This window comes from Aulonocara sp. 'chitande type north' Nkhata Bay, linkage group LG10 (assembly GCF_057382095.1).
Source record: "Aulonocara sp. 'chitande type north' Nkhata Bay isolate Kocher_YH1m ecotype deep benthic linkage group LG10, A_spYH_male_GT1.1, whole genome shotgun sequence".
In the NCBI taxonomy this organism is placed as follows: domain Eukaryota; kingdom Metazoa; phylum Chordata; class Actinopteri; order Cichliformes; family Cichlidae; genus Aulonocara; species Aulonocara sp. 'chitande type north' Nkhata Bay.
In genome coordinates, this window is record NC_141353.1 from 26,749,478 (window position 1) to 26,810,425 (window position 60,948).

The window sequence follows — 60,948 nt, forward strand, 5'->3', positions numbered from 1 at the left end:
TTAATAGTTTATATCTATGAAGTAGAGCGGGAACATTAAAGGAAAAAGGTCTGTAATGTTTATATGCACCCACACGCTCAATCAGTTTATATGAATCTGTTTAACAGATGAATGTCAAAAGAAAGTCTTTATCTTATAAAGCACTTTTCAAATTCCATTGTACAAAGTGCTTTACAAGGGCAAGAGAATAAAGCAGTAGTAACAGGAAGCACTCCGAGATCGCGAACTTTTGCCAAGGCAGCTCACTCTGTGGCCAGTATTTACTTTAGGGTAGCATGACTTATGTTTATTTTGATTATATAAACATATGTAGGAGTAGGTAATGGATAATGGGTATTGGTTTGTAAATACTGACATGAATAAGTTATTATGTAATAGACTACAGTATATCTCTAACTAGGCAGCTCATGACAATTCTTTCTTTAAAGATGTCACACATTTTGTGGTCATCTTGAAAGAAAGGCACATCTGAACCGCAAAAGTGAAAACGGGAGAATTTTAGGTGCAGTTTTAAAGATAAAAATTTGACCTTCAGATCCCAGATCAAATGTGATATATGTTGACAATACACAACACACTTGTATGACTCAAAATTTGAAAGTATATTCTTTTTAAGTCAACTTTTAAGTCATTTTTTCCAAAAGTTACAGTTTTGAAATAGGAATCTGAAATTTTGACTCTAGGTTGGCACAAATTGTTTTGTTTGTTTTCAGTGGCAGAAACAAGGTTGAGTAGAAGCGAACAAGTCGACTGACCTGATTTCCACAGACGGGCTCTTCCCAAGCCTCTGAGCCCTGACTGCAAATGCTCCTTCCCCCTTTAGTTTTCAGCTGGGCCACTAAAACAGAAAAAAGACCACAAGCTTAAAAGAGGATAAAACCAACCGAAAACAGAATACATTACAGTTAATGACATACAGCAGTAACATGTCAACACAAGGGGAGTGGAAAGAGGTGAAGAAATCATCAGTCCATCATAGCTGTCCCCTAGTAGCCTGAGCCTATAAATTAAGGACTAGTTCAGGGTCACCTAAACCTGCCATAATTATACATAGAGATGGTGTTAAAGATCTTTTTGGGTTTCTACTGAACCAGTCTGAGAGAAAAGTACTTTAGTGGGTAATATAATATGATGCCTTTAAGATACGACAGGACCCAAACATGCAGGGCCTTGAGGAAAACATACTTTTAGGTGAAGTTTGTTCCAGGGGTTGATCATGTGCTTCATTCTCCTCTTTAGCATGGATAAAGTCCATGGTTTCATTTGGGGTGTGATGAAAGTCCACCCAGGCGATGAGAGGCCTTTCTCTTGTATATTTAGATAAAGTTTAAATTGTTTTTAGACGTTTAAAGGCCATCACTGTGAAAAATAAACTGGTTTCAGGAGACTGACATTACATCCTTTGTGTTACATTGAGGAGGTGGAACAGACTGGATGAAGATCATCTCCTATCTTTCTCAATGCATAGCTTTCCATAACTTACAATGAGACACCCGCTGAACTTTTATTGCTGATAATTTCCCAGTTTGATGTGAAAGAGCTTGACCGGTCTCCACAGAAACTGTGATCCAGAGCGGTTCGAGCAGTTTGACCTCTCTCACACTTGTGTGGTTGTTGAGACAGTAGATTTGTCTTTGGAAGGAGAAGTTTAGCTCTCACACATGGGTGGATTTATTTTAAGGATTATAATAAAAACAAAGAGAATAAAACTGAAACATTTAAGGTAAAAAACCAAAGGCCAAACAGAATCTGTGCTTCAAAACTGATCAAGTGTTTATAACTTGAGAAAATTGTGTCCCAACCTTTGTGAGCTTCCTACAAGATTATATGCAAGACTTCACCCACCTGGTGGCGCACTTGCTCTTCGCTAGTGCTGGGTCAGAATGAGATGAGACACTTTTCCATAAAAAAGAAGGAAAAATGCTAGTGGTTCCAGAAAAATACTTGAAATTAAAAACAAACATGAATGTTTTCCTTAATGCACTGCAACTTGTTTTATTTCTTTTCAATTCTAATTTGACATCATCGCAGGATTTTTATGCAATTTCCTGGTTCTGCATAAGCACAAACTAACAAATTCTGATTATGCAGCCTGTAGATTTGCATATCGTTTGACAGAATCTATAAAACTATAACCAAACAACCCAAAATAATTATTTTATTTGGGTTTAAATCCAGATTTTTCACACTTCAACCCAGTCAAAAAAGGACAGGTTTGTACAGCTATGTCATGTGAGACCTGCCATGAATGTATCCCAAAGAAAGGACACTTCACTGACACATTTTGAACAAACACCTGCATGCTGTTTTATTTTTCACCTGGTCCTGATGCAAAGGAGGTCAGGTTGGCACGAATTTAAACATTTTCCTGCAGTAAAATAAATGTAAATTAATGCTTCTACAAAGACAAAAATCATGCACTGCATGTCTCCAAAGTCCTTTCAGACAGACATTTGAAATATAAAGGTTTGCACTCTGGAAGTTACAGAAAGCCTAAGGAAACTATACAACTATAACAAACAAACAAAGTTGCGAGTGGCCTAAGTTGATGAATATCACAAGTCTTACTAATCTTCTATTAATCACTTATTAATGTAATAAATATCAAATAATTTATTACATGCAATTCTGCTACTCAGCGTCTGAACAATGCAGAAACAAGAAGCATCACCTTCTCCCCTTTTGTGCATTTGTATCATTTTTACCAGCGTAAATGTGATGCTCAGAAAGGCATTCATAGTGCAGCACTGCAGCTGTTTGTACAGTACGTATGAGTGTCTCGCATACAATATGTGGAGCACACAGGGTGACATCGGGATAATGTCTAAGAGCTGCCAGACAAGATGATTTGTCTTGGTCCGCTGCAGGCTGAATGGGTTTCACCAGCATTGTAATTCAATTAAAAGAGGAATGTCAGTTTAAAATGCTCCCAGTCTGGTTTGTATATGGCATCTGTATCTTTCTTTTTTTTTTTTACAGCATCCGCCAACAGACAATGCTGAATAAATTGTGTTTTATTGTCAGTTAAATTTGTCTACTTGCCCTAAAAATGCTCTGGTTGCCAGATTGTGTTTGAGAGACACTTTAGCTGCCTTGGAGCTCTAAATTTCATCATTGTCTGTATGTAAACACAATGCGGGTTTCTACTGATTTGCATTTTAAGTGCAGCATATGTTGCATCCAGATGTTGCTTCTGCTTTAGAGAGAAACAGATGCATTGGATTAGGAGTTCAGCATCAGCAAGCTACAAATAGAGTGCTCATTGTATCATAAAACTGTCTTCTGTTTAGCGATGAGAATAAAAGAACAGAAATTCCCTGCATGTTGCTCCAGTTATCGAAGCGTCAGAGAAGAACAGTGCGGTGAATGCAATTAGAGCACCGTACAGCATGTCAAAGTAAGTCTGATAGGGGCGGACACAGCGCCCTTTGGTTTGTTTTTACATGACCCAGAAATGACTATTCTGATGCTGCTTCGGTATGTGATGACAGAGGGAATATAAAATATGACACTAGTAGTAGTTTTTGGCATATTAGTGGTGCGTGTACCTTTGGGTGGTTATCAAGACCAACTCACATTTGACATTTCATATCATCTCCAATCCAACAAACAAAAAATATATATACAATATTTTCATAATTTGCCTGGTTGCAATAATATAGAGCCTGATTTTTCATGGTCAGGGTAACTATCAGTAGTGTGGTAGAGAAAAGTCATTGTGGAAGTCCTATTAATGTTTAATTGGAATTCTGTGTTTCCTTTATTTATTATACCAAAAACATTTACCTGTAAAGGTATATACTTAGACTCAAGATATGAGTTGGCTGAGCTGGTTGGTGATATTTAAAAACCTGCAGCATCAGTGGCTCCCCTCAACTCTGTGTTTATTAGCAGGTAAGTTAAATTAAAGATTGCGTAGTGGTCTTTTTGATCCCATTTAACTCTCAGCTGGTCTAACAGCGCAAAAGCATTTTACTCAGGAGAATTGGTAAAATTAGCGGTGACCCCTGCTGATGTTTTAAGTCACTTCTGCATTGATGTTCATCCATTTTTTTTATATACAGTCTCTGATTACACCTGACTAATGTAATTTGATTGTCAGGACATAAATTAGATTTCAAGTAGACTTTGGTGGATTTAATTGTCTAAAAACAAAACTTTACTGTTTCCTTCCTGTTTCCTGTATAATTTTTATTTTACATAAGATATTAAATTTTTGCAATATCCAGAATGGCAAAAGCTTGCTTGGCAAAAGTGGGCTAGTCTTTTAATCCAAACGATGATTTATCTCCAAACAAATGAATGTGACATCACTAAATAGATCTATTCTTCTGGAAATATGGTTGTGCGTCACTGAGAGAGGTGTCCAATCAGAAAAGGCTAATGTTTATCTATGTGGACTTTTTTGTATTTATTGCTTATTACTGCATTTAAGCAATAACTTTTTGATTACTGATAATTTCTTTTAAATAATGCAGTGAGAAGCAGCTCATGTCTCAGGGTTAAAATGGAGGGAGAAAGTACAGTATGTGGCTTTTCCCCCCCAATCTGGTGTCTTGTTCCATTTCCTGCACTGTGTAAGCCGTGTCCTCAAAGGATCAAAAGAAAAATCAATCCGGCAAAGTTGCTGAAGCTTTTCTGCCATCGGATCTTTGCCTCTGTTTGCAGGATGGGGGTTTCTGATTTACATCTCAGATACAAAAGAAAACATCAGTGTCTGACTCTGTTTTATTTAATCACGCAGAACTACACACTCAGGAAGGAAGAGTATAAACCTCCAAAATCCTGATGTAACTCTAGATATTTAAAACAGACCCCTTTTCCCTCCCTCTGACACTGTGAAGCAGGAGATACTCTGCATGTTTAGCGTCACTGTAGAGCTTTTTAGGAAGGTCCAAGCACCATAACTAAAAAGATTTGCTTTTATTTATTTTTTTATTGTTCCCTTCATTAAAGTCCGTTTGTTCTATGACAGAAATGTTGTATTTCATGGCTTTACATGTCTTGTTGCATAGCTTGTTTGCGAGTTTTTGTGAGCATATTATGTTGTTGTAATCATTTTTCAAATTTTAAACACTAAACTTCTAAGAGCAGAATAGAGAAAATGATAAAAAAGAAGCACAAAGAGACCAAAAAGTGTCAAAGAGCAGAATGAGGCAGACTGCGGGCTTGCACTCTGTAACAGCTTTCGGAAGATTTTTTAAATGGAGCCACCCGCAGGCCGAATGCATCTCAATGAACAACGAACAAAAAAGAAAAAAATCCTCTTTTTGAAGCACAGGTGCAGGAGCTGCACTGCACATAACGGGATTGCATTAGGGTGATGAATTCTTATTAGATAAGGTGGTAGATTGTACTTTTCCTCTATTACTGCCAAGGCTATAAAATAATTATCTCTGCAGTTGATGCTCCACTTGGTATTTAACATTCTAATCAATTCAAGCGTGAGGCTTTCAGCCTAGTCTTTATATCCATTAAGAAAATTGATTGAATTATCTCAACCAGGTGGCTGTGGCTCAGGAGGCAGAGCGGGTCATCTACCCAATATATGATCACTGGTTTGATCCTGGATCCCAATCTCTGCAGCTCGGGAAGTTTCTTTGGGCAAAATACTGAATCACGATGCATCTGTGTGTGTGAGTGAGTGTGTGTGAGTGTTAGGTAAAGGACTTGGAATGTGTGTGTCAATGTGCGAATGAGGCTTGTGGTAAGAAAACTGCTTTGAGTGCTCAAATTGAGTGGAGATGTGCTATATAAGTACCAGCCCCCTTTAACATATCTAATTTGCTAATGCACTAAAATGATACTCAATTATTTAACAATGAATGTAAAAGGAGTAGCTTGTAATGACAACTCCCCTCATAATTTTACCAGATCTGCTCAGCGCTTCAGAGAGCTTTACCACCCATGAACTAAATCTTGAAGTGTTATTTAAATTCTCACTAATCTTTTTCAGAACACTGCACGCTGATCAGCACCACACAGCAGCCAGGCAAAGTTAACATCCAGCTATTGTAGTTTGCGAGTGCGTAGGAGATAGCTTAGGATGTTTTACATGGAAAAATTATAAGCGCTCATTTATGGGATGTTAATAGGACTTCACTGAGTCAGCCCCCATGCCTGAAACCATCTTACTGAAATATAAAAACATAAAAATTCTTATGATCCATAAATGTTCCTTCAGGTATTCTTTCAGGGGATCCTGTTGGATTCAGTCATTAAGCCTCACCCAAACAATCAGCAGATTTTAGCACAATGTTGGCGTTTCATGGCAAAAACTAAACATCGTTACTATTCTCTCATAACAAGTCTGACCGATTGTTCGCATTTTGCAAAAGATAAAATAAAGGTTGAGGTTTTTGTCTTAAAGTGGGTTTAAATAGTTTAGTTTCAGACAATTTTGGTACCATGAAGTTAAACTGAACAGTCTCGCAACAACTGGCTCTGGTTGCTGTCATCAAACTCAAGCACCATGGGTGTTTTTCAGCTTCTTAACCAATGGGACTGTTATAAGTTTATATGGGATTAGAAGCCATAGTAAAAAAGTAATAGGTTACATATGCTTGACATTGAGACACTGTTTGTGTAGATGCACCTCTAGTTTATTACTAACTTTCTCTTATATTAAAGAAGCTGCTAGGACGGCCTCCCATGCAGTGGCTGGTAAACATAGTCAGACATTAGAAAATGAAGAGCCAGATTTTTCCTTTAGACGATTTCTCAAATCAAATGTTCATAAGAAAGAATAATGATCAAACTTTAAATGGATATTTAAACTTAACCATCAACCAATCACCCAGTGGTTATTATCTATAACAGGTTTACAAGTTGACAGTATTTAAGAGTACACAACTCTTTCTGCCACTTCAGACACACTTTTGCATATTATATTTGTGCACAGTCATGTGGGACTCTTTTTTTGCCCCTGTATTGCTGCACTGTCGTTCGTGCACACTGCAGAAAGAAAACAGCCAATCAAAGGAGGTGGGTGGCTCAGGCTTTCAGCAGCTCATTCCCCAGCATGCACCAGGCATATTTCCCATCAGCCATCAGTCAGTGAGGCAATCTATTACTGACAGACGGGAAGCACCCACATCTAGGTCTTGGCCTTGAAGAAGAAGCTGTGGGACACAGGTGTAGTGTGTGAAGTTTTGTCTGCTCGGTAGTAATTCCAACACTTCATCCATGTGTCTAGGTGTGTATTTGTGTCTCTGTGTTGATGTTTTGTCTCTTTTACCAACTCTCTATGTGTGACTGTTTATGAATCCTTTACAAACACAGTGTGGTTTTCCAGATTTAAACCAGCTTTCACTGAATTTCTCAGTATCATTTAGTTGGAGTTATGCGTCTGTTCCAGCAACATACTCGACATAACCTGACATGCAAATGCACCTACACATCATGCTGCTGTGATTGGAAAACTTTCTTGTTCCTGTGCATTTCTGGCTGTTTTTCACAGCAGTTGAATATAAAATAAAAAAGTCACTGTCATAGGGAATAATAATCATAACATTGTGGAGGTATGTAAAGACGACAGGAGAGGTCTCAGTGTCTCACTCCAACTTTATTAACGGATTCACCAGAACTCCACATACAAAAAGTGCCAGAATCTCCAACCCAACACTTCCCTTAAACTTGGGTGTGAGTGGAGCCACCTGGTGGTCCGCCACAATGTCAATATAAGGACTCACAAATGTCAGCAAATTCCTGGGCGGGGGTAGATTGTTAGAACTATCCAAAGAAGAAAAGTTTGAGAGACAAACATGTTTGGCCCTGAAAAATGACACATTCACAACAAAGAGCGACGACCCAGAAGAGAAAGAGTCCCAGTTTTTATTTTTTCTATCAGCTGGCAACGAATATAAAAACTGGGACATAAGCACACAGTAATTAGCACATAGTGCACCAGCACAAGCATAAATATCAGCAATGATGTTGTCCACTAACATAGGTTGTGCTAGGTTACGTCGGTCATAGGCTCTACAGAGATTCACCGTTTCTTGTTGGACTTTGTTTCTCATGGCAGTTTCATTTTAAGGACGTGACCAGTACCCACGATGTACAGAGTCCCCCTAATGTGAAAAAACCTCAATTATGTAACACTTCAACACCTGATACCTCATGACAGCTGCTCGTGCACAGATTATAGATTATAGATCATCTGCTGTGTTGTCAGGTTGTCACAGTTAATCTGAGTGTGACTGATAGAAGCGACGACGAGAAGTAACAGTGAAAAAGTAAAAGGTGTGAAATAATACGTTTGATATTTTATAAATAAAATATTTAAGCGTAAACACGATGTCATTGAACAATAAGACACCAAAAAGTGTGGCTAATTCATTCGCCAAAAAAAGAGCTAAAAAGAGGTCCTGCACACACACACACATGAATAATTTTTATAGCTATCCCAACAACACAGTTGCTGTTAATTCTGTTTAAAGCCACGATTGTGCATTAAAACCTAATACTGTGTCCCCCCCCCCACCCAAGGAGAGCAAAATAAAAACAGCTGTTCATCACGATTTCCTTTTTTCATATTCAGCTCATGCAGTAAGCAGATCCTTCTCATGCTCAGGCTGATACTGCAGGACTTAATAACTGTGACAGTGCAGCTGTAGAGTGCACATACTTGGACTACATGTTTCATGAATGGGCCAAAATGAACCAGGAAAGGCAAATTTTGAAATGAAAAGGGCAACACGAGCGTCTTGGCTGCTTTGAAAGGGTTGTTTGTTTATTCAGTTATTGTTTTCATTTAAAAAGTTAATATTAATTGATCACTTTGGCACCACTGCTGATGCAACTGCTGTGACTCCAGCTGCCATCTCGCGTCATCTGCTTGTAGCCTTTTCGATAAGCTGTCTGATTATTCTCTGCAGTTGTGGATTCTTTGGAAGGTTCTTCTATCCTCGCTGTGATCCCAGTGTGAGTTTGAAGCTGCCAATTTCTGTGCCGATAAAGCTTCAAGTGCCCCATATTCTGTACGTGTTGCTTAAATAACAGTTCAAAGTTTGTTTGTATACCAGTGGCAGATGGTCTGTGGAGGCTATTTATATAGTTCCAAATCACAACAACAGTCGTCTCAAGGCGCTTTATATTGTACAGTAGATTGTACAATATTAGCTACAGAGAAAAACCCAATAATCATATGACCCGCTATGAGCAAGCACTTTGGCGACAGTGGGAAGGAAAAACTCCCTTTTAACAGGAAGAAACCTCCAGCAGAACCAGGCTCAGGAAGGGGCGGGGCCATCTGCTGCAACCGGTTGGGGTGAAAGAAGGAAGACAGGATAAAGACATGCTATGGAAGAGAGCCAGAGATTGATAACAGATATGATTCAATGCAGAGAGGTCTATTAACCCTTTAGAGCCGATCGGAGCGGGAACGCTCTGTTATGCGTAACTATTTTTAAATCCCGGTAGCACTGCAACCACGTAAGCTAGCGCAAAAAATTTTTTTGCATATGAAACCGGAGGAGTTGTACTTACATATTGTGCCATCAGCTTGTCCTAGGTCACGGTTTCCTTCCACATAAAGCTTTGCAAAAACTGCATAAAAAGCGCTTGCAGGAACAAAAACATAATATTCCAGAAACACGCTTTGCCGGTCCGATCAGCTGTTCAAAACACTTCCTACGTTGGAATAGACGTCAGCGCGAACTTTTGCATTTCCGCCATTACCTGGCCGAAACCGGAAGTGACGTCATTTTCGTGGAAATGTAGTCTTTTTTGCGATCAGGGCCTCAGGGCCTATACTGCTCTTTTTAAAAGTTATCTTTGACTTTATGACTTTCTGTGTCGTTTCTGGGATGCTTAGGACTCATATTGCACTGCTGGAAATAGTTTATTTTGATGCATATGCTGCTTTTTTGCAAATTTGCAGTATAATATTTATTTTCGTTTTTCCTGCAGTGTATAAAAATTGGTGTATTTCAAAAATAAAACTATGAAGACACTCAAAATAAATTTCCTGTGGTGGGAAACTATTTTGTGCAACTTTTTTGTATTTACAGTTTTGAGGGATAAGCCTCTTAAATTTCTCTAACTACAAATATATGTTAAAAAATCAAAAACGATTTTCAATTTTTTTTGTAGTTTATTGCACTTTTTTGCAATTTATGTAATTACTATGCACTTAATGAATACATATTATTAAAATCTGGGCTATAATGGTTGTATTGATGTATAGCAACTTGAAATGCTCCCAAAAATGGCTCCACAGCATGTAAAAATATAATATAAGCTCTGGCGGACTTGGTTCTATGGTAGGTCTTAAAGGGTTAACACATAGTGAGTGAGAAAGGTGACTGGAAAGGAAAGACTCAATGCATCATGGGAATCCCCCGGCAGCCTACGCCTATTGCAGCATAACTAAGGGAGGATTCAGGATCACCTGGTCCAGCCCTAACTATATGCTTTAGCAAAAAGGAAAGTTTTAATCTAATCTTAAAAGTTGAGATAGTGTCTGTCTCCCGAATCCAAACTGGAAGCTGGTTCCACAGAAGAGGGGCCTGAAAACTGAAGGCTCTGCCTCACATTCTACTTTTAAATACTCTAGGAACAACAAGTAGGCCTGCAGAGCGAGAGCGAAGTGCTCTAATAGGGTGATATGGTACTACAAGGTCATTAAGATAAGATGGGGCCTGATTATTTAAGACCTTGTACGTGAGGAGCAGGATTTTGAATTCAATTCTTGATTTAACAGGAAGCCAATGAAGGGAAGCCAAAACAGGAGAAATATGCTCTCTCTTTCTCTAGTCCCTGTCAGCACTCTTGCTGCAGCATTTTGGATTAACTGAAGGCTTTTCGGGGAGTTTTTTGGACATCTTACATATTTGTTTAATATGTGCGTTGAAGGACATGTCCTGGTCAAAAACTACTCCAAGGTTCCTCACAGCGTTACTGGAGGCCAAGGTAATGCCATCCAGAGTAAGAATCTGGTTAGATACCATATTTCTAAGCTTTTCAGGGCAGAGTACAATAACCTCAGTTTTATCTGAATTAAGAAGCAGAAAGTTAGCGGCCATCCAGGTCTTTATGTCTTTAAGACATTCCTGCAGTTTAACTAATTGGTGTGTGTTATCTGGCTTCATGGACAGAGAGTTGGGTGTCATCTGCATAGCAGTGAAAATGTATGCTATGTCTTCTAATGATGCTGCCTAAGGGAAGCATGTATAGTGTAAACAGAATTGGTCCTAGCACCAAACCCTGTGGAACTCCATAACTGACCTTAGTGTGTGAAGAGGACTCTCCATTTACATGAACATATTGGAGTCTTTTAGATAGACATGATTCAAACCACTGCAGTGCAGTACCTGTAATACCTACAGCATGTTCTAATTGGTCTAATAGAATATTATGGTCGACAGTATCGAGTCCACTGTCAGAGGCCATAAGAAGATCATTTGTAACCTTTATTAAAGCTGTTTCTGTGCTGTGATGAGCTCTGAAACCTGACTGAAACTCTTCAAATAAGCCGTTCCTCTTCAGATGATCAGTTAACTGTTTGACAACTACTCTTTCAAGAATTTTTGATATGAAAGGAAGGTTAAGGTTAAGGAAGGTGAAGAAGTTCATGAAGTCATTACTAGTTAACGTTAAAGGGATGGTTGGCTCAACAGTGCTCTGACTTTTTGTCAGCCTGGCTACAGTGCTGAAGAGAAACCTGGGGTTGTTCTTATTTTCTTCAATCAGTGATGAATAGTAAGATGGCTTTGCGGAGGGCTTTCTTATAAAGCATCACACTATTTCTCCAGGCAAAATGATGATCTTCTAAATTTGTGACACACCATTTCCTGTCCAGCTTACGAGTTATCTGCTTTAGGCTACGTGTTTGAGAATTATACCACGGAGTCAGGTACTTCTGATTTGAGGCCTTCGTTTTCACAGGAGCTACAGTATCCAGAGTCGTACGTAGTGAGGAGGTAAAATTATTAACAAGATAATCGACCTCTGTTGGAGTAGCGTTCAGATACCTGCTCTGCTCTGTGTTGGTACAGGGCATTGAAGATGATAACAGTGGGTGGATTATATTCTTAAACTTAGTTACAGCGCTTTCAGAAAGACATCTACTGTGATAAAGTCTACTCTCCACCGCTGTGTAATCAATTATTGTAAATGTAAGTGTTATCAGGAAATGATCAGACAGGAGAGGGTTTTCAGGAAACACTGTTAAATGTTCAGTTTTTATGCCACATGTTAAAACAAGATCTATAGTGTGATTAAAGTGGTGGGTGGGTTCTTTTACATTTTGAGAGAAGCCAATTGAGTCTAATACCAGATTAAATGCCATGTTGAGGCTGTCATTTTTAGCATCTACATGAATGTTAAAATCACCCACAATAATTATTTTATCTGAGCTGAGCACTAAATCAGATAAAAAGTCTGAGAAATCAGACAGAGACTCTGTGTAAGGCCCAGGTGGACGATAGATGATAGCAAGTAAGACTGGTTTCTGAGTTTTACAGCTGGGGTGGACAAGGCTAAGCATCAGGCTTTCAAATGAATTAAAAGTCTGACTTGGTCTAGGCTTCATGCAAATTATACAGTGTCATCTCTCCTTCTGCTTTATTTAAAGGGGCAGTTCATCCAAATTACTCAAGCTGGCTGAGGTTTTGCAGACATGTGACTGCTTGCCATGTGACAATAACTTGTCCACATCATGGTGTATTCCCCAACCAGCTGGTAAGTGGTTGCTGGAGGTTGATAGAAGTTGCTGGGAAATCAATTTGCCTCTTCCTGCAGATGGTTACATTGTGGTTGAGTCATGACCACTTTGATTGTTCCTTGCACAAGTTTTGGTTGCTTGCAGACTGCTGCAGTCTCCTGTAGTTTGCATGGACAGGCCAACTTGTCAACAAACATTCCCCAGCTGCTCTCTAAGCATAGTGAAACTGTGCGTGACACAAAGGAGTTTGCCTTCAAAGTAAAAGCTACCCCTTTTTGAAATGTGTTGGCTTTTTTTTAAGGTAAATATTCTTTGTTTCCGGTTTCTGGCACATTTTTTTTCAGGTTTTACTACAGCTCGGCTGGTGGTTGGCAAGTGTTTGCAGACAAGTTGACGTCTTCCAGTCAAACTACAGGTGACTGTGGCAATCTTCCAGCGACCAAAGCAATAACAAGAAAGGTTTGTAGTGCAGCACCCTCTTTGTGACTTTATTTCACTCAGTGATAGCCAGAAACTTTCGGCAACCGCTCGCCAGCCAGCTGGAGAATACACATTTTCCCGTTGGTTGTATCCTGTCAAATATGGGAGGCAACTCTCAATGTGCGCATGACATCACGTGAGAAATCTCTATTTACAGTCAGGCCTCTTTTTCTTGAGATTTCTCAGCCATCTACTGCAGGTGGCTGGGTGGTCGCGTTACAACCCCCCTGACAGTACACACACTTTCTCTCTCTCAACCACACACACTCGCACACAAACAGAGAAAGTAGCTTTTCCTCCTTTCAGAGGACATTATGTAAATAATCAGTGATTGGTATTATGGGAACATTCTTTTTGTTCCAATATGGTGACTCAGTAAACAGATTCATATCTCCACAAGAAGACACATATATGCAAACACACACACACACCAACCCTCTCTCCCTCTATGGCATCAGAAAATTCCTGTGGATTAGATCTAATTCTTGTGACAGATGGACAAATGGTGGTGGTAGTTTGTGTGTGCATGAGAGAGCAGCTGGGAACGAGGTAAAACCTGCATCCAACAGGCTGCTGGGGCTGTCAGCAGACACCTGTTTGAACCCCGACCCCCTGCTCCTCCTCCTCCTCTTCGCCCAATTCTTCCCCCCCGGATACTTGATATGTGGGGTAGAGAGAGGGAGAAGGGTGTAAGACAGATGTAGATAGAGGAGGAGGAAGGGGAGCTAGGGAGAAAACAGCTGGATCAACTGAATGTTTCCGTTTTCTGTTTCCTGTCTCAGATTTGTCAGGACTGTTTCTAGGAGGGAGAGACGAGTTTTGCTAACTTCTGTCCACCACAGGATGGTTGATGATTAACACTGACATGCCGTGCTACATTCTACCAGATGTTGAGGTTTCTGACTTAGATTTAGAGCCTTTTATAGCCAGAATTGAAGTTATCTGCTGAATATGTACATGCCGAATATGTAAATTTTGAAATCTGAAGCAAAAATGTGTGTTTGAAAGTTTTAGCCTGCAGACTATAACTTTTCAAAAGATGTTTGGGTCCCAAAAATGATACTATGTTGCTAAAATAAGCATTTAATAGACATCTCTCAGCTTAAATCACCTATATTTGATTTAAAGGTTAAATAGGTACATTTTATTTGAACAAAATGACTAAACAGTGCAGCTCCTCTAACAGCCACTTGTGTCATGGTTGATGGTGTTAAAATGCCTCTGTATTAAAACATGTTTTGGAACTTGTGGTAAAGGAGAAAAATGCCATAGCAACCGTACATCATACAATAACTCACTGATTTGAATTTTGTTAAGACTTAAGTATGCTGACAAAAGCAGCTGTGGTTGGCAGCTGTCTGCTTCGTCTGACCTCGTCTAACTAAAATCACTGAACCACTACATTTGTGCTTTTGTTCCCTCATTGGGAATATCTGACAAATACGAAATAAAATAGGATTCTAGTCTAAGAAGCTTGTATTTTAGTTTTAGCGAGTAAAATTCTAACTAACCTTTAGTGACTTTGTTAGCAGTAATTAGCAAATATTTGTGTCAGTGCAATATTGTAATGTATCTGAATAACCAAGTTAGCGCGCATCAGTGGATATCTTTTTTTATTATCACTTTTTGCTACAAAACTTGGTAACAGCCAAAATGTTTTTTATTTGTAAAAAACATTATTTGAAATAGTAATCGCTTCAACTAATGTCAATTTAAAAGCAGTTTAAAAACATCAGTGTTTAACTGTAGTTGCTTTTATTTACACAATGTGTGTTTTAATCATTTTAATTTTCCAATAAATTGTTAATTAATTAAATAATTGACACCACTTTATGTACTAACTGACTGTGTATAGTTGGGGACTGTTTTTAATTATCTGCTTCTCTTTCTTCTTGTAGACATTAATAACATGATCTGCCTTCCCTAAGATACACTTTGCTCCACTTGTTCAGTCAGTTCAGTCCCTGTTTTCATGATTTATTCAGTGTAAAAACTGTTTGCCGGGAAACACGGGGCAGACAAAGTCAAGAGGAAACTGAGGCGCCCTCCTGACCGCAGAGAAACAGTGCCAAAGCCGCAGTCAGACAACAGGTGAGCGGTTACGCTCTCGGGCACGTCTCATTGATATTCTAACCTATTGCACTTTCCCAGAGAGAGGACTCCCCTGTGGAAACATATTACTGCCTTACAGCTCTCCCCCCCAACTGCAGGCTTTGATCTTCTCAATGTGAAGCAGATCCCAGGCGAGGCTGAACGGCAGTTAATATGACCAGTGAGGCTCTGAGGATAAATACGTGAAAATATATGTCCATTCCTGTGAGTGAGTGAGTGAGTGAGTGAGTGAGTGAGTGAGTGAGTGCATGAAGAGTGAAAAAGAGAACAGCATTAAAATGTGTTCACCAAAAAAACAAAAGACAAAGTATGCTTTCCAGCAGCATACCGATATTATTTCTGTACCCTAAGCAACTTCCCGGATTCCAGTAATTTACTTTAAAATCTTTTTACAGTATATATATATATATATATATATATATATATATATATATATATATATATATATATATATATATATAATTATATATATAATATATGTATATATAATTGTACTTATAGTAAATTTACTGTAACTGGATTTTACAGTAATTTTGTTTTTTTTAACTTCACTTTACTTAGTTTGTAGATCAAACTTAAAATACAGACTCTTTTGTATTAAAGAAGGGTAATTTATATTACAGAGTTGTAACTTTGGGTTTTCAAAATCGGCATGTTTTATCATCCTACTGATTAGTACTAGATGAAAGTGAAAACAATCACAAGGAGAGGCAGGCAGGTTTCTCGAGTCATACAGTACAATGGCTTTCTTTCAGGAGGCAGCAGCTCAGAGTTTAGTCAAGCCCTAAACATGCTGTGGTGAAATGAAGCCTCACCTGAATACAACACCTTTGTTTTGTCTGACCTCTGCGTGTTTAAAGACCCATGGTTCACTTCCCTCCCCGCTTTCAGGTCGATGGTCTGCGGACATCCGCTCACTGCACAAGGCATCTTTGCCTCACCTGTGGGTGGAGATATTTTCCTGGAAGAGGGATTAAATGCCGGCGAAATACCTGGAGATGCCACTTATGAATCAAATCCTCAGTTCAACAAGACTTAGATTGTGGAAAGTAACATAAGCAGGTTGTTTTGTCTTGTAGAAGAAGTATTTAAACTGTTCAAATGAGAGAAAAAGACTCCTATCTAAATAAATAGGTTTTTTTTAGTGAAAGCAGGACTTCACAGTTTATAGCTAACACATGAAAATGTAATTTAGAGATTTGGAACTTTTAAATATATGAAAAGGACTGCACAGTCCTTCATGTGTAGTCCTGTAAAATGATTTTAAAGTCATCTGGTGAATATGTCTAAAAAACAAACAAAGCAAGTTCTCCTTTGTGAAAAACTTTACAGATGCAGAGATTTCTGCAGGTTCTCAACTCAAGTTTGTGAAAACGTTTCCCGTCTCATTCAAGGGGCGTCTTCAGTTCTAAAAACAAAGGGTGGAGAATCCCAGGTATTTAACCCCTAGTGGGGGTCGTCCCCTTGGATGTCGTCCTGAGGGTTGTTGACCCAGTATTGATCATGTGCGTCATCACATGAGCCAAGTGTGAAAAAAGGCATGGGTCATTACCATCACCAGGGGTTAAGGGTGAAAGCACTGTGAGACATCGCCCCACTCCATCATATGGCCTCCTGAGGTCACTTGAGGCAAGGTATGAGTGGGGGGTTGAAGCACCTGGGAACTGATCACAAGACTGCATTGTAGGTGGCTGATAGGTGGTGTCATAAGCCGCCTCTTCTCTTCAACACAGTGGATGTAGATGGTCTCCTTTACTCCTCTTTCAAATCTGTTTTTCTTAGTGCATAATGTGAACATTCCCCTCCATAGAGTGACCCTTGTTCTTTAAATGCAGATGTTTTGCTTTTTTCCCCTTACATAAATGGATACCTATGATACCGCAGATATCGAATATCCCATATTAGAGATGAATGGATTCTTAGTGCAAGTAAACCTGCAGAGTCTTTTCAGGAACTCAAAAACACAGTTTGGAAAGAATGATGAAGGTAAACAGTCATTTTAAAGTCGCAGGAGTGTTTTTGAATTCTTGAAGTTGAGCTGTAATGATATGCTACAGGATGTTTAGTCCAGTGATTGAAAAGTGGCATGTCCAGGCTGTATCCCACCATTCGCCTCAAGACAGCTGGGATGCCTTCTATCCAACACCCCCCATGACCTTTAATTTAAGTGGTTAAAAAGATGGATGAATGGATGGAAACCCAGTGGTCCCGATCAGGTTATGTCTTCAACATATGTTGCCATGGTGAAGTAGGATGTGAAAAAAGAGCCACCTTCATGATACTGAAAACTGTGACTTTATGCTAAGTTTACCTTGTTAACCCATTAATCTGGCTTAGTAATAGAAAGAAAACAGGTCCACTCGATGCCTCAGCTTTCACTCTGGTTGGTTAGAGTCGGATTTTTCTCCGTCCTCCTGCCAGATTTGACTTTTTATATTGTCAGACCTGTTTGATCACCTGCAGACTCGATGATTAAACTACGTCTGAAAGAGTTTTCAAATCCCAGAACAACAAGCGAGTCAACTTGAATTCCTGCATTTATCTTTAACACTGAATTCCCGTTATCACTCAACAAAAAGTCTCTATGAAGGTAGGGGGGAAAAAGGAAAACACTCAACTGTACTTTGAGAAATTAAGAGCGAGAATAGGATTTTTTTTTTTCACAATATACCTCTCCACATCTCCAGCTCTCCCTCGGAGTCACACTCATGAGACGCTTTTGTGTTTCAAATCAGGAGGGATAAAAGAGCATGGTAGACTTCAGAGCCTTGTTTGAGGGTTTTAGGAATGAAGGGATCTTTTTGCCTTTGGTGCTGATAATCGGCGGCTTCTCTCGTTTCCCTTCAGCACAAAAACCTCCCCTGTCTGCCTCCTTATTCTCAGAGGAGAGTTTTCACCTCCCCGGGGTGAGACTGAGCCACCTGTAAGCTTGGATTTATACTCTAGGAGGAAGAAGCTGCTCTGGTCTTTTCAGCTTTTACCAGTGCCGGTCAGCTGTCATGTGGTTCAGCAGTTCTTTGGTTACTCACTCCTTCCTTTATCTGCAACATTATTTTAAAAAAGTGGGGGAAAAAAACAGTATCAGGTTTTGGAGGAAAGAACTTTGGATTTCTTTATAGTTTAGACACGAGAAAAGAGAAAATCCTCCAGACTTTTGGCAGATTTGTTGTTTCCTTCTCAGACACAAACTTTTTTTTTTAAAGCAGTATGTTGTAAACAGTTTGTGGGCCACTCAAATTCCCTAAACCCCCTCAATAAGAGGCTTATCTTCCCCTGCAAAGACAAGAAGGAAGTAAAGGATAAGGGGCTGGAGAGAGAGAGAATGAGAGGGCAGGAAGGATGAGGGAATCCCAATGTCATGCTCATCAGGAGATCACAGGACTTTACAGGAAAAGAAAGGTGATTGCAGCAGTGAGTATAAGTTTTGTCAGAGGAAAATATGTAGTTGGAAGCACCTGAAGAGGAAGGCAATCAGCGCATTTTTACAATCGTGTCATCCTTAAAATGACCATCAACTAATCTTACAGACTGACCGGATTCTAAAGTTAGTGGGGGGTGACCCATCTACGGCTAAAATCGGGCTTAATCGGCAAAGTGTCTGCGCAGCTTAAGTCTTGATCAAATGCTCAAAAAAGGCTTGTAATCTTACTAGTGCAATGAAGTGCAAATGCAAATGACCTCATAGTAAATTCTTCAAATGCCAAACCCAGTCATACAGATGTGCTAGTACGGTTTTAAGATTTTAAGATGACATTGCTGGCTAATGTGCTCTAATCTGTTCTGGGACAAACTGATAATCTATGCTTGGTCCCTTCCCCTCATCCCCGCTCCAGCCTCCCTCATGCTGACATTTGCGCTCCAGAAACTTCAGGGACAAGATGCGTGCACAGAAAACTGGTACCAGACAGTCAGACGGCTGGGACGGCTGGGACGGCAGACAGACTGGCGGTGGGTGTCCCTCCATTAACGAGGCCTGACAGCTTCCATGCAGGCTCATGCGACAGTGAAAGCGAGGATCGGGTCAGACTCAAAGCGTTTGATGTTGGGGTGGCGTTTGAGTTTGAAGTCACCGCTCATTTCAGCTCTGTTTGGATTTTTTAAGCCCTGTTGTGTCAGACGGCCCTATCTGACCGGCGCTGGGGCAGGCAAACCGATCCAGTAACTCACAGTGACAGTCAAAAACAAACTACCTACGATATCTGCCCCTCTAACTGCCCATTTAAACCCCCCAAGCAGATAGGAACACCACTTCCCTGGATTGTGGGGATTACCCAACATGCTCGTTTTTCTGGTACATACAAGAGTTTCATTCTTTTTTTTTTCTGCAGCCGGAAAAGTCTGATTTTTTTTGTGGTTTAAGCCAGGAAATCCTGGGCTGGCGTGCTGTCCTGGACGCGGTGTCCATTGTCTGGCTGCTCACTCACTGCACCCATTGATACTCTTCATCCAGCTGTAAAATCTGGTGTGGTGGTTAAGTGTGCATGTTTGTGTGTGTGTGTCTATGAGCGGTGTGGGTGTTATGAGGGCGGATGCAATTCACTCTGAAAACAAGATGTAACCCCCCCTCGGATGGGTCAGAGTGGGTAAGAGTATAGAAGCATTGGCACTGAAGGGATAAAAACACGCCGCGTTTGCTTCCTGTGTGCTTCCAGTGCTCTGTGTCCTCTCCCCCCCCCCCCTCTCTCTCTGTGGGCCGCAGCTGTAGGTTTTCATAGTGCATTTCCCCTCTTCCATAGGAGACGTTCTGTGTTTAACAAGGGGGTCAGATTAGCATAACAGCCTCCACAGGAACCCTGTCAGCATTAAAACACACTTCCTCTGGAAGTGGTTTTCTGCATAATCTGGTCCTCCCACCATCACCACCACCACCTTCAACCCTTCACCCTCCCCAGTTCCAGTAAAAAAAAAATAGAAACAGCAATCCCTCTGCTCGCTGTCCCTCATTATCTACCCCTCTTTGTCTGAAAGCCCTGCAATATCTTTCTTTACACATAAACCTTTCTTCAAAAATAGAGCTTATATAGCTGTAACTGGAAATCACAGTTAGCAGCTGTGTGGCGTTTGCATGTTCTCCCCTTTGTTTGTGTGGGTTCTCTCCGGCTACTCCAATTTCCTCCCACATACCAAAGACATGCAGTTAGTGGGGTTAATTGGTGATTCTAAATTGCCCATAGGTGTGAATCCAAATGGTTCTGCAAATTGTCCAGGCCATGACCCTGATAAGGATGGATGTTTTGATGGATAACTGTGCAGCTTTGGACATATAATATCTTACAGTATTTTTACATTTAATTGCAGCTGATGATGACATTCCTAACAGCCCCTCATCGCACTCCAATATCAAAAGTTACATCCCAAAAAATTGAATATTTCATAGAAAGTTTATGTAGAACCTTTTATTATAATCATTTTTGCCTTTTCTCTGCATTGTTTGATACATTTTTGTTATAGACTTATTTGTTCTTCAGAAACTGGTAATTTATGAGGTCTACTTTATGTCCTCGAAACAGGAAGCCCAAAACTGCATTTGACAGCAAAACACACAAGAAAATACAAGCCAACAAAAACACAAAAAGCGAGCACACGCTTTGTTCTGGGATATTAGAGGCATAGCAAGTCTTTTCATAATTTCAGCTCTGCTGCATTCCACCACAAAACCCATCCGGAGAATAATAAGAGAGACTCCACACATTAAAAAAACTGAACTTGTTTTCCTTGCAGAGTCATCCATATTCTCACGTTCCCACATCCGGATCAGGAAGCAGCTCTGTGCACGAGGAACAGGTGGAAGGCCTGGGAAGGCCTTTGCAGAGGGCTGTGATTTATTCTTTACTCCACTAACTTCTTAGTTTTTCTGCTCTGATATACTTGTCTCTAACCAGCTCTACTCAGTTATAGTCATTGCTTCTTCTTCTTCGTTGCTTTTGGTGTACTCCAGTCTTCACCCAAGATAATAATAATTATTCTATAATAAAAAAAAACTACATATATACTGGATGTATTACTATTGGATGCATTACTGTGCCTTGCACACTGAACTGCTCTAGTCTGTAAAAGGAAACACTGCAGAACATAAACCTCTGTCTGACAAAGAAGTCTGTCTTTTATCAAATGACTAGGAAGAGGAAAGTACAAAGTAAACTGTCACTCTCTATTGCTGCCTGTTGAATCTGCGGCCAACGGGGACAATTCAAAGTCCCCAACAAGAGACTGCAGATTTTTATCGAAGATGATTAAAACTACCTTAATGAAGAGGAAATGCGTGTTCGCTTAAGACTGAGAAACTACTTCTAAATGAGTGAAAACAGCAACTTGTTCTAATGTAAAAGAAAAATGGAAACTGGTTAGAGAAATGGAATGCATGCATGTGAGCTGAGCGTAAGGCTATAGAAGAAACTTTAAGAAACTTTGGAGGAGGGTTGGACAGAGACACAGACAGATAGTTGTTGATAGTTGTAACCTTTATATTTTGTGTCTATTAAACCAAGACATATTAAAATTTGAGTCCACCTTTAAGCATTAGTATAGTTCCAAAGTTCTCTCTGATAAACTCTTTCACGTTCAATATAAATTAGTTTATTGGGAACTGATTAACATATTCATGGCTAACAAAGTACAACACAGTAGTATTTTTCCACAGTACACATGAATAAAACTCTGTACTTATAAACCAACCCCCCCAAATAGTCCCCATACGCTCACAATAACAGATACGTGTGTATAGTATTCTTGCACATACACACTTGCAGTGGGAATTAAGTGCAGCATGCCAGAAGCCGAGAGGGAACAGACTGAAGAAACAGTCCGAGTGCATATTTTGGACTTGAGATTAAGTTTCAGCCTCTCGGCCCGCAGCACCGGATAGATTTGATTACGGCAACAACCAGAGGCTAAATCTAATTAGCACCATTATTCATAGCAGGATGTCAGCCTCGAGTTTCAGTACAAGCCACAGTATCGGTCATCGGGGAAAAAACTGATGGTCTCTTGGCATCACGCGTCAGAGTGTTTGTATTGTCTTGGATGATTCTAAAGTCTGTAACAAAAACCAGAAGGACACAGTACTGAAATCTAAACAACTTCAATTTATTTTGAAAGTAAACACAATAACATTTTGAGAAAACCGGAGGTACGTCACATTTATTTTAGTCTAAAGTCTAAAGTTGTTTTACAGTAAGAGCTTTGAATTCAAATTCCCTCATAATATAACTGAATTTCTCCTGCAGGAATTATAATCTGAAATTCCCAGTCACATTCTGACAGCTACATTACTCCACTGCTAGCAGCTTGGTAGGATATTTGTGTGTTATTCAGCTAACGTAGCACAGTAGTACAGAAGTCTGGTGAGACATTTTTCACACTGTTAGCCTGAACACTTCTGGAATATCCAGATTGATATAAGAGACAATACAAAGCAAAACAAAAACCAAAAACGAGGATACCAGATGTACGGCTGGAGAAATCAAAACAGACTAACACAGAAACATTAGTGTTAGTTGTTCTTTAGTTGCAGCAGCTAATGCAGTGGAGTTGTAGATGTTTAACTTGTCTGTACAACAGTTAATAGTTGTCTGAGTGTTGCTTGTGGAATGACTAAACTTTGTAATAAATGAAGCCAAAATATGTCAGTGGTGGCGCCACCAGGTGCAAGTCTGTGCACCTGAGACTGGAATTGTGGCATCAGTACCATGTCTATTCTTCCATGACATCAGTCTAAGACGTCAAGGCAATTAAGCCTATTAGGAATTACCCTACAGTCATAAAACATACAGGGGGATGTGGGTACAGCCAGGACAGGCTTGTCTCTCTGACAGACAAGCATTTACACTCAAATTAGCAAATTTAGAATTATCGTTTAATTTAACATGCAGGAAACCAGAATACCTGGAGTTACTCACACAGGCACAAGGAGCACAAACACCCCAGCCGACCCTTTTGCTGTCAGATGATGGTGCACTACAGGAAACAAGTTAAATTAGCCAGCAGGTTTCTCTGCAGAAAGGTTTCCTGAAAAATGCGTCTCCTCCTGCGGGATATTCATTTTGTAAATACACCAGATAGAGGCTTTCTGACAACTACATGATGGCATATATCTATCTGAATGCAAAACCATGGCAACTACAAAAAGCTGAACTGCTCAGTGTGTTATCAGTTCTGCTTACCTCCATCTGCTGCGACCTTACACATCAGGGTGTCATTTTGTCGCAGCATCCGCTTTAAAGCCTCGTGACTCAGTTGGCCTATTTAACTGGTCGTATTGGGCAGCTAATCTTATAACACTAGTGTCATAAAGGTTAAGCTGAAATCTACAACCTTCTTTAAATTAGCTGCAGCCTCTTTATGTAGCTAAATGAGCTCAGAGTGCATTTATAACAGCTACTTTCAGCACATGTCGAAGATTGTTCAAGCAATCGATCAATTTCTTCCATTCAACCTTCAACCGAGACCATTTGCAACAAACTTGGTGACAAGGTGACAACTGTTGGTGCAGCATGCCAACAGTTATGGAAGAAAATGACCATCAATCGGCCTCACTCTGGAGCTCAAAGCGAAATCTTCCCTCATGGTGTGAAGATGATCGTGAGAAAGGTGGTGGATGTGCCCAAAACTACACAGGAGAAGCTTAATTCTAAATAAACAGCTCTTATTTATTGCTGTCATGATAGAAATAATAGAATGATCGAAATAAACAATGGCAACATCCAGTGATTTGTTTTTGTTTTGTTTTTGTGTGCAGCGTTAGCTCTGGTGAACTTTAGCGCTCTCCATGTGATCCTGTCTTTCTTGAAGTATAGATTAAAGCCCGAGCTGCACTGATGATGAGGTCATTCTGTCAGACAAAGGGAGCTAAGCCTTGACCTTTAACCCCGTCTTAGCCTAGAAGTCACATGCATTTATATGCTAAGGTCTTCTGACAAACATTTCTTTGTCTGGTGATATCTGCATTTAAAAAAGGAATTTATATTCATTTTGAAAATGTCAAAGTGTGACTGGACCAACAGAAGACAAAATAATTTTGACTTTGCCTGTTTATCTAAAAGGGAAATCAGAGGCAATTAAACATAATCAATCGAATGCCTGGGTGGTCCAATAACCAGTGGAAGGAAGTGACGAGAAAAAGTTCAATTCAAGCTGTTAAGTCAAGCCACGGGGCCCAGAGTGAACAATGAACAAAAAGAAATCCCTCCCAGATCCCCATAATGTTTTGATTCTGTCATGCCTTTTTCCTAGCAGTCTTTGCGTCAGGATATGGCCAAGTCAAGCAGCAAAGCCATACCACTGTGCTCAGTGACTTAAGTCTAAGCCCCATTCAGAACTCTCAGGCTGTGGTCATTATAGTGAAGGCTTCTGGGTCGTGTGTTGGAAGCTTCCTCTTTCATTGCATCTATGTAATGGCCGAATTAAAGGGGACCTAGTACGCTCATTTCCAGCTCCACGTTTTCACTCGTGGACTCTGGCTTTCTGTCATATACTGTCCCTTGGTGCAGCATCTCAGTTCAATCCTCCATCATTTCAGATTCTCACCATTTAAGGCCACTATTTGTCTTTCTGAGTTGTCATAGCTTACCTGATATCCATCCATCCAGCCATCCTCCATCCATCTCACCAGCCAGCCAACCAAAGCAGAGAAGCCGCGATGTCCCTCTCCTCTTTCAGCTCATCTGGGGGGACACGGAGACATCAAAGTGCAGATGCTCCACCGCCTAAAATTCTGCCTATAAAAATTATCAGAATCAGAATCAGAATACTTTATTGATCCCTGGGGGAAATTATTTTTTGTTACAGTGCTCCATTTTAAACCAACATTAAGACAAGACAGACAATACACTAACTAAGAATAGTAAGAATCGTGACAAACACCCACTGGGGATGAGTCAGACTTTTCACCAGTTTATCTGTTAGGTTATGACAAATACTCAAATACTCAATGTGTCACAGTCACAGTTTTCAAGATATGCCAGTGTTACATTAAAATCATGCCTCTGCTGTTCTGAACTTACCACTAATTTTAGGCAGATGTATTTGGTCAAGTACATAAAATGTTCAAATAGTGAGGAAGACATTTTTTCAGTCTGGATGGAAACTTTTCTTAATGTTTTGTTTCTTAGTTCTTATAATTCTGCCTTTTAAAGTGCTGTAAGCTCAGGACTTTCAGTTACAATGCCATATCTTGGGTCTCAATAGCAACTGTGACCTCTCCAAAGAAGAAGAAAGCATCGAGCAGAGGCCGGATGGATGGGAAAATTGGGACCATGTCAAACTAAAATGCTATTAAGGGGAAACACATTATTGTTCTGTTCACCTTTGGGGTTAGACCTCCAAGGAATAACTTTCACAAAAGTTCTGTACTCTTACTGTTTTTTGACATGGAGACCTTCCAGCTGCTATATGTTGATTTGGGCCTCCAAATAGCTTCAAGGGACATGTGACCCTAGGTTCAAAGTTCAATGTTCAGACAGGCCAGGCTCACCTTTTCTACCCTGATGCTGAGGACAAAGCTCACATTGAGAGTCAGAAAGTGCCTTTTCAGGCTATAGTGATTTTCTGTTGGGACAATTCACCTTTAGCTTAAAAAAACATCACTACAGAAAAAATAGGACTATATGCAATCCTGAAAAACACTAAGTACAAATTCAAAAGGTCAGACTGTGCAATGCTCAGAAAAACTGTACAGAGACCTAAATACTACATCTCAGACTCCACAGGCCTCAATTAGCATGTTAAATGTTAAAGTTAATGACAGTACAATTAGACAAAGACTGAGCAAGTATGGCTTGGCAGACGGAATTCTCCGCTCTCTAAAAAGAGCAGAGTGGTTTAGGTTTGCTAAGCTGCAGCGGAATAAACCATAAAACTTCTGGAACAATGTTCTTTGAAATGACGATATTAAAGTGGACCAAGTGTTTAGAGAAAATCAGACATGACATATCAGCACAAACATCTCAAAGCAACTGTCAGCACAGTATTGGAGGGGTAATGGTTTGGGTTTGTTTTGCAACCACAGGATATGACCATGTTGCTGTCATTAAATCGACTATGAACTCCTCTGTATATCAAAGTATTGTCATGTAACGTGGTGGACTACTATCTCCTGTACACCAACACGTCTTCCTTTCTCCTGAGAGAAATTGGCGCATATTTGTTGTGTAGTGGTTTGTATGTGTGTTTCACAGTTGAGTTGATTGAAGGCAGTTGTATTTGATTGTAGTTACAGTCTAGTCTTGTTAGTTATACACTGTAAACACTGCTCCTTTTTCAGTGCTTCCCTACCTCCCTGCCTTTCAAACTGTTAAGGTAGCAGCATATGATGTAAAAGCTGTCCAGAAAACAGCAGGTATCAGCAGCATTATCTCTGGGACGGAGGAGGGTTGCAATGTGGTTTGCAGATATACAGTAACTGTATACTGTAACCTTAAATAGTATGGAGTATGTGAACATTGCCAATTGGAAGTACAGAACAATATCATCTAAGCCATAAGCAGATGTTGGAAGCTAATCAGAGGGTTTGCAGCTGAATTTCACCTTCTAGCATACCTGCACTAATGCTATGCTTGATTAATGGTAGTATATTTAATAAAATGCTTTCTAAATTGCTTTCTAAAAAAAAAAAAAAAAAACCCAAACCTTAAAACATGCACCACCTGAATCACAACATACCTTTAGTCCCTTTTTAGAATGTGTAAAACACCCTCAAAAGAAAATCAGAATAATCAGAATGCAATATAAATTAAAAAAACAAAAAACAACAACAACATCAATAACAAGTAATCTTTTAGAATGACTCATGCACTTTCTGTTCCGCTTACAATGGCTGCTTATATCCAGGCTGATGACTGTAGAGGTCCTGCCCAGGTCCTGACCTACAGACCTTCTACTCACAGCCTTCAAAACAACAGCTGGCATGGAGGAAGCGTGGGAGATAAGGGAGGGCAGGACGGAAGGAGAGAGAGGGACTGTGAAGAAGTGAAGAAGAGATGTAGATAGGAGAGGAGGAAAGGTTCGGGAATGGAAAGTGGGAAGGGGGGATTATGCAACTATGAATTGTGAAAGAGTGGATGACAGAGATTTTTCTGACCAGCTGAAGTGTTCCCCTATAGACATGTTTTAAAGACATACAATGTACATTCTTAAAGATCACATTTACTCAGTCTTCCTAATTCAAAGACTTTTATCCATTTTCTTCAGCTTATCTGATTTCAGGTTCCGGGCTAAGGAGGGTATTCCAGACATCTGTCTCACTGCCAGCTCTCCTAGGGGAGGTATTCTCAGGCCAGATGAGATACATAATTGTTCCAGCAGCTTCTTGGTCTACTCCAAGGTCTCCTCCCAACTGGACATGCTGTAAACCCTCCAAAGAAAGGCACCCTGGAGATTTCCAAGTCATATACATGAACCAGCTATGTTGGTTGCTTTCAAAACAAAGAAATAGCAGCTCTACTACAAGCTTCCCATGAATATCTGAGCTCTTCACGGTATATGATCCATGTGTTTGCTACATCATACCATCGGTTCTACACATGATCCTGACATTGCTTATGACGCCAACTTTCTGTTTCACACTTGGATGCAGAATGCTCCCACTGTGTGCTCAGGGTCACATTACATATTGACTTTGAGTCAGCTGCATTGAGTTTGTTGAGTGAAAAAATATAAATACACATATTTTAATGTATTCTTTGTCTCCACAGGACAAATTCTACTGTTGTTTACTTCCTCTGAACAACTGCTTTAGTTTTACCCTCAATAGATAAACGTCTTGAATTAGTCACGGAATTTACTACTTATATTTATAGTAATCCCATGACATTAAAGCCTTTCCATATGGCAACTTTGTGAGCTTTCCTATTGGATCACTGTGAAGCTAACAGATCAGGTTGCACAGAAGATACTTTTTTGAATTTGACAGGTTAATTGTCATAAAAATTTGCTATCTCTCTCTCTTTTGTTAATTGGTTGCATATTTGTCTAAGACTTCAGAAAGTTGCATTTCCTAAATTAAAATCAGGAGTGCTGCCAACGCACGCTCCAAGTGCAACACTGAAATCAGTGCAGGTTCAAGACTTCCACACACCCCCACACACACTCACAAACAGACCAAACTCTCAGCTTAGCCCAGCTTAAAGATGTTTTCAGCTGTTGCTGCATGCTGTATAAGTGCCTCTTTGTTCCCTAAGAGTTTTTGAGCTTTTCGTCCTTCCCCTTTTCCTCCCCTATTACCTCCCTCTACCATCTCTCTATCTCCATTTTTAACAACCCCCGCCTATGCCCTAACCAGTGTACCTAACCCTTCCAAACACCACCCCTCCTGCTTGATGATGTCGAAATTTTTTTAGATTGAAAATTTATTAACTTGAAAATTCCACACCAAATGCTAAAGTTGCAAAATGAAAAATATCTGTGTTTACGATACAAGAACAAATGAATCCTCTGTTACTTTTCGTGACACTGAAATGTCAGTAAAAGTGAAACGAAATCTCCTACCTGTTTATAATTTTTTTACTTATCCATTTCAGGGTTGCAGGGAGGCTAGTGCCTACCTTAGCTGCCATAGTTTGGTACTGGGCTGTGAGAGTTGAGACTCGGATGTGAAATTTATGATTTTGAGGGGTTTTATCGGTTTTTCTCGTTATTTTTTAAATTGTTTTTATCATTAACTCTGTTTCCTTGGGTCTTTTCCCGTGTGTTCTGAATAAATCTCCTTTTTTTTTGATACCGGTACTGGTTTTATTTTGTTGTATTTAGCCACGACACCTTAAACGCTGGTCCGTGAAAATATTGTCGGACATAAACCGGTCCATGGCACAAAAAAGGTTGGGGACCGCTGCTATAGGCTATTAGCTACTTATCATCTATCCACTGCATCAGCAGTGAATGCTGCATCCCATGTATTCCCTTCGCTGCAAGAGTGGATGACTGAAGGTAGAAAAACAGTAGCAATCCTTAGATCACTGGTTTGACTCCAGATTACTCAGATTATAAATCAGGAACAAAACTGCAGCAATGTGGTGTAAGGTGCCAACAGCAAGGTCTTCAAAGCATAAATTAAATGGATAATCTTGATCATCATCCATCACTTCCTCCGGTAGCTGTTTCTTCTTTTTTTGTACATTTTAATTTTGTCCGCAAAAAAAGAAAGAAAAAAAATATCAAAACTAGCTTTGGCTGTAGATCTCGTTCCCAGTAATCCTAAGAATAAAAAACAATATAGCTTTATCCAAACAAAGGCAAAATTTCTTCCCACAAAATGACTCTAAGTACTGAACTTAGATTTTAAAAAGATTATGTTTTGGGTTATTCATTGTGATCATAAGGTTTTGACCAACATAGCAACAATAAATAAACATACAGTTTGGGTTATGTAATGGTCATGGTTAAAAGAAACAGCGATCGTCTATTGGTTTGAAACAGTAAATATCTCCCATGTTAAAATCCTGTATTTTTCCAAACCCACATATCCACTCCACCCTCCTCCCTCTATGAAGTCTTAGGGGCCTGGCTTACTTCTTTTGGTCTATGAACACTAGAGGGCGATGTCACTTTAATGTAAAGTTTTGGGCCTCTGCTAGACGTCATTTAAAAAAAAGTTACGTTTTTTAAAACTAAGCTGCTTGTGAAAATGCATTGTGGATTATTTTTCACAAAATCATGGGGTGAAAACAATAGTTAGTCATCATCACGTTAGCGTACGATTAACCACAAGCTAAAATGGTTTACAGCGTATCTGTTAACTTATTTCACAGAAACTGAATCAGACATATATGTAGGGTGCTGTGCAAAAGTTTAGAACCACTCCTGATTTCTTTATATTTTGCTAAGAACATGGGAAATGCCTGTTTTGACATCCACTCGTGCACTGAGACCATTTCTGGTTACGCTTCAGTGAACAGTAGATGGATCGGCTGAAGGGCCAGAACCATCCCTCTGGTGCTGTGTCAGGTCCTTGCTGGATTTTTTTTTCCGTATTTGTTGAGGACATGGCTTTCATATACAGAACATACATCTTGCTGTGATATTCCAAGATTGTGGCTAATACTAGCTCTTTGGGAATCCCCATCATGGTGAAAAGCAGTTTGTACCTATCAAACCATCATATCATTTTTTATAGATTCAACTAAAGAAATTGCAACAGATCTTTCATTTTTCAACAGGCAAGTCACTACATTTACAATTTAAAATGGTAAAACATATGTATTATTATTATGCATATATTTTTTTAAAGTACAAAATAAAAAAACAACAACGTGTTAAATTGTGTCCCAACATTTCAGAAATATAAGCGCTATTTTAACATAAGTCAGAATTTAGCCCTTCATCCTCCTAGTTTTAATTTGGAAAATTATCAAGCCACACTTCCTTATAAATGTGAATATGAATGCTTTCTGTGAGGCGGCGTTCCAGTAGTCATATTTAAAGAAACCTCTGGTGTACTCACACATTGGAATAACTCCAAATCTTTTGTATAGCTGTCCATGTTTCACTCCAAGCCTCCACCGCAGCCTGAGCCAAGTAGGAGGTTTGAGGCTGTGCAATCAGATCCTTGGATCCCTCCTGGCGTTTGTTCGCCGGGCTTGTTTTCACTGTCAACACACCACTTGAGAGAATTAAGGGAAGCCAAGTACCTGGAGCTCAGGAGGTAATAAAACAGTCAAAGCACAATTAAACTTTCAGAAACAAGTTTGGTCAAGATTTCATTCCAATTTGCAAAACAGACATTCAGTTATAATGTATGAATGTGTGCACTTATAAAGCTATCTGATTAAAAGCAGTTATGTTTTCAAGCTCATTAACTTTGCTAGAATGTGATTAGTTGGTTTAATGTCTACAATGAAGGGGCTGTGTTGCAGAGGGGTCTTATTCATTATGCATTTTGCTTATGTTTAAATTTTTTGGCTTTTTTTTTCTCATCTTGCTTTCCTAAAGTGTTTTATTCTTTTACAGATACACACCAACTTTTGCAAGTCATGCAGGTTAATGTACCATTGATTTATTTGCTGACGTCCGTCCGAGAGCCAAAGTGATGCCCTAAATTTTGCAATGCTCCATCAAATTCTCACATGTCAGAGGCAAAAACAAACACGTCATAGCTAGTTTGTGTAGGCACTGTGTTGTAGGGCTTATTTAACTCAATCCCTCCTGAGTGATATTTTTCATTCGATGTTAAACCTCACACTGCGACTTTCACAGTCCTGTTAAATTCCTAAAAGGCTGAGTGTATCTGGGTGGGATCAGTTTACACCACCCGACGATTTACCATGAATGACGGTTTTGTGTATGCAATTGTGTGTAGATGTGTGTTTGTCTGCATGCAAAAGGAGCTGAAGGCCACACATAGAATATATAACTTGTGAAAAAAGGTCAAATTAAATTTCATATGTTTAGATTAAAATGACATTTTCATTATCCAGGATACAGGAAACAGTCAAAGTTTTAACCATTAACAAGTTTAAATAGGAACAAAATCAACACTCCTATGTTACCAGATGGTCTTCAGTATATTAAATAAAAAACAACTATTAAGAGCTGATTATCATGTGGCCAATTTGGATTTTTGTAAATATTCTGAGGTGAGATTTTGATACCTGGTTGAAATTGCATTTAAGTCCTCATTATTAGATGACAAATAAAGCAGATAAAAGCTGATAGTAAAAATGTTAGAAGTGACCAAATAAAAAATCTGGTACATTCTTTAAAATGCACCGCCCAACTCAGCAACATCAAAAGGCCTAAAAGACTACTGAAGGCATATGACCAAAGTGGATGATGACAGAATTGTTTCCATGGTGAAGAAAACCGCTTTCTAAACATCCTGGTAAATCAAGAATGCTCTAATGTCTAAAGAAGAAAATTGCTGTAATTCCAAAATAGTTCATGTGAAAATTTTGTTAAAGCCCTTTGATTAAAGCTGATTACATTTCAACCACATCTCGACTGGTTGATTTAAAACGTATTGTGGTGTACAGAGGCAAAATGACAAAACAACATGTCATTGTGCAAAACCTTATTAACCTAACTGTATGCTTTTTTTGTGTGTAAAGGCTAGCATTTTAGTTTGTGGGAATTTGTGGGAAGCCTCAAGAGGTCAATAGATGAAGATAGATAGTTTTTCTTTTCAAGCCACAAGGCTTCCACTTGTTTTTTAGTGCTGTCAAAAGAATAATAAAAAAACCTAATTGCACATGTTTCTGTAATTAATCGCAATTAACTGATCAAAAGCCTGGTTGCAATTGCAGTTTTTCAACTTTGTATTTAAGCTTGTAACTGAGATTTATGCAATATAATGAAGTAAATGCAGAATAAACACAAAGAATGTGTGCTTAAATTCAAAGAGCATTTGAATAGTTTTCTTCCATCTTTTAGCACAGGTTCTCTCCTGTGAAATACAACTTTTTATAAAACCTATATACTAATAGTGTCACGGTCTCGCTGGCAGACCGTGGGGATGTGGGGAAAGGAGGACCCAAAATGCAGGACTCTACAGTGCAACAGTGTTTATTTACAGTGGCGACAATCCGAACAACAATAAATCCCCCCGTGCGATCCCAACTCCCGTTCCGTGTCTTCTCCTTTATCCCGTGCTCCGTGCTCTGTCTCCGTTCCCTGTGTACTCTCCATGTGCTGCCTCCTGGTCGCCACAATTCCTCCTGAGGAAACATGCATACCAAAGGCAGCCGTGAGTACAAAACCTAACAGTAGACTTGCACTAACCTTGCACAATACACTTAAGACTGACGGGAAGTCACTCAACGATCCAGCGTCGAGGAGCTCTCAGCCACACTGTTTTGAAGCTCCTCTGACGAGGCTTGATCGGCGCCAGGTGTGTGTGGATTCCTGGGTGGGACCGGTCAGCTGGCAGGGCCACACCCACCAGGCCTAAAAGTGCCTGCCACGACCGCACCCTCATATAAATGGTAAATGGCCTGCATTTGTATAGCGCTTTTCTAGTCCATAGGACCCCAAAGCGCTTTACACTACATTCAGTCATCCACCCATTCACGCACACATTCACACACTGGCGATAGCAAGCTACATTGTAGCCACAGCTGCCCTGGGGCACACTGACAGAGGCGAGGCTGCCGGACACAGGCGCCACCGGGCCCTCTGACCACCACCAGTAGGCAAACACGGGGTTAGTATCTTGCCCAAGGATATTTGGCATGCAGCCAGGATGCAGCCTGGGATCGAACCACCGACCTTCTGATTAGTGGCTGACCTGCTCTGCCACCTGAGCTACAGCCACCCCACAAGCACACACCCCTAAACACCTGACAGTACACCAACACGGAAAAACAGGACAGCAGACACAACCATAATAACAACAACCACAATAATGATAATAATAATAATAATAATAATAATAATAATAATAACTACAATAGTAGTCCACACTGCTCACGGACCCCGAATCCCTGGAACTGGGTCCGTGACAGTACCCCCCCCCTCTAAGGGTCGGCACCCGACGACCCAAAAACAAAAACAAAACAAAAACCACAGTACAACCAACCCCGGGCGGGCGGCGGGGGGTCCCGGACGGAGGGCCCCAAAACCCCAGTTCAAATGTCCAACCACTGCCATGGTGGGAACAACAGTTCTTGCGGCCGACCCAGTGGACCGCAAGCAGGCAAAACTCGCTACGGGTCAGGCAGTGGTGGGAAAACAGTTCGGGCGGCCTACCTCCAACCCCATGATGGAAGCGGAACGCTTCAGGCGGCCTGCCACGGATCCGGTGGCGGCGGCGCTGCTCCTCCGGCGGCCTGCCACGGGTCCGGTGGCGGCGGAACGGTTCTGGTGGCCTGCCACGGGTCCGGTGGCAACGTCGCTGCTCCGGTGAGCAACAGCGAGGCGTGGCACATGGTCTATGACGCGCCGGTCGCTGACGTGGACGCACTGGACGTGGATGGCGTGGAGGCCGCGCTAGACGTGGAGGTCCCTCCGGTTCGCTGACCTCCGGCTGAGCGGGTCCCTCCGCGGCTGGCAGAGAGAGCCCCTCCGCGGCTGGCAGAGAGAGCCCCTCCGCGGCTGGCAGCGCCGGTTGTTCCTTCCGCTCGCCGAGCTCCTCCGCTGGTGGCTCGCTGAGCTCCTCCGGCTCGCTGAGCTCCTCCGGCTCGCTGAGCTCCTCCGGCTCGCTGAGCTCCACAGCTGGCGACGCGGGCTCCTCCGGCTCGCTGAGCTCCACAGCTGGCGACGCGGGCTCCTCCGGCTCGCTGAGCTCCCGCTCGGGCATGCTGAGCTCCTCCGGCTCGCTGAGCTCCACAGCTGGCGACGCGGGCTCCTCCCGCTCGCTGAGCCGCTCCTCCGGCTGCGACGCGGGTATAGATGGTCGTTGATCCGGAGGTGAAGATGGCGATGCGGAAGCTGCAGGTGGCGAAGATGACGGTCGAGCGGGTGATGTGGATGGTGAAGTCGAGAGTTCTGCGGTCGCTGCAGTCTGATGGGACGCTGGTGGAGAAGTAGCTGCAAAGGGCGGAGGTGATAATGGTGCGGCAGCTACTCGTGGTAGACTGGACAGCGATGTAGAAACAACAGGCGGGTGACATAATGGCAGGGTAGTTCCAGCAGGCATATCAGCCTCCAACTGAGGATGAAGACGAGAGGCTGACTGGACTGGCTGTGCTACGGCTACAGGCTGGGCAGCTGGCTGTGCTACGGCTACAGGCTGGGCAGCTGGCTGTGCTACGGCTACAGGCTGGGCAGCTGGCTGTGCTACGGCTACAGGCTGGGCAGCTGGCTGTGCTACGGCTACAGGCTGGGCAGCTGGCTGTGCTACGAGGTTAGCTTTCACACAGTCCCGTGAATAAACAGATGAGGTGAATGAAGATGAATTGTCCATATGACTCACCACAGCCGGCTGTTCGAAAGTTTTAGAGTCTGACTGCGGTGAGGCACGCCGGCGGCGCAAGCGTCGCTTCTTTAACGATGCCGGGGCCAGCGTATCAGGCTGAGGTTCCACCAGCCGGCCGGACAGGAGAGCAGCTGTGTGATTTTGAGCTGCCGGTCCTTGGTCTGCTGACTCAGCAGGTGCCGCAGAGGTGAGTGGAGATGTGGTGAGGTGCAGAGGGCGTGTGAAACGTTTCCCCCGCAATGGAGGGTCCAACAAGCGAGCTGCAAGCGACGGCGGGGAGGCTATCAGCCTATGAAAAAAGAAATAGGCAGCAAGGGCTCCCAGGGAGGTTGCCATATCCTCCTCGCCCGGACAGCCCAAACCAAACAGCTCAAAACAGGAACTTTCCCTCAGCGTGGTTATAATCGAAATTAGTCTCTTAATGTCCAAAAAGCTCACAGATGAGGTGATTGATGATAAGAAGGAATCAAAAAATACGACCTGTAAGTGCCTCTGATGTGGATCTGCCGCCTGGATAATGCTCCGACAGTATTTCCAGAGCTGGGCGAGCAATTCCTCCTGTGAGACGGTCCTTGAGTCCGCTGGGCCCATAATGGCTGGATCGTTCTGTCACGGTCTCGCTGGCAGACCGTGGGGATGTGGGGAAAGGAGGACCCAAAATGCAGGACTCTACAGTGCAACAGTGTTTATTTACAGTGGTGACAATCCGAACAACAATAAATCCCCCCGTGCGATCCCAACTCCCGTTCCGTGTCTTCTCCTTTATCCCGTGCTCCGTGCTCTGTCTCCGTTCCCTGTGTACTCTCCGTGTGCTGCCTCCTGGTCGCCACAATTCCTCCTGAGGAAACATGCATACCAAAGGCAGCCGTGAGTACAAAACCTAACAGTAGACTTGCACTAACCTTGCACAATACACTTAAGACTGACGGGAAGTCACTCAACGATCCAGCGTCGAGGAGCTCTCAGCCACACTGTTTTGAAGCTCCTCTGACGAGGCTTGATCGGCGCCAGGTGTGTGTGGATTCCTGGGTGGGACCGGTCAGCTGGCAGGGCCACACCCACCAGGCCTAAAAGTGCCTGCCACGACCGCACCCTCATATACACAAGCACACACCCCTAAACACCTGACAGTACACCAACACGGAAAAACAGGACAGCAGACACAACCATAATAACAACAACCACAATAATGATAATAATAATAATAATAATAATAATAATAATAATAATAATAACTACAATAGTAGTCCACACTGCTCACGGACACCGAATCCCTGGAACTGGGTCCGTGACAAATAGGTACATATACACTAATATATAATATATATTAGTGCTGTCAAACAATTAAAATGTTTAATCAGATTTATTGTTCAGTCTTGTTATTTTTTTAATACTCAAATTTCCCATCGAGAGGACCAATGTGCATTTATCATCTTCCATATTGAGTGGATTGGTTCAGCTCCCTGTCACTACCAGATCAACTGCCCATTTGCGCAAGTGCGAAGGTAACTACTTGGACAAACTGCCCGAAATGAGTTGACGGAAAAATTTCAGGGATTTTGAGTCATTCTGCTCCAGATGCATTAATAGCATTAAAAATTTTAATTGCGTTGACCGTGATGGTGGATTAATTTGTGCTAACGTGTTAATTTTGACAGCACTAGTTTTTTTGTTTTTAAAGTAAAACATATAGTCATCCTAGTGTCTTAATGGAAACTAACCAAAGCTGTCACTGTAATATCTGTTTCATGGCATGTGGCTATTTAGATAGATTAGACAGTATTCAGTGTAGAAATTGTGCATTGTTATTGTTTTTTGATATAAATTTACTGTAGATAGTCATTAAAATGACTATCTACAGTAAATTTACAAGGCCAAAATTGAACATATGGAGTTCAGGGTATCTAGAAATATCTTCAGTAATAGCTAAAATTTAAGACTGCTCTAAATCTGGTTTCTGGTAGTTTTTTCTACTCTTGGGTTTGATTTACAAAAACTGGCAGTGGTTTCTTTATATAGTCACACAGCTATAACTGTGGGGCCACCTGCTCCTTCAGATTCAAATGTCTCCACAGCTATCCATAAGTGTGGTCTGCAGAATTTTAGAGGTTGCTAAAAAAAAGAAGCTAGCTAGCCAAAAAAAGTTTGGGGGGGGGGGGGGTTGTGAAGAAAAAGTTAAAACTGGTTTCCTAAAGACAACAGCACAAAATACAAACAACAGTAGATCAAATTTCTTTCTTTTCTAAAGTGTTTGTTTGTTCATGCAGCTCATAGAGAAAGTTTTTTGATGAAAGCCCAATATAAGGCTGTATTTTTGGCTAGGCTAATGCTAAAAGATAAAGCTTGTAAAGTCAGAAACACATGTGTTTTAGATTACATTGTTCCAATTATTTTTGCCTAGTATTAAAAATGGGACCAAATAACCTTTGAGCAGAGTTTAGGTGAAGAAAGTTATCCTCATACAGTATTTTTGCATTTAGTTATTGCCAAAGTAGGCAAATGAGGCCATGTTAGTTTCCTTAATGACTGCATTTTATGCGACTATATATGTAAACAGCCTATATCACTAATGGAACCTTGACTGAGGTGTAAATAGTGTAATGACTGCAATTTGTGCTTCCCTGTATGAATTTTGATTTGATGACGAGACAAACTAGTCACTTAGCAGGTTTACACTTACATGATTGGAGGCGCTAGAATAGCTTTTAGCAACAAGTCATTAAACAGACTTACTCTAAACTTTCTCTAGTGCAGTCACACAATAAAAATGTGGAACTTTTCATGAAAATAATAGTCCCATTTAATGTTTTCTTCCTGAAGAACACCATCAGGAAAAGCTAAAGAGCGTAAACTCTGGCTGCTCTCCAGTTTTCTATTTTGCTCCACATCTGTCAGTCCATCATTCACTCATTGCACTCACTTTCTCCATGGTTTCCTGTCTCACTCTCTCTTAAAATCATTATCGCAGTTTGTGTTCACTGCGGTTCTTGGATGGCATGAAAACATCCAAACAGGCACGCATGCATTGCATACATTCCACATTTAACCTTTACGAGGCAAATTAAAGCTCGTTTCTAAGTTTGCAAGAAATGAGCAACAAGTGTTGTTGGGGAGTAAATGAGAGGGTGAAATATGAAGCCAAGTAGGTCTGGATTTATAATCTTTAAAGATGGCAGGAGACAGAGAGGGAAGTGAAGTTTTTCTGATGAAGAAAACACCAGTGGCACTACCCCACAGAAATAGAAAACAAAGTTAAACATATAACAAAAAAAATTAAGAAATAATCATGTGTTTCTGTTTTATATTACATCAGTATTGATACCAAATAATTAACACTGACTTTAGCTTAAGTTTGGCTAAGCTGGTGACATTTCCATTCTTTTCAAAAGGCATTTTAGCATTATAACTTTGTGGAGTGATAATATAAAAACACTGCATGTCTGTACTAACTAGATGTATAGTGTATGTATTGCGCTATGCCAAGGATGTCAAATTCATTTTACATTGTGGGCCACAGACAGCCCAGTTTGATCTTGAGTGTGCCAGACCACTGTGTCTCCCCCTTCTACCAGTTTAAAGGCGTTTAACTGCACTTTTCATCACTAAGTTTTCTTAATATTTGAAAAGTTCAAAGTCAGCAGTAACAAAGAAATCAAAAAACTGTATTTTTCCTTCTGTTCTCTTGTGCTACAGCCAGCTAATTTCAGTTGGTGAGCAAGAGGATGGCGTGGTCTACAACTTTTGAGGAGTGACGTTGAGGACATTACTATTTGATTGAAGGTGAAATGCAAACTGCATCCAATGACAGAAACAACTTTGGCTCTTTGCAAGCCTCTGCACAGACAGCATGCTAACACAAACCTAGCCAAGGACCCAGAACCCATGCTGATCCCAGTCAAACAGCCAGATCGTGACCTTCAACAGGTAACAAAGGCTGTAGTCAGGCTACAGCCTCAGTTCATGTTTTTAAAACAAAATCACTGTCTCTTTAGACTGGTTTTCAACATTGTTTTATGGTCATACCTAAAAACTAAAAGAAATATTGTATGTGTCCTCATTAGGATAGGAATTTGTGGGGCTGTAGCCTCAGATTTACATTGTTAAGTGGTAATTATGTGACAAAAAAGGTAAAAAGGAGCAGTGTAATAAAAAGCTTTCTCTGGTGAGTAATGTACTACATTCATTTCAAGAGAAACAACAAGTAATGTGTAATATATTTAAAAATAAAATCAACCCCAACACTGGGAGCAGTAAGGGTATAATTAGTTTTTCATGGGATTGAACTGTTCGTAGTCTGTTCATTAATTCTAGTTTTGCATATAGGATTAGAATTTATGTTTCCTATTTAAAACAAAGCCTCATGAAAGCATGCTTGTGAGCGCCAAAAAAGCCTGTTAATAAAAAAAGAGGAAGAATCTGCAAAATAGGTGTTAAAAAAGATGTAGAGAGCCTTAACGTGAAAATACTTGTCTATGAATACAACAACTGAGATGTGGAGCAAGAGAGATGCTGAGCTCAAGTTTCAATGTGGTACTTTTCTTTTTAGGGATTTTTCTTATTATATAACATTTCTACAGAACATATTATATAACAATATAATAAATTATTTTAACAACAGCAGTTCTCAGAGAAATTATCACAAAGATGATCAGTTACATGTACAGTTGCATTTACTCATTATGTATTCTCTATGTTGGTACCACACCTGTTTCTTTGAAATGTGTTACGTCCTCATGTTTACCCTCCACCTCAAGTCATTAATATCTAAACTCTGACATGCTAACAAAGAGCCTCTCTTGGGTCGGTTGGTGTCATCCGAAAACTTGCCCAACAAAGTGATGCTTCAAAACCTACATGAGTCAGTGAGTCATGACCCTGGGGGATGCTGGGTAAACCATAAGTGCTGACAAACACAAACTGAGCGTGAATGTCAGAAGCGAGAAAGTTTATTCATTACAGAAATATCTGGGAAATGGGAGGGAATAGGGGGGGATCTGACCACTGAGTACATTCAGCGGTTAGGCAGAGACACTGGATATTTGTTCTGATGAGAGAGCAGAGGCAAAGCCAGAAAAGACACCACGGCCTGCTGCATTAAATTTAAAGATGTATACACATAAATAACACAAAGATTTTGCATGTTGCACTTAAAATCCCTTCAAAGTTTGACATGAAAAGTGGACAAAGATGGAAACGAAATACCAAAAATTCGACTAAAGAGCAATGCAGCATCGTGACTCTAGCATAGTAGTAAAGAAATACCATTTTAATGAAACTAAAATTAATGCCCCAAACAATCATTAACTGACTTGCACTACAAATAGTTGAACTATTAACCAGTGTGCACCTTTTCAAAGTTTAACTTTTCACCCCTTAATGCCTTCTTGGGATAATCCTTGTTTCTCTTTTCTAAACTGAGTGGTTTCTACCATATTTCAGATCTGCTTGCAGGACAAATTGGCATCTGAAGTTATAGAGGTGATTGCTGCCTTTAGAGCTTGCTAGGTATACCTTCAGAAAAATCTGAAACCTATTCAAATTGTTGTCAGACTGCATCTTTATTAATATATATACTGTCAAACTCATCATTAAGGGCAGGTGGGGGGGGGGGGGGGGGGGGGGCAAAGACGTCAAATGTCATCTATATGGAGGAGAGAGCCAGGATTGACAGATTGTGCCACATTTGGGAATTTCATAGCATGATATGCATGTAACCATGGTAACCAGAGAGCATGTGAGAGGTTTGCTGCAATTGGAGAGAATTTTGCTGTTTAATGTGTGCATTTAATGCACAATTTGAATTTCTACTTTCAGTGCCTAAACCTGCAGATTTTTTTTTTATCTACAGGTTCCAACCCTCACCTCTGGCCACGAGCTCCGGCTGAGTGATTGAAAGAATGTGATCAAAATACAAATGAGATTCCTCTAAAGGGTGTCTTGGCTCTCTCTCCTTCATAGTAGAGCCTCTTCTCGTTCACGCTGTTGAAAGTTGAGGTGGTTTGGGTATCTGACTAGGATCCCTCCTGGGTAACTCTTGCTGAGGTTGTAGCGGGAATCTAAGTGCTAATGGATGGATATTAAAATTTTATAAAATACAGTTCCTAACCAAATGTCAGTATTTCACAGTTGTTGAATACCACATGAGTTTCATTTGCTAATCATAGTCCCACCTAATACAGAATATGGTACTGTTAGTGTAAAGTACAAGAGGCAAGTGGCTACCATATGAACTTGCAGCGTCCTTGGGTTTCACAGCTAGATTCACCTCTCTCTTCACCTTCAGTTTCAAAACATCAAGATGGCGAGCGGCAGCTCAAGGTTGCAAGACGGGAGTCACCAACCAATGAGTGACTTCACGCATTTTATACACACTCTGTGGGTCTCAGAGAAAGCCCCAATAGCCAGACTAAATGTCACCACCCACAGTGCCAAGCGGAACACCTTAACACAGAACTCTGAGTTCATAGCTGTAATATTTTTATTTTGACTGCTGCGTGTGCTGTGATACAATGAATCTCATGATAATCCACAAGGGTTTATAGTCACCGAGTCCAGAAGTCCCCCGGAAATCCCTGGAGCTGTTGATGCAAACTTTTCTAAAGGGCCCACGTGAGAAAAGGAATCCCTTACAGTGTTTTTTAGGAACTTCTCTGCAGAAACGTCATCCCTCACTGAATTTAGTGACATCATTATCCAGGACTAATCTGTAGCTTCCTGCTCACTGTTTTCACTTTGCAGTCAGTGTAAAGAAATGGCACAGAAAACACCTGCACGGGGATGAGGTCATGTGAATTTCTTATTAGCTGCCCATGGACGTGGTGGTCATAGCTTTGAATGGTATCCATGACAACAAGCGTCACAAGGGCCCCCCGTGAAGTAGGTGGCTGTGAACATGGAGAGTGGAGGGGTTGCACTTGTGGCTTTATTTTACTATTATTTTTGAACATATATAGAAAGATATGTTCTTATTAATCAAAATATAATAAAAACATTATAAACCAAAATCTCAACTGCAAAAAAGCCACTTTAAATGTGGGTGCAAAGAAGAGTGCAGAAAAGTGTAAGGCTGTATCTTGTGGGTGTGTGTGTGGATCCCACCACCTCACCCTCAGTAATGTCTTTTGACGCGCAGTTTTGCCATAATTTGCCGATTAATGTGAGGCAGATGCACGTAATGCTTCTGTGTGCAGAGCTGGCCGGCCTCAGAGGAGCGGGAGTGCTCAGGCTATGAGATAATGCCAGACAGAGGCCAGCTTGGGACTAACACTATTGCCACTGCTGTTCTGTGTGTGCGTGTGTGTGTGGCTGTGTGTGTCTGTGTATGTGTACACAGTCTCACTAAACCCCACCAGCGGATGTTTTACATCCCCCTTTCCGCTCAATTACCGTGCTCAAGGTCACAGATATCTGTCCAAGATAACTTTGCGTGTTTTCTCGGCCAACTGCGGCCACAACTTTTTTTACACTTTGTTTTGCATCTTTGCATTTCAACTAAAATGTGAGTCACAGGAGACTATTTGTTTCCTCCCATAAAGGGCCATAATGAGTACCTCTTCTTTATAATGACTGGGTCTGAACCCTAATGCAGGTCGTAAACATTACTGCGGTGCTCTTGGCTGCAAACTCAGGTCCTTATTGTTTCTTGGCTCTCTCTTTGTCCTCCTCACCCCATGATTTTTATTAGATTCACAGTCCTTCAGAGTTTTCCTCGAGCTGTTTGTCCTATTTGTTTGTTCATGAACACTTAATGGATTTAATGAGGGTGTGCGGTAGATTGAGAGAGATTGCATTTGATAGCAATTGTTTAGACTGTTAATCAAGTGATTAAAAGTCTCTCTTTTTCCGTGTGTGTGTGTGTGTGTGTGTGTGTGTGTGTGTGTGTGTGTGTGTGTGTGTTGAATGAAAGAGAGAGTGAGCACATTCCACTCGGGGACTCGTCCGGCCTCTCCGGATCTCAGCGCAGCGCGTCGCTCTAATCCTGCCTTCCTGTTTTCCTGCAGGAGTAGTGAGGTGGAGAGGAAGATCAGATCTGATAATTAGCCTGATAACAGTCACAGTCGCTTTACCTGAGAGAGAGCGATTAAGGAGAACGCACAGAGCAGGGTTCAAATCACACTATGTAACATTTTCACTTTTATTAACACTACTGAGAAAGCACGTGTGCTCCATTTCACTAGAAATTACAACATGGATTCATTTAATTGAGCCAAGTCAATAGGAAAAATGATGTCTCCTGCTCAAGTTGGAGTGGTCGGTGCCTTGTTATAGATCTTGGCTTTTTGTAAACCATAAACACAATCCGTAAGGAGCAAAGAGCTCTACAGATGGGATGTTTGTTTTGAGAGTGTTGATGGAGAAGTATAGAGAAGGTCAGAACAAGATGCACCGTTTTCCTGAATCTAGAGGAAGCATATGAGAGAGGAAGGAGTGCGCAGAGAGGGGATAGTGGATATATTGGACAAAAGATGTTGAATATGGAGCTGTCAGGGAAAAGAGAAAGACCAGAGAGAAGATTCACAGATGTAGTGAAGGAGGGCATGCAAGTTGGTGTGTGTCATGGTCCTGGGTCGTGCGACCCAGTGTTTTGAGTTTCATTGTATTTTGTTGTTCATTTATGTTCTAGTTTCATTTTAGCTTATCTAGTTCATTTCTATTATGCCTAGGTTGCTGTTATAGTTCATTGTTCATTAAATTCCCTTGTGTCTTCACCCCTGTGTTTAAGTCTCCCTTCATGTGTTTCATGTCTACATGTCTTATGTTATCTAGCTTGTGTTGTCATGTCTGCATCTCGTCATGTTTCCTGTTTTATTTTGAAAGTCTTATTTCTATGTTCATTGTGCATAATTGTCACTTTTCCCTGTGGCGTCATGATGTTCATTTTTGTCAGCTGTTTCTCCATGTGTTTCCACTTCCCCTGATCACCTCCTGTGTGTATTTAGTCTGTCTTTGTCAGGTCTAGTTTTGCCTTCTTGTAATCAGCCATAATAAAGGCCCGTTTTCCGTTTGAAACTTAAGTCGAGCTCCGCTTCTCTTTGTGTCTGTGTTTGGGTCCACAATTCACAGCTCACACAGTCTGCTCATGCAGATTGTAACTGTGTGACAGAGGAGGATTCAAGGGATAGGATGAGATGGAGGCAGATGACCTCCTGAAGACATCAAATATTTAAAGCAAGATATATGGAATTATGTAGCAAAGAAAAAAAATATAAATATAAATAAATATGTCTTTACATTATTTTAGATTGTCTTCTCTCAGTGAGCTTCATGATGTAGTTACCTGAAATGGCAAGAACCAATCAGCTAAGTAAAGAGAAACAACAGTCCATCATTACTTTAAGAACTGAAGATCAATCAGTCTGGAAAATTGCTAAAAATTTTAATATGTCCCCAAGTGTAGTTGCAAAAACCATCAAGCGCTAAGATGAAACTGGTTCACATGAGGACCGCCCCAGAAAAGAAATATCAAGAGTCACCTCTGCTGCTGAGGATAAATTCATCTGAGTCACCAGCCTCAGAAACCACAAGTTAACAGCACCTCAGATTAGAGCCCAGATAAATGCCACAAAGAGTTTGAGTGGCAGACATGTGTCTACATAAACTGTTCAGAGGAGACTACATGAATCAGGCCTTTATGGTCAAATAGCTACTAAGAAATCACTACTAAGGAAAAGCAGTGCTTGGGTCCAATGAGTCCAAATTGAAAGATCGCAGAATGCAGAAAAGGTGAATGGATGGTCTCTACATGCATGTTTTCCACCGTGAAGCATGGAGGAGGTGTGATGGTGTGGGGATGCTTTGCTAGTGACACTGTTGGGAATTTATTCAAAATTGAATTCACACTGAACCAGCATGGCTACCACAGCATCCTGCAGCTTCATGCCAGCCCATCTGATTTGCGTTTAGTTGGACCATCATTTATTTTTCAACAGGGCAATGACCCAAAACACACCTCCAGGGCTATTTGACCAAGAAGGAGAGTGATGGAGTGCTGGGCCAGCTGGCCTGGCCTCCACAGTCACTTAACCAAAACCCATTGTTTGGGATGAGATGGACCGTGGAATGAAAGCAAAAGGGCCAACAAGTGCTCAGCATCTCTGGGAATTCCTTCAAGACTGTTGGAAAACCATTTCAGGTGACAACCTCATGAAGCTCACGGAGAGAATGCCAAGAGTGTGTAAAGCAGTAATCAAAGCAAAGGGTGGCTATTTTGAAGAATCTAAAATATAACATGTTTTGATTTGATTTCACTCTTTCACATCATTACACCACCACTAGCCTGAACCACTGACACAAGGCAGGATGGATTCAAGCTTTTATGTTGTTTACTCCAAAGTCTTTGTTAGCTCACAGGAACGGTACCCCATGTGGTCATCTGATGTGCTTATTACCTTACTTGTATTTGCTATGCACAGGATTTAAATGAAGGGGTTTTTGAGAGTCACACTTTTCTTTGAGCACAATGCTATTGCTTTAAAACACAAGCATGTGAAAATCTTCATCTGTTGAGGAAGACAATCCATAATAATTGAGGGGAAAACTCTGACATGGGAATTTCAGTCAGCAAAAAAAATGACACTAAGGCTTGCTTGAACAAATGTGTAAGTCTGCGGAGACGTAACCCAAGAGCACTGTGTAATTTTTAGACTGAAAGCTACTTAATGTTGAAATACTGATGCTGTGTTTCCTGCCTTGAATTACAGAAAATATTTTGGCACATTGTAATCTACCTCTAAACTTTATTGACTGAATTATAGTGAATTAGGAAAGGGTGAAAGGGATACCAGACGTCAATATTCAGTTTCCTCAATCCCTCAAACATGCCTGTGAGTAACAGAGGTATGTATCCAGAGGTCAAAGCAATGTATTTATCGAATAAATTATTTTGACTTTGCGTGATCTGACTGACAAGCGATTCGGTTGAATCGCAAAATAACCCTACAGCGGTTCTGGATTTCCTGCAAGCTGAAATATCTATCCACCACAAACTGCTCACCCGCTGTGCTTCCCATGTCCACAGAGCGCTGCGGCTGAATCACTTCTTAGCGATGGATTAAAATGTTGCCAAGTTCATTCCTTTGTTTCCACTTTTGGCTGAAAGTGTGAAGTGTGGTCAACACTACTTGACACTGAAAACAACTTGACCAAAAATGATCAGTTCATGAAAGATCCACAAACACGAGGAGAGTGGTTAAACCCGCTGAGAGGCTCGATATAGATATGAAGGAGATGATTTACTGAACAGAGTGCTAAAGAAAGTAAGCTATGTTTATTTATTTTTTTTTAATTTTTTAGCAAGTTGCTGAAATAATATTACAAATATCTAGTGGATGTAAATGAAAGCTGGAAAGGATATTTGATACTGGTCACATTTTCAATGACTACAAAGTAGATTGCCAGCACAGCGTGCAGCAGGAATCGTGTTACTTTTTCTTCTGGCACCACCAAAAAGTGACACTTCTGAGTTCAACAGCTATCAGATTGATTTTAATGAAATTTGTTGTACAAATTCATATCCTCAAGAAGACGAGATTCCGTCAAAATGTATTATCAAGTTCATCAAGTTCATCACCAAATTCCTGTAAATAGTGAGTAAATCTTATCTAAGAGAGTTAAGTAAGATACTAAACCCCAGCTGCTGGTGAATTAAGGCTGTGACTGACTGGATGTTAGCATGTTAAAGTTGCCACAACTTAACTTTAAAGCTGCACTAGTTTTTTCAGCACATTTCAGCACTAACAAGAAAATAGTGAGTAAAACAGGCAAGTCATAAAAAGACAAAAAGAGATTTAAAGCTGCAAAAAAAAACCCAAAACTTTTATAATCCATAAAAGTCTTTTTTCAAACTCAATGGATCTGCAGGGGTTGGTTAGCTGGTTTGCACAGCCACAAAACTAGTGCGCAAATAAGAGATGGAAAATACTACAAGTTTTGTAAAATAACCTCCCTATCATATGCCTCCCGGTCCCTACTATGTCCTTAATACCTTTACTTTGCAAAGGTTATATTACTCTTTTACTGCTACTTTTCTAACAAATTTTCCAGTGCAACAAGACTGCATTTTTAAACCTCCACTGAAACTTTTGCTTCAGAGTGGCTGTGAGCAGCCAGTCCATGTTGATTTGGCAAAAGGTCTGTCCACAATTAAAATTGTTATGATCAGATAAAGGTCAGCCAGCAAGATGGTTAGCACTGTTGCCTCAAACCAAGAATAACCAATTAATCTAAACCCACTAATGTGCATGCAGAGCATGTTAGCATTCATTTATTGGGGTTAGATTAATTGATTATTCTAAATTGCCCATAGGTGTGAATGAGAGTGTCTTTCTGTCTGTGCTAACTAATAATAATAAATTATATTTGTATAGCAAATATAGCAGACGCTTTACAGAAGAGTAGAAAAAAAAGAGGCTACAGTTGAAGGTTTTTGCTGAAACTTTAACTTTAACCTAAATGATTGGTACTGCAACTCAGAAAATATCTCCCTATCAGTGCTGTTATAGGAGAAGAACAAGTGAGAAGAGGGCGAAAAGAAATTGCAGAGGTTTTTCAATTTTTTCTCCAGAAGGTGTCATCTTTTGCTGCTGCAGGATCTCATTTAAATGGCGGTAAAGACGATGATACGCTAGTATCGTCTACCTGACCGCGTCACGTGTACCAGGTGACAAAAATCAAAAACAGTGGTTTTTTTGCCTTTCTTGAATTGTGACACAGTGGAGAGAGAGAGAGGACATGCAGGAAAGGGCTACAGGACAGACTCAATCCCAGGGCGCTGCGTTTCAGCCATGTGATTTCCTGCTCACCACTGAGCCAAACGCCCTGTACCAGTGGTTCAGATGCCACTTTTGGTTTGCATTCATTGGTTGACAACAGCACAGATAAACCCAGTGTTATACCTTGCTGAATTTTTAATTAGTTTTTACACAGCTTTTGTGTACACACTGACTTTTGGTGACTTTGTGCTACTTATTTAAGAACAATCTTAAAACTCTCACTCCTCACCTCATAAAAAGTGGGAGACATGCCAGAGGTCTTGATTTTCCCAACCACACATTCATATTGTCACTACAGTATTTTGAAAATTATAATAACATGATTTCTGCTCATCCTACCGTTAATGTTCCACATATACTACAATCATGATCACACTTAGTAACCATCTCCTTTGCCTTTCCCCTGCTGATGTTGTAATAAATTTATAGATGTTCACTTATGAGAGAGAGAGAGCACGTGCAGGATGAATTGTTTTTCCTCCTCTGACAGTTATGAAGTGTCAAATGGAGACCTGTCAGCAGCCTGGAGAGGCTGAAGACCTCGAGACGCTGTGGAGACACAGCACAGACACACATGCACAAATGTCCTTTATACACACACGCACGCCCGTTCGGTGACGCCTGGGCAATTACCACCCACCGCCAATTATTGCAGCTCACACATGGTCGTGGCTCTGAAACCTTTCAAGCATGTGTGGATCAACCTGTGATGTGGTCACTGGAGCACTAACAGACACGAAGCAAAGTTCCTAAAAACTGCTCGTTGGGGCGTTGCAATAAGTCACCAAAGAGCCATGTGCAAACATATCCTGAAGCTGTAATTTTTTAATCATTTTTAATCATCTTTATATTAATAATACAGTGCCGTAAAATGGATAGAAAGTCATCTGCTCTTTACATTTTTCAGGAGGTTTTTAAAAGTTTTATTCATTACAGAATTCATCATTCAGATTTTAATTCCTCTTGAGGATGATGTTGGTCCACCAGCACTGATTTGGTCTTGGGTCTTGGATTGGTTTCTTATTTTAAGAAGGCTTAAAAAAAGGTCTTGCTTCATGGCCTCTCGGTTAAAAACATCAAAAGCTTCTGTTCTTCTGTCATGCAAGCTCTTCTTCCACGTTTTCCAAGCCTTTAGGAGCTAGCATGAGAAAGGAGAATCAGCGGAGTCATCTGGAGGGGGAGGGATGAGACGGACCCCTGTCTGGTTGACATCTGCTGTCTGTTTATCCTTCACACCTTCTCTGCTTCTGCTGCTGCATTATACATGGCTGTTAGCTTGAACATTTTTTTGGTTTATCCAGTTATGGAAAGCTTTTGTAAGCCAGAGGGGAGATGGAAGTTTGTCAAACCACAGAAGTCAATTTGATTGTGGAATTTATCTTGGGGCGCCACTGAGGTTAAAAGGTTTTCAAATCAAAAATGACACAATGATTTATTTTGCATTTATTTGATGCTGATTGCAAAATTAAAAAGAGAGAAAGGGGGTGATGGGCTGACACGCAAAAAAGGTCACTGGTCAGAAATTACGTGAGGAAGCTGCAGTTCTGTGGGGTGTATACTAACCACCTACCAGACTACCAGATAGCTATAAAAACACTGCACATTTCAGGGTGATCTGGAAAACTAAAGTTAAAGGAATATACTTTCAGTGGTACACAAGTGGCCAAGAGGCAAAACATTTGTCTGCTTACTAAAGCACGGTCCAGCCAGTGTTAGCATTTCAAAAGGGATGCACTGTAAGGTGTAATGAAAAGAGTCATGTCAGTAAGGAAAAGAGATGGAAATAAACCGAGACCTTGGTGCAGCTCCAGCTAGAGGTTATTAAATATGCTGCATTCAGTTTTAAGCCTTATTATTGATTTCTTTAGATGAAAAACAAAAAAAACTAAAGTTACAACCTAGTGAGAGTTTAGTTGTATGAGAAGCGCAGAATTTGCAAATTGATGAGGATCCGTCTCATAAATCACGAGACATCGCTAAATAAAATATATCATTAATGTTACAATAATTTTTTCTGATTTATATTGTTTCTTCATAGGGTTATGTGATGATGACTGTAAGAATGGATTGCTGTGTTGACATGATAAATGAGATTACACGTAGTAATACATATTAAACTCAAAAAAATGTGTGACAGTTTTTACCGACCAAACAAATGTACTGAAATGAAAAATCTGTAAAAAAAAATAAAAATAAAAAATTTAAAAAAAATTGTATTTTAAGAAAAAGTAATTAGTATTGAGTAATAGTAATGAGATACTTGACAGTTGTTGTTTATCAACCCAACATCAAAGCAAAGTCCCGCATAGAGTAGCCCATACAGCTGTAACGTGTAGTTGCACAATCGATATCCCCGTGTTCAGCTTGTTCCTACAACATCATAACAATTTTGGTCCAGGAGCCACATCGCAACTCACCAATCACGTCACCTGACCGTTCAGCTAGCATTAGCCAAGAAGTTAGCTAATGCTATTAACAATTTAACAAGCAAACCAACATGAGTAGCCAAAATTGGCAAGCAGGAAAACCAGCTTGATAATATATTTATTATACTGCATAAATTGATAAAGAAAAAACTTGAAACACAATTTGTTCCATTTTTTTCCTTTCTCTGCCACATTCCTAAACTGTGATGGATGGATGAGAAGCCATCATGATATTTATGATGTTCACTACTACAGGCTGCAGTACAAGGTCTCAAAGTGTCTCTTGTCCCAGAGTAGGCGTGGCTTCCTCAGGCAGGTGCACCCCTGTTACATTAGAACTCACCCGCAGTTTTAAACTCCGGTTCACCTCTTTACTCACTGCCAGATTATTGTCCTACTCCATGCAGTAGACTCGCTTCTCTAGTTACTTTGATACTTACCTTGGCTTGTCTGCCTCAATCTTGGGAAACAAATCTGCCCGCCAGCTTGGGAAATAAAGCTGTGTTAGTGACTGTGGAAATCCAGAAAACGTCCCTGCCTTTGGGCCTTTGCAAACCTGGACTGAAAGGAGAAACTGAGGAGACCACAATTGAATTAGTCATTCTTTGATCTTGACCTGTTGTACTTACCTCATTTGTTTTATTAAGACCTTTAATGAACCTTTCTCAGTGCAAATGCTTCTTTTGAGCTTCATCTTTGGGATTTTATTTATCTTCTGTAATGCTTCAAATCAAGCACCCATAGTTTTTACAAGGCTCCAGAAACTTTGTGAAACTTTCATTCACAAAATCACACACTTCATCAACCACCATCGTAACCACCATTTTACTAAAGCTTTCATTTTACCGAGGTTGGCTTGATAGCTGGTAAGCCTCCAGCCTTGCACCAGTGGGTTCAGCGCCAGAAATATTTCTTCATTAAACGGTGGCGTTTAGTTTTGGATTGGATTAGATTATTCACACATTCTTCTGCCACTTTCAGGCTTTCTCCCTCTGGAGGAAACAAATCATTTTTCTCTCCCTCCTGTAACACTATATCACAGCACACACGAAACAGACACTGACGCTCTTTTTAACAAATGATTGTGTGTTTTTATAATTAAACTCGATAAAGTTCTGCAAAACAAAACAAACAACCTCACAGGAAAAGAAATGTTGAAAGAAAGTAAAATAATTTAAATAAAACGTTCTGCTTTCTCGTTAAGTGCTCAGCTGCTGGAGTTAGCTTAACCATAAAGACAGGAATAAGGGAAAGCAGCTCATTATGCCCAAAGGTTAAAATAATTAAATCCGCCTTTCAGCTCCTTTCAGAATCACTATTGTTTAATCCGTGCAAAAGACAAATTGGATTAGTGTTGGATTATATCCTCAGCTGCTGCAGTTATTTCCTGGATTCATTGCTGTGAAGAGATTTTTACTGTCAGAGATAAAGGGTCACATTACTCCTATGTCTATTGTTTGTAGCAGCTAAACACCAGTAAAGATATGTTTTAGTGAAGCTCCTTCAAGGCACTCACTAAAGAAATCACTGCACATGTTAGAATTAATCATAAATGCCTCTTTAAATTGTAATTTTTGACTTTGTGTTGCTTAAACAAGGCTGAAGTCTTGTATTTAGATTTTAAAATAGTTTTATTGCAGCGGATTGATCAAATAAGAACTGAAGATCAATATAAATGTGTCTTTATTGTCTTGATCAAACACAAGCTAGACTAATGCTAATGGGGTTTTTTTTTTTAAGGACATAGGGTTGCGGTAGAGGTGGAGCTTTTCCATCCATCTGCTGTCTGTAGAGTCTCAGGCTAAAATGAGGCCATAGGGTGCAGTTTAACCTGCAGGGTGTGGCAGTGCCCTCTGAAAGCCTTCTGTTGATTTAATTTCACTGGCTGAGTGGGGTAGCTGTTGGCTGATTCTCGGCTGGACAGCAGTTCATTGATGCCTTACTTATTGAGCAGACTGATCTCAGAGAGCTCCTGACCTTTGCTAAGTGCAGTCTGCGGGACAATTTAATTGAATCTCTGACGTGAAGCCACTTAACACGGGGCTATAAATTGCAGCAATCTAATGTCGACCTAATGCACAAACCAAAAGGTTGCTCAGTTTTACTTGTGTCTTGTAAGCTTTATCCCATTTAGTACTAATTACATATAATTAATGTTTACATGTAAATTCCACCTGACAAAGTTCCAAAGCAAACTGTTGAGTTTTTGGCTTGTGTTGAATTTGTTTTATTACAATCAAGATAGCTGTTGTTTTCATTTCATGTAATTACATGATAAAAGTCAATTTGGAGACAGTTACATGTTCAAGCACGGAAAATCTTCCAACTCAATTACAGAATGGATTTTGAAGGATACTTACAACTCTTACTACAAGTCTTTGCATTCTGGACTGCACGGATTGCACTTTTCCTCCAGTGTGCTAGTTTTCCAGATGACAGTGAAAACAACCAGCAAAAAACCACATGATGAAGGCGCGGTGGTAGTTGTGAAATAATTAGCACTTGTTGCAAAAGCACAGTTTTGAATGGATTTAATTTTATTTGTGTTTTTAGTTTCAAAGGCCTTCTAGATAAAAGTTTTATGGTGAGAGAAGATAAGGATGGAGCTGTTTGGCCTCAATGACAAGGTTATGTTTGGTATAGCAAACGTGAGACTTTCAAAACATGATGGCACCACCACCATGCTAGAAAAATGTCCAGCATGGTGGTGGTGCCATCATGCTGTGGGGCTGTTTGGCTGCCAGTGGTACTGGTACATTTTACATAGTGGATGGACTAGCTCCAAATTCTTCAACTTCACCTTAAATCAACAGCTGGATGGTTGAAACTTGAACTCAGTTGGGTGTTCTGGCAGGATGATCAGAATTGGCTTTGGAATGGATAAAGCAGGCTATCATTAAGTTTCTGGAACTGACATTTAACCAAATACTAGTGGAGTTGGACGTGTATATATATCAGTGTATACTTTTGACCCTGTGTGAATTACACAAAATGCAAAACAAATCATTTAAAACCAGAAAATACCCATGATATTCATGATGAGTGGATCCTAACCTCTGATAACAACTGTGTGTTTTCACTGGTATTTCTCAGTTACAGAAAATGAAATGAAGCCCTTATAACATTATTGTTGTGAATCAATTTGTCCATTTCTAGCTTTATGTGATAAAAATAACATGCTAGTGAGCTCTGGTGCTGTGGAGGAGTATTAATAATCACCACAGTGATACAGTGGTGGTATGCATGGTATTACATATGCAGCAATTTGAGGGCTGAGATCAGACACAATAAATACTTCTGCAAACATTTATTTCCTTTATTTATAGATCAAACACACGTTGTGTGTCTCTCATCCATCTATTTCATAGCCTGTAAACTCATCTTCTCTTCTTCTACTGTGTTCTCACATGCAAGCCTTTCGTTTTCTTTCTTCTGACCAACTCATTCAATCTATCCCTCTCTACACATGCACACACAAACCCCTTTCTCTTTTTTAACCTCTTGGATGCCTGGTTTCCTGTCTCCCTGCAGCCTGAAAGCCGCGCCAAATCAATTAGTCTGTAGAAATTACAGAGCAATAAATAACGAGGGCCAGTCGGCAGCAACGGAGACGGGCGGAGGGAAATCCAGAGTTATGGGACCCCTCCTGTCTGCATGTTCAGCTCAGGATGCTGCCTCTCACCACCACCACCCCCACATCTCTAACAATGTCACTATGTAAGCTTTTTATGTGCATAGCCACATTAAGTCTACATGGTGACCCAATCTGTTGGGAGTATTTTATTTAATGACAGAAAGAAGAGACAAAGGAGCAGCATTTTATGTGTTTTATGCTTGTATTTAGCGCTGCTGCAAATTTTAAACACACTAAGACTCTGTGTAACTGTAGACGTGGAACTGTATCACGGGGGGGCTTCTACAGTTTAGGGCTGTCTCTGACCTTGGGCTCTTCTGATGTTACCTGATCTGCTCTGTTGCAAACTGTTCCAGTCCAATCATTGCTCTGTCTCCAACGTACTCTATGTTTTGAACATAGATGGCGAAAAGTATTGTTTTTACGCCTTACATAATCCAGGTCAGATCTGATCCATCTTGACATTAAAAAGCAGTAAAAACACCTTAAATGACATTCCTTCAGCTGGAAATTTTTTTACCTTAAATGAAAAAAAACTGAGAAACGGAGGTATTTCCAGCTGCTGCGCTTTTCATATGTAGACACTGTCACGTGTTTATGTATTTTTCAGGTCATCAGATGGGTCAAAGTAAGGTTCATGCTGTACTTTAGCACTTGTGTGTAATTTTATTATTTACTGAAGTAGTGGGAATTGGGTTTAAGGGGTTTAATGAGTTTCTGTGTCTGGCCATAATGTTACTTTTGTATTGCCTTCCATTGGGGAACTATTACTGTAAGAAAACAGAAAACCCCCGGACTGCAAAACAAACACAACTTCTCCCATTTGTCAAAAAGCCAGAGACTATTTTGTATTTTGTACTTTGGTTTTTGTTGCAAACTATAAAGTTAATGTTTTATGTTGTACAAATATTTTTGTACAAAAAGAAAAAAAAGCAATTTTTGTACAACGCAATTAGAGCTAAAGGATAGAAAGTGTGGTACACTGAGCACTAAGGACATTTTTGCCAGGCCTGGAGCACTTGTTTTAATCACTCATACATGAAAACATAGATGTGTATGTTATCTTATCATGTTATTATTTTTATCCTTATTATGTCATTGGCTCCCTGTTAAATCCAGAATTGAATTCAAAATCCTGCTCCTCACACAGGGAGGCAGAGCCTTCAGCTTTCAGGCCCCTCTTCTATGGAACCAGCTTCCAGTTTGGATTCTGGAGACAGACACTATCTCTACTTTTAAGATTAGGCTTAAAACTTTATTTTTTGTTAAAGCATATAGTTTGGGCTGGATCAGGTGACCCTGAATCCTCCCTTAGTTATGCTGCAATAGGTGTAGGCTTCTGGGGGATTCCCATGATGCATTGTGTCTGTGAAGGTTCTCAGTCATCCAGGTCATCGTAGTCAAAGGAGCTTGTAAAGAAAAGCGTCTGGACTTCTTTAAGTTGCTTGAAGACGTTTCACCTCTCATCCGAGAAGCTTCTTCATTTCAGTTCAGTTCAGTTCAGAACTGAAGAAGCTTCTCGGATGAGAGGTGAAACGTCTTCAAGCAACTTACAGAAGCCCAGACGCTTTTCTTTACAAGCTCCTTTGACCCCCATGATGCATTGAGTATTTCTTCTTCAGTCACCTTTCTTATGTGTTAATAGACCTCTCTGCATTGAATCAAACTTGTTATTATCTCTGTCTCTCTTCCACAGCTTTTTTTAATCCTGTCTTCCTCCTCTGTCCCCAACCAGTGACAGATGGCCGCCCCTCCCTGAGCCTGGTTTTGCTGGAAGATTCTTCCTGTTAAAAGGGAGTTTTTCCTTCCCACTGTCGCCAAAGTGCTTGCTCACAGGGGTCGTATGATTGATGGCTTTTTCTCTGTATGTATTATTGTAGGATCTACGCCACAATATAAAGCACCTTGATGTGACTGTTGTTGTTATTTGGCGCTGTATGAATAAAACTGAATCGAACTGAATATACATATTGATAGGTAGGTAGTATTAGCAGCACTGTTTAATAAATACTTACTTAAAGAAATGCAAGGCAGCAGATTCCAGTGATGCCAAAGTGCCACTTCACTAAAATGCATTTAGCAAAATGTATTTACAACGCACATGTAACGTACACGTAAACCTGACACCTTACACGTAACGTAAGCGTAATGTCACTGTTCATTTTGAGATCAGCTGTTACACATAATATATATAATTTGTGAGGAAGTGAGTGTTATAAAATAATTCCCAAAAGCTGTATAGATGTTGATAACCCCTGGTGCTCTTGGCAGTATATATAGTAAGTTTTATCCAGATTGAAAATATGTGTAGGAGGAATTAGGGAGCAGACATACAACATATGCAACAATCATTATAGTACAATAACGATCTCTTTCTTTTTATATACTCGTTTCTTTCATCATGTGACCGTATAAATCTGAATGCACGTCAATGTCATGTTTAAATGGATCCAGTTTAAAGTTTAACAGTTTATGCAGTTGTCATGCTGTTAACCATCTGAGGTGTAAATCATCATGGGAGATAAACTTTACTCTAAATCAACCCTAACTGTGTATATACTGGAAAAAGGGAAAGCAAAATTATTGGAAAAAATGTGAATATTTTTTGATGTATGTCAATTAGAAAGATTATTTTTGTTGTTCCCTGGTTGCCAAGACTTGGGAGAACAATGTAATAAAAACAAAAATGACATATTCTGATTTCTCAATGCAGTTGCTGACAGAAACGGACAAAATTTGATGGCAATATAATGACAGGTTTGCAAAATACGTGGTTTTGTTAAACTCAACTTGCACAACTGGGGAAAAAAAAACAATTTGACCATCTGAAATAAATGTCACCACGACCTCCCAGAAAGGACACGTTTCCACTGCGTGTACTTACAAATATCTACTGTGGCTACTGGGCTTAACCTCCTAGGACCTGGCGTTCACATATGTGGACATCACATTTTGGGTTATTTAGACCAAAATATTCAATTTTGCTCTACAAGGGTCTAATATCCACTTACGAGGACATTGTACTGCTACTGTTCTATCGAAATGTAAAACGAACATCCTCATATGTGGCTCTCATTTTTCTTAGAAACAAAAATAGGGTAAAAAAAAAAAAATCTGGTGATTCTTTGTTTTTACATTCATCAGGTCCCAATCAGCCCAAATATCAAAGAGAAACTAGAAAAATTTGCATTTCCTGCGAAAATGCTGTGTGGATGCTTTAAAGCTGAAGCTGTCTGCAAAAACTAGCTGAAAAAGCTGAAAAGTTGCAGAAATTGTAAAAACTTTGCAGAAGCAAAGGAACTTTGCTAAAATGGAATAACTTAGCAGAACTGCAATATCTTAGAGGAAACATAATACTTGGCAGAAATACAATAGCATAGCAGAACTTGTTGTAACTTACCAGAAACATGATAACTTCTCAAAAATACAATAATTTAGGAGAAATAGTATAAGATAACAGAAAGAATATATTTAGCCAAAAATACTTAAGCATTACAGAAACACTATGATTTAGAAAAATAGTACAACAGAGCAGAAATACTGTGATTTACCAGAGACACTGTGATGAACTATGAATATTGTAATTTTAAATCAATACTATGTTTTAGCACAAATACTCTGGTTTAGCACAAATATTATAACATAGCAGAAATACAATTATATAGCAGAAATGCTGTATTTAGAAAGAAAAATATAATATAGTAGAAATAGTGTGATTTAGCAGAAATACTCCAATATAGCATAATAACAATGATTTAGAACAAATACTATGATTGAGCAGAATAGTAATAACTTAAGTGAAAATACTAGAAAAGTAAGATGACAAGCTGAAAAAAAAAAAACGGAACATGGTTAAGTTCCCTCAAAACTAATTATTGTTCACCTGTGAAAAAAAAAAAAGAAATAAAAATAAATTTAAAAAACAAGAAGGAACAGCCAACAGATACACACAAAATCAAATATGTATACACAAATGCACAGAGAGAGAGACACACGTATGGGCAGAAATCTGTGCCATCAGAAACTGAATTTGAATAAGTTCAATTTGAATTTGAATTGCTCAGATTGAATCTGAATTGTAACTTGAATAAATGCTTTTGAAAACTGAATTTGAATTAGTCTAAATTGAAATTGAATTTATATTTTGAAAATGAATTGATTTGCTTTGAAACTGAATTTTATCCTTTAAAAATTCAGCTCTCGAATAATTTCAGTTTCACTTCTCACCATTCAGTTTCAGTTCTACAATTCAATTTCAGTTCCAAAATTCAGTTTTTTGGAACTTACATCCGGTTCCGGTTCAAGCACTGATTAATAGAACTACGTTTTACTAGCGGACCGAAAGTGTTACTGACGGGAATCTACAGCATGTTGAGCTGAATTAAGACTTCAGAAGTCATTCGTCATGTCGAATGACCAGCGGATAAACTCTCAGGTTGGTAATAAATGTATTACATGTATAAGAACAAGCGTCATGTTAACAAATGATGGCCGTAAGGTAACTTTTGTGCTTATTGTAGCTGCTAGCTAAAAACGGTAATTTAGCGTAGTTTGCCCTGAATTCAGCTTTGACAAACAAATATGATCGACTGTTTCTAGTAGAATTCCAAGGTTGTCATCTTGTACCCTCTCAGAGTACCCCCTCTGTATGCTTGCAGAGACCCCTACAGTAGGGAAACATGCAAAACAGTGTCCAAACCTTTGTGTTTTAGCTTTATTTATGTCTTGCACAGCATCCCAACTCTGTAGCTAACTTAATAACTTTAGCTAAAGTGAATAGTTAGTCTAATTCATTAGTGCAGCATTACTGGATCACCTCTCATGCCTCTCATTACAGAAATCAAGCGGTGATTTTGAACAAACTCTCCATTGACTTTCTATGGAGAGTTTTCCGACTTTCTGTTGGTCTGAGGAGATTTGCCAAAATTCTATAAATTCCACAACAATGATAGTGACATTTTCAGAAAGCCAGCAAAAATACCTACGTTTTGATGTATAATATGTGGAAGTTGAGTGAAATTTGAGCAAGTAGCAAGAAGTTGTTCGGACATGAAGAGAAGACTGCGAAACCTTCAGTGGCACACTGGAAGCCAAGTGCATAGCAACCATAACAACGCATGTATTTTGTGAAAAATCACAATTTTGCAACTCAAAACTTTAGGAGGCATAAAAGTAAAACGGTAAAAGATTTGAAAAAGCTGAATCATACCTGAATAGCCCAATAATTTGAGAACATTTTAAAGTTTGAATGGTTGTTCTACGTGAAAATATGAGGAAGTAGTTAAGTTTCAAAAACAAGCAAATTTTAGCAGAATTGCAGAAGTTTCCCATTCATTTCAAATTAAAGGAAAAAAGCTTAATATTTTAAAAAGTATAATAGTGAAAAATACCAAAAGACATAGCCATCATTAGCAGAAATAGCAGAATAGTTTAAAATTTGAACGGTGAAAATCGGCTGAAAATTGTGGAAGTAGATCCACGGTGAAAAGTGTACGGAAACACCAAGAAGGAACTCAATAGTGTGGATGCTTAAAGCATCCACACAATTAAAAATGCATGCAGTGGAAGAGTTTGGGTCTTATGAGGTTAAGTGCAGTATATTTCAAAATATAGATATTTCATCATATTACCACAAACCATCCAGCTTTACTGTTATGTTTGACCATAACCATGAAGGTCCTCTTTCTTAACCAAGCTTCTTTTGTGTAAGTGAATTGTTTTATTCCTGTGAGTATTATTCAAAAGTCCAACACCATAAACAGGCTTGCTCAGAAGACTCACTCATCATTTGGTTTAATGTCCCTTAGCAAGTTGCACCTTGGCCAGATGCTTTTGGTATCTATCACCAAGATTCTGGCATAATTCTGGATCAATATTTGATCACTACTCTTGGCAGAATTGGGTGCTTTTAAGCACAGTTCACAAATTTTTAATAGGGTTGATGTCAGGGGTTTGGAAAGCACCAAACTATGTTCGAGTTCCAACCGTCTAGCTCACTGGTGTCGAACTCCAGGCCTCGAGGGCCGGTGTCCTGCAGGTTTTAGATGTGTCTTGATCCAACACAGCTGATTTAAATGGATAAATTACCTCCTCAACATGTCTTGAAGTTCTCCAGACCCCTGGTAATGAACTAATCATTTGATTCAGGTGTTTTGACCCAGGGTGAGATCTAAAACCTGCAGGACAGTTCGACACCCCTGGTCTAGCTGGTTTAGCTGTTGCTGGTCTAGCTGTTGATTTGAGTAGGTGAAGTTGAGGAATTTAGAGGTAGTTATCTTCCTTCATTATTCCATCTACTGTGTGCAATGTACCGCTGACAGCAAAACAGCTCCAGAGCATGACGCTACTACCAGCGTGCTTGGCAGCTGGTACTGTGTTCTTAGGTTTAAAAGCCCCGCCTTAATTCCTCCAAGCATAGCTCTTGTGTGGTCAAATAGCTCAATCTCTGTCTTGTCTGACCATAAAACATAAAGCAAATGTTAGTTGAGCTTGAAGGTGTTGATTTTGGAGCAGGGGCTTCTTTCTTGGTGGTATAAAACTGGCTTTACTGTGGACGGTGATGCTGTTGTTCCTGCAGTTTACAGGAGCTTGAGCTTCAGTAATTCCTGTGTTGTTCCTAAACATCCTAACAAATTTCCTCTAATGTGACAATTTGGCTTTTTTCAAGACCTCTGCAAAGTTGTGACACATCTGAATGACTTGTACTTGCACACAGTTTGAATCTGGAGTTGTTTAGAAATGGCTCCAAGAGACCTTCTCAGTTTGTGTAAATTTGCAGTTCTCCTTCTTAGAGCTTCACTGAGTTCCTTGGATTTTCCCATTGTTCTGAGTATTTGTCAGTCCAATAGGTGCCGTCAAACAAATCCTTTTTATACTGCAAAGAGAAACTGCCAGCTGCAGTCCATTATGATCACTAACTAGCGGTTAATAGACTTCAGCCTTGTCAAGTTAAAAGACATTGTTTTGAGCAGCACTTATTGAGTGCATGTATATATTTGAGCCTGTAAGTATAATTTTGA

The 60,948-nt window shown here is 40.1% G+C and overlaps 1 protein-coding gene across 1 annotated transcript; it reads right to left on the bottom strand.

Annotated features, from left to right (window-relative positions):
* Positions 1 to 33,514: 33,514 nt before the first annotated feature.
* Positions 33,515 to 36,189, bottom strand: LOC147321034 (uncharacterized). The gene is made up of 3 exons (XM_086307378.1): positions 36,027 to 36,189; positions 33,632 to 35,937; positions 33,515 to 33,522 (listed from the first exon to the last, which is right to left on the bottom strand). The coding sequence occupies exons 2-3, from the start codon at positions 35,688 to 35,690 to the stop codon at positions 33,515 to 33,517; spliced, it is 2,067 nt and encodes a 688-aa protein (XP_086163504.1). The 5' UTR covers positions 35,691 to 35,937; positions 36,027 to 36,189.
* Between the last annotated feature and the right edge of the window lie 24,759 nt (positions 36,190 to 60,948).

Coding starts and splice junctions, on each gene's coding strand:
- LOC147321034 (XM_086307378.1), bottom strand. CDS start 35,690: ATGGGCCCAGCGGACTCAAGGACCGTCTCACAGGAGGAATTGCTCGCC.